Genomic DNA, 72,089 nt, shown 5'->3' on the forward strand with positions numbered 1-72,089 from the left:
TTAGGGAGGATTTGTTCCTGTAAAGTACACCTAGTTTGGCATAGGTTTTGGATGTCAGGGTATCAATGTGCATCCTGAATGTTAAGTGGGAGTCAAACTATATGCCCAGGTATTTAAAACTAGTAACAGGAGTTAGGGTTGTGTTAGTATTGGTTCTGATCTGGAGCTCAGTCACTGGAAGCTTTAAAAATTTAGTCTTGGTCCCAAATACCATTGTTACAGTCTTGTCAGTGTTTAAAAACAGTTTGTTTTGGGAAATCCAGTTTTCGAGTCTCAAAAAGTCAGACAGAAGTATGTGTTGAAGGTCGGAGACTCTATGGCTGTGTGCATATAGGATTGTGTCATCTGCATACATGTGTATTGAGGCTTCCTTACAAGCTGTGGGAAGATCATTGATGAACACTGACAAGAGTAGGGGCTCCAGAACAGAGCCTTGCGAGACACCACAGGTGATATCCAGGGGGTTGGAGTTAGAGCCCGAGATGGACACATGTTGGCCCCATTTCTCAAGTAAGAGAACTTGCTCCTCCAACGTGTGTATATATTTTGTTTTATTGATTCATTTCTACTATATCTATTGTGTATTTTATTCATATGTATTCATTTTCCTTGAGTCCAGTATGGCATATACGTTAAGTATGTTGTGCTTTATGCAATTGGGATGTTTTTATTTGTGTTATTAGTAGGTTTATTGTGATAATTTTTTATCACCATACATTTCTTTTTATGTACATATCCATGTGTCTATTTTTGTATATTATTAATTTATAAAATATTTTACCAGGAAGTAATACATTGAGAGTTACCTCTCGTTTTCAAGTATGTCCTATCTATATCTATTCTTTGTTGAGTCAAACATGATATGTATGTTCAGTATGTTTTGTTTTATGTATTCACTTGTGTCATCAGTGGGTTAGATATGTGACTATTCACATTTATATACCATCTCTTTTATGTATGCAGTCATATGTTACCATTTATGTGCTTATTTTTATGTTTTTGGATGTTTTTAGCCATGTATTTGTCACATGTACACGAGTGTGCTCATGTTAAACATGTGTCCTAATGCATGACTATGTCTGAGTCATTAGGGGGTTCGTTCTTTGTTTCTTTACTCTGTATTTTATTATATATGTAGTTTTATGTTTTCATTTTCATATACCCTATCTACATTTATATGTTTGTTTAGGGATGTATGTTATGAAATTTTAGAGCGTTTTTTTCTGATATAACACTAATTGGAAGGCTTCACTGCATACTACCTAAGAATCCCTATTAGCTGAGGAATTATCTGCTCCGCTATTTCTAAGCAGCCGTAAGATTGGTTAGACAAAACTCCTGAAGAAGCATCATATGATGCGAAACACGTAGAGGCGACGCCAACACGCAGCTGAGAGTAGGCGTGACGACATATGCTCGGGCAGCTGCGATCATCCCCCTGCTTGCACGAGGGTGCGGACTCCATCCATTGAGAGCTGTAACATACAGCAATACTATCTGACTTTTTTTCATACTTAGATCCATGGGCTTTGGATGTGTGGGACCCCCCTCTTTATGCTTTGCTTTTGTGGATGTTTGGGTCTACAAGGATCCTATTTTATTATGTAAGTTTTATCGAGTCAAGTTTATAAATGTTTTAATGATCTATGACTCATTGTGTTTTCTCTTTTTGCGCTTCTTTTTTATATACATGTTGGGATCTACCTGATAGGTAGGACTGAAACCAGTTTAATGCATGCTTCCCTATTCCAGAGCTCTGGAGTTTGTTAAGCAGTATAGCATGATCAACAGTATCAAAAGCCTTTGCAAAATCTAGGAATATTGCACCAGTGAGTTGTCCCCGTTCCATTCCACACTGGATTTCATTGCAAACTTTTAGCAGGGTAGTTACAGTGGAGTGTTTGGGGCGGAAGCCAGATTGGAATTGGCTAGGGAAATTTGTCTTGGTATAGTAATCGCTTAATTGCGAGTGGACACATTTTTCCATGACTTTGGATAGTATTGCGGGAAGAGAGATTGGCCTGTAGTTTGAGACAGTGTTTTGGTCCCCACTTTTGAAGATTGGGACAACTCTGGCAGTTTTCAAGGTTTTAGGGATATGGCCTGCAGACAGGATAGAGTTGACTATGGAAGCAATTGGTTTGGCAATGGCACAAAGTTTTAGGAACTTAGATTGTAGTAAGTCAGGTCCACATTGGCTGCTTAGTTTTAATTTGAGGAGCACTTGTGTAATCTCCTCCTCGGATACTGAGCCAAATTGAAAATTGTGGGCAGTGTTGGGTCGGGGTGGGGCTATATGGGTACTCCCAGGATGAGATTCATGTTTGTGGTTTGGGTTGCATTTCGCTAATAAGTTAGTAGCACACCCCACAAAGTAATCATAGAATGCATTTGCAATGTCAGTGGGGTTTGTCAGAGTAATATCCCCCTTAGTGATATTACTTGGTTATTGATTGTTAGAAGGCTGGAATATATTGTTGATAACCTTCCAGAAGTTATCTGGGTTTGATGTATTCTGGAGGAGACTGTCAGAGTAATATTGTGCTTTTGCATGCCTTGTGCAAATGTTCCGTAGGCAACTGTAGTGATTGAGATCCTTGGTAGTGCTAGTTACTTTGTAGCTTTTCCACAAGGCATCCCTGAACTGGTTGAGGGCTATAAAGTCAGTTGTAACCCATGGAAGGTGGGGCCCCCGTACCCTTATTCTGCATAGTGGTGCATGGGTATGACAGAGTTTTAAGAACTCGGATTGGAAATAGTCGAGCGCAGAATCAGGGCGGAATTAAATTGATCCTGTGCCAAGGGCAGTTGGTAAGGTCAGCCAGAAACTGTTGTGGGTTGATGTTTCTAAATGTTCTAGTGGGGAGAACTTTAGGGCTTGATTGGGGCGGTTTAATTTTCCTGTAAATAGTACGGAGAAGGGGGAGGGGAGAATGGATCCTGCTCAGCTGAGGATATAAACTAACTGGAGTGGTGCCACCTGGGATAAGGAGTGGAATGTAGGGTGAAACAAAAAGATCCCTTTGATGTACTCTCCTCCACTAATATCAAAATAAATACATTTTATTAATATCACATAATCATAACGAAAAAGAATCACTAAAACCTACTTCTAGCACTTCCACTAGTCTGTCTCACATCAATTGCCATAGATGTCTGATCTGTGATAACTTATCATGTATAGGCAGAGAATACCTAGATACACCTGATGAGTTGGTAATATCCCTGTATTAGTCATTACACAAAATAGTGGTGATGGTATTTGACCAGATGGTATATTCTGGAGAAATTACACTTGTAGCCTGATAACTAAGTGTATACCTGTGGTCATGAATACTGGTTACATGAACTGCTCCGAGGATGCATAGTCAAGTAGACAATTGCAACCATGTAGCCACAGTGTAGTTAGTGGAGTTATGCAGCAATGACTGCATGTACATACACACAGACCTATGGAAATTGACTAAATAGGTGTACAATTGATCTACTAATGGGTTCCTGAGATTGGCCCATATCATAGTAAGCTGATAAGATCATGAAGCAAAGTGAGACAGATTATTACCCAGAAAGCTGTCTAATGGGTAATTCGTATCAGTAATAACACCCCTGATGGGCTGTGAACTCACATGGGAGGTTGCCTATAACCCCCTATGCATGAGGTGAGGCATAGTCAGAGCTCATGATCCTGCTTACCCCAGAGCTGCCACCTGATGCAGTGCTAGTAGCTGCACTCACTTCACCATGGATCGTTTACAAGGTAAGTTTACCATGACAGGGGCTGCATCAGCAGGTCTGTGTGTGAAGCCTGCTTTTATCAGCTCCCTTCTGGGTGAGACAGAAACTGTCTGACTATAGCTAATGGGTTCCTGAAACGGCCCATATCAGTTTTAGCTAACTGAGAGAGAGACAGACTCGGTAGGTGTGGAAGGTCAGGAACTAACTCCTGAATGCGCTAGCGCATGGACGCATGCGTGACGTCACCCGACACGCGTTTCATTCCTCACGGGAACTTCTTCAGGGTTTCTTTTTCGTTATGATTATGTGATATTAATAAAATGTATTTATTTTTATATTAGTGGAGGAGAGTGTACTATTGCATGGTCACTGAAAATATCAGGAAGGATGCCAGAGGATTGGATTCTGCTGGGATTTGAGGAGAGAATCCAGTCTAGCAAGGAATGGTTTTGCGATTTCAGGTTTGTCCGTGTGGGTTGGGAAATGAGTTGTGATAGGTTAAGCGACTTGATTTGTATCTGGATTTTGTGGATTAGGGTCAATCCAATTGAAGTTGAAATCCTCAAGAACTAGCAGCTTACTCTTCTCATTCAGAGAGGAAATGGAGCCAACAAACTGGGTGATATCAATCAGGGATTGTAGAGTGTCTTTAGGGGGGCGGTAGATGCCAGCAAGCAAGATGGGCTTAGAAAAGGGGAGGCAGATTCTGCCAACTAGGATTTCAAAAGAGGTGTTCTCCCCCCACCCCTCCCTCTCCCTCTCCCCCCCACCCCTCCCTCTCCCCCCCACCCCTCTCTTCCCCCTTTCACACCCCTATTCACAAGGCTGTCCATATTACCATTCATATGTCATGTTAGCGGAAAAAGCACTAAGAAGAACTTATTATACAAAGGAAGGTTGTCAACAGCACAGATTTGCACGCTGTATACATGACACAAGACTTGAAATGTTCGAAATGTGACTTTGGCATACCTCCCTCTCCTCCCCCCCTACCCTCCCCCCTCCTCTCTCCCTCCCCTCCTCTCTCCCTCCCCCCCGCCTCCTCTCTCTCCCTCCTTCCCTCCCCTCTCCTCCCCCCCTTCCTTCTCCCCCCCCTCCTCTCCCCTCCCCCCTACCCCCCTCCTCCTCTCCCCTCCCTCCTCCTCTCCCCTCCCCCCTCCCCCCCCTCCTGTCCCCCCCCCTCCTTTTTCCCCCCTCCTCTCCCCTCCCCCCCTCCTCTCCCCCCCCTCCTGCCCCCCCCTCCTTTGTCCCCCCTCCTCTCCCCTCCCCCCCTCCTCTCCCCCCTCCTGTCCCCTCCTCCTTTGTCCCCCCTCCTCTCCCCACCCCCTCCTCTCCCCCCCCTCCTCTCCCCCTCCCCTTCCTCCCCTCTCCCAGCCTACCCTTTCCCCCTCCACCCTTCCCCTCCCCTTTCATGCCCCTGTTAACAAACCGGTCTGTAACTCCACCTACAGTAGAGGCAAATCTTATTCTAACAAAAACCAGTGGCAATTCCCCCAAAAAAACAGGAAACACCCAGGTACATTCTGAATACATGCCTTAAACTTTCCTTAAACTAGCCCCAGCATTTCTGCATTGATTAATAGCCTATCAGATTAACAGCGGGGGTCCCTGGCAGTCCCATTCAAACTGAATTGGACTGCCAGGGATCCCTGCTGTGTTAATCCTATGGGTCGTTAGTCAATGCAGAAATGCCTTAAACGTGCCTCAAACTAGCCCAGAACATACCCAGCACATACCCAGCACATACCCAGAATGTAACCCGGCTAGTTTACGGCAAATGTTAGAATAAACGTTGCCTTTACTGTACATGTTATATTAGCGGAAAAGGCACTCAGATGAAGCTAGTACGCAAGGGAAGGCTGAAGATATTTTCCCTGGTTGTTAATCTGTTTAAAACACGTCAACAGCGCAGAGCTGCATATTATATGTACGACAAAAGGTCTAAAATGTTTAAAATGTTGGAAATGTAACTGTGAGGGTCTGGACCCTTCTGACGTCCAACGGCTGACGAGCCCGGAACCACGGAACCACCCCTGAAGGGCCCTTTAGCCCAAATGCAAGTCGCCCTTAGGACTGGCAATATTTTGTTAAGGTCTATAGTAGACCTCATCACTACTTTTCTTTATCTGCTGACCCTGTCCCAGCAGATCTTTGCCCCACCCTCCTCTAATCCCGCCCACGCCCCCCTCCTCGGCTCAAAATATCTGTTCTGAACAAAAAAGATATCCACCCTCCATGTTTACAGAAACATAAACTAGGCTTGGACCAACCGATCACGGCCTCCCCAGTGGGAAAGGTGAGGCCTTACGGTTCTATCTAAAAAAGAGGCCGAATTGCTAGCCAAACCACGATTAAGTTAACCTCCCTCAACGTAAAAGGCCTCCAGAATAACAGAAAAAGAAAATTGGCCCTCCAAGATATGAAAAGGTCAGGGGGAGACATTATATTCCTACAGGAGACCCACTTCACATCCCAAGACCCCCCAAATTTATTCAAAAAAGTGTTCCCAATGTGTTTTTTCGCATCATTCAGTAGTAAGAAAAGGGGAGTGGCTATCCTAATCAGACAAGGCACCCCATTCAATCACGTCAAAACAACAGCGGACCCAGAGGGTAGATTCCTAGTGGTATATGGCTCCCTAGCGGGCTCAGCAATCGCTCTGATTAATGTGTACGCCCCAAACGAGAACCAAACGGAATTTCTACAAACTGTTCTTGAGGGCATTGACCCGGGATATCTGTCAGCGATGATAGTGGGAGCAGACCTAAACATGGTTTTAAACCCCACCGAGGACAGATCGACCACAATGGGACCTCCTCGTACAACCCACTCCCAAATCATAGGGAAAAGGTTCAAAGGAATTCTAAGCGAGTTCTCACTGATAGATTTGTGGAGAGCCCAGCATCAGGGCCAGAGAGACTATACTTTTTACTCAGCACCTCACCAGACCTACTCTCGAATAGACCACTTTTTGGCCACTAAAAATGTGTTGGAGGCAACTACCAGCTCTGACATACGACCAATCACATGGTCTGACCACGCCCCGATCACCCTGTCCTTATCAACCCCCTCTGAAAAAACAACAAATTATTCATGGAGGTTAAATGACTCATTGCTCAACCATCCTGAGATAGAAAGGGAGATCAGATCCGCTCTTCGAGACTACTTCTCTTTTAACTCAGGATCCGTTTCCTCCCCAGCAATCCTGTGGGAAGCCCATAAGGCAACCATTAGAGGGAAATTTATTTCCATCGCTTCCCACAGGAAAAAAGCCCGCCAAAAGCTAATAAAGGAGCTTACAGATAACATCAAAACAATAGAGCAAACCCATAAAGCTAACCCCTCAAAAAGAATATACAAAAAATTGATAACAGCCAGAACAAAACTTAGACAAATCCAGCTGGAGGATGTAGAAAAGGCCCTCAAATGGACCAACCAACAATACTATGACAAGGGTAACAAGGCAGATAGACTCTTGGCCAGCAAATTAAGAGGGGTAGAAAAAATTATGGCGATCAAGAGCAGGTCTGGTGAGATACAACATAGTGACAGCAAAATAGCAGCTGAATTTACAAAATTTTATACTGAACTCTATAATCTAAGATCTAAAAATGGCCGTCCTGAACCGATAGCATCCGAACTAATAACGCAATATTTAGACAAATGTCAACTCCCCACATTAACGGAGGAGGAGAACACAGTCCTCAATGCTGAGATTTCAAAAGAGGAACTGGAAGAGGCGGTCAAGTCACTAAAAATCACTAAGTCTCCTGGCCCAGACGGTTTCACCAATATCTATTACAAGAGATTCTTGCCCACACTATCCACGCATCTCTTAAAAACATTTAACCACGTTATGGAAGGGAACCAAATCCCCCCATCAATGTCCCTGGCCAGCCTGGCCATTATACATAAGGAAGGCAGGGACCCGATGCAATGTGGAAGCTATCGCCCAATCTCCCTTCTCAACTGTGATCTTAAACTATATAGCAAAATACTTGCAAATAGATTAAACCCCATCTTACCGAGATTAATAAATATTGACCAAGTAGGATTTGTCGCGGGCAGACAAGCCTCAGACAACACTCGGAAGATAATAGATATTATTGAGCATGTCCACCTCACTGGGACCAAAGCATTACTGCTGAGTCGAGACGCAGAGAAGGCATTCGATAGAATAGATTGGCTATTCCTGGACCATGCTATGCGCAAATTTGGCTTTAAAGACGCATACCTAGAAGGGGTCCGTAGACTATACCAAAACCCGTTGGCAGCAGTAAAATTACCAGGGGCAGTAACCAGAGATTCGAGATCATGAATGTAACTCGGCAGGGATGCCCTCTATCCCCTCTCCTCTTTGCACTAACCATAGAACCCCTGGCATCAGCAATAAAAGCCAATAGAGACATCAAAGGAATAGAAATTGGACACAGGCAGCACAAAATATCACTATTCGCAGATGATATCATCCTAACCCTCACTCAACCCCAAACCTCTCTACCCAACCTCCAAAAAGAACTACAGGACTTTGGAAGAATTTCGGGGTATAAAATTAACAATGACAAATCGGAAGCCCTGAATTTAAGCCTGCCAGAGCCAGAGGTGAAACTCCTCAAACTAAATTTTAATTATCGTTGGAGCTCCTCGAGTATCAAATATTTGGGAGTTAAGATAGCGAGGACCTACCAATCCCTGTATCAACAGAATTACCCGGTCGTGTTCCGGAAAATCAAACAGGACCTAGATAAATGGGGAGGATATCAGATATCATGGATCGGGAGGATGATCTCGGTTAAAATGAATATACTCCCTAGATTACTATATTACTTCCAGACTCTTCCGGTCCACATCCCTGGCTCAGAATTAAAGAACATTCAAAAGCTAATCTTCCACTTTATTTGGCAGGGTGAGAAACCCAGAGTAACCAGAACAGTTCTCTTGGCCTCAAGGGGGAGAGGAGGACTTGGCGTCCCAGACATCACAAGATACTATCAAGCCGCCCAACTGCGATAGGTAGTAGTCTGGAACGCTAAACCAAACCAATACTGCTGGCTAGACATAGAAATGTACTATGCCGGGACGCCTTCACTGCCGTCTTGCCTTTGGTCCCTGAGCAGGGAAGACATGCAGAATAGCAAATTCAAATTGGGCCCGATGAGACACACATGGGAGACATGGGCGAAATGCAAACTCAAATACAAGCTCACAGGATCTAATTCACAACTCACACCAATCCATCAAATCCCAAAATTCCCACCTGGTTGTGAGCCCAGACAATTCGATCAATTTAAAACAAAAAACATCAGAGTGGTTGCTGACCTCCTGAGTCTTGGGCAGTTCCTGAGCTATCAAAATATACAAACCAAATATGAAATAGTAGGGCTGAACGTATTCAAATACCTACAAATTTGACACTTTGTTCAAACATTATCCCCAACGTTGGAATTTCCCCCTCTCACTGGTTTTGAGGGGCTCTGTAGAGAAACGGGCCACCAGAAAGGTCTCATAACACAAATTTGCGCAGAATTGAGAGGGCCACAGAAGTCCCCACACATGACTACATGCTGCATTGGGCAGCAGAATTGAACATAGTTATAGACCGAGAGGACTGGAAAAGTATTTGGGAAACAGCCTCAGGAACTTCCATATGTACCACAATCAAAGAAAACATATACAAAATACTGTTTCGCTGGTATCTTACCCCAGTTAGAATAAATCAAATCTACCCCCTGGCGTCCGATTTATGCTGGAGAGGTTGCGGTCAAAAGGGGGACATGGCCCATATTTGGTGGACATGTCCGGAAATTCAGAAATACTGGGAAACTATACAAAAATTAATTGAAGAGGTCACAGACCTCACAATCCCGATTGACCCGTTGACCTACCTGCTGGCCAAGCCCTTAGAAACTTTGGACCGACCAACAGGTAAATTAATCTCCTTCATTCTCACAGCGGCTAGATGTGCGGTGGCGGCCGCCTGGAAGAAGGTGTCTCCCCCCTCTAAACAAACGGTAAAAAAAAGGGTGCAAGAGGTGATGGATATGGAGAAATTGTCAGCGTTTCTGAAAAGATCCACTGTCTCCTTTAATAAGACATGGGACCCATGGCTGACCCAAATGGCACCCCAACTTTGTTATACTATATAAGATAAGAAAAGATGAAAAACAGCCTAGATGTCCCAGTGACAGAGACTGAGGAGAAGGGAAGCAACGCCCCCCCCACCCTCACCTCCCTCCCCCGCCCTCTTCCCCCTCTCCTTCCTTTTCTGTTTCAACACTCACGCTCCCTAGGTAGCCCCTGGAGGGCCAGGGGAACGTTGAGTCTTTCCCTTTCCTTCTGTTTTCTTTTTTTCTCTCTTTCACTGATAAAAAGGAGGAAAATCTGTATTAGGCCATATTAATGTATGTGACTTGAACGCTGTGAAATGTTTAAATGCCTAATAAAAAACTTTGGAAAAAAAAAAAAGTTTAAAGAACATGTACTAAAACAAGACAATCATATTGCTAGGCAGTCCAAGTTCATTCAAACAATAAAAACAAAATATTTGTGCATGTGATAGGGCTGCTTGTAAATTTGTGTGTAAAGTGCATATGTGTTTTCTTGCAGTTAGTGCACCACTTGTGTCTGTCTTTTCTGTTTCTGTTTTCTTTTTGCTGGGCCCAGCTATCTTTTCTCTATTTTTCCCTAAACTTTACTAACTTTTCATGTGGTGTCCTGGAAGCAGTCAAACGAATGCAGGAATGGTTAATTTACTGCACAGTCTTAATGTATTTTACACATGCAGGCAGGAATGAAGGGAGGTTAGTTCTTAATGGCCAGGTATAATAAATATAGACAAATCCATACCTGAACTATAGCAGGATTTGTTAAGGTGGCTTGGTGTGTGATGTTGCTTGGGCAGTATCTGTAAAAAGGAAAGGGCGTTTCCTTCCTGCAATACCATACATGGTGGATTATACCATTGCATGGGGTTTAAAGTAAGACAGGTGATACTCAATTTCAGTAACTTCTTATTTTACAAGAGTAAAAATGTGCAGTTGATATTTACTTTTGTTTTGTTGTAGAAAATTGTATATGTGATGCCAAGTTTATTATGTTTTCTAATTTGTGTATGTTTTGGAAATGTTTCCCGTGTGGTTGGCTGAACTTGGTTTGGTCCTAAATGAACCAGGTGTCTGACGCTATTTAAGGAGGGATCAATTGGCAGAACAGAAGGAGTAGGTGAAGGTTGTACTTCACTGCAGATGCCACTGCAAGGCACAGTCTCTTCGGGATCTGCTCTTCGTGCCTCCTTAAAGAGCTGGTACATAGAAATTCATCTGTAAAAACTGTCAAAGGAATAAACCAGTCCTTGTTTAGCAATGTCTTCTTGTCACTGTCTGACTTCCTGATTTAGTTGTTTTTTTTCATACGGACGCAATTTTTCACAGTGCAGCTATATCAATTGGGATGGCATGTTCCTAACGATTGGTATGACATCATGGTATTCAGAAATGTATCGCAAGCCAGATATTGTTTGGTAGGAAAATGCCATACCAATAGACTTAGCAGTTGATTTTTGCTGTATCTGCCAGAACGATCTGTCTGCAGTCTGTAAGAGCTGCACAGAGAGAACTACATCTCCTTGCACAGCTCTTACAGGCGATCGCATTGTTTTTATTTTAATTTTATTAACGTATTACTGAAGCAAGGGGTCTCTGGACCTGAACTCCATTCATTTTAGGTTTGGGTTACAGGCTTTCTTCCCGAGTTACAGGCCTCTCCGTAGGGGGTGCCAGGAGCTCCGGTAAATGTAAATGTCCCACATCACGTGATGTGGGAGAACTAAACTTGCAGGAGATAGCTACACCGCTTGCTGGGGCCTGTAACTCGGGAAGAAGGGGGTCTTTGGACCTGAAATTAATGGGTCCAGACACCCCTTGCTTCAGTAATATGTTAATAAAATAAAAATAAAAACAAGGCTTCATTAACTTAGCAGCTAACTGCTAAGGTAATGGAGGAGTTAACCGCCACTACCTGGTTTGTTGGCAGCAGAGGGGGTGGGTGAAGGTTATAGTTGCCCCGGTGAGGGTGATTTCGCCTCCCGGTAAGGATTAACCCCTCCCTTACCTTAGCGGTTACATCCTCTAAGGTAATGAAGGGTTTACTGCCACAACAAGGCCTGACCACCTGTCCTCGTAGCAACTACCCCCTTCATCTACCCACTTTACCACCAACACCACACAGGAATGGGCAAAAGTGCTATTAGCCAAATATGGCTAATAGCACTTTTTCCCATTCCAATAATCATTACAGTGCAATACAATACATTACTATAAAAAAACACATTAATATTAAACAAAACTCTAGCCATTGAATAAATTGATTGTCACTGTGGTAATCTATGCCCTCAATGGAAATGTCCCAGATAGTCAGTCACATTGGCAAGCAATGACAACCCAACCACCCCACTCCTCTACCCTCACCTCTCTCCCACCTCCCCCACAACACACACTGCAATGGGCAAAAGGCTTATTATCCAGATCTGGCTAATAGCGCATTTGCCCATTAAAAATAAAACATTAGGCAGCATATAGTAGATAAAAGGTGTACTTACCACCTCCAGGATGAAAGCCGTCCTCATCTTCGGCCTCCTCATCCTCCTTGTCTTTAGTGGGCAGCAACATTAAAATAAATAAAAATAGCTACTGGCCAGTAACCCCTTAAGTAACTTAGCTGTTATTACTCACTATAGTAATTAAGGGGTTAACCCCCACCACTACCCATCTGGGAGACCTATCCACCCTCCATTGGAAAACTACCCCAACCCCACCCCTATTGACACACACACAAATGGACAAAACACTATTAGCCAAATATGGCCAATTGCACTTTTGCTCATTTATTAAATACTCAATAAAATCCCATTGACATAACAGTACAATACATGACACAGTAGGCAATAAACCCATTGATTGTCACTTTGGTAACCTATGCCCACAATGGGAGCACAGATTACCACAATAGCAATGAATGGGCAACCTAAAATTAAACATAAAAAAACATTACTATTAAATCTAAACAAACATTTGCCAAAAAAAATATTGATTGTCAATGTGGTTATTTATACTCTCAAAGCGGCACAGATAAATACTTTTCCAAACAATTGGCATCATAAAAAAAAATACACAAATAAAATACAATACAAGGCTTTCATCCTCCTCATCCAACTGTGGCACCAACGACCCACGAAGAAATAATCCTCCTCATCATGATGCGCAGAAGTCCACGTTCCTTTGTTGCTTGTAACCACTAAGGTAATGTAGGGATTAACTCCCCCTGCAACCCTCCCTGTATGCCTAAACACTCACCCTGAGGCAAGTACAAGCTTTACCCACCCCCTCTACCACCAACAAACCGGACACTGGTATTTAACCCCTTTATTACCTTAGCGGTTAGGCACTAAGATAATGAAGTTGGTTGTAAATGTATTTTTCTTACATTGGATTGAAGTAAGGGGTCCCCGCAGCTGATATAAATGCGGGGCAGCTCCGAAGACCCCCATCGCGAATCCCATCTCACCACCCATCTGATAGTGAAATCAGACCCTGTGAGTTGCAGTCACAATGTGAATCTCTGGAGCTACCTAAATAGCTCGATTTGTCAAAAAAAATGTGAGTTAGAGCATTGTTGTGTGCTGCCGCTCGTTTTTTCTACGGAAGAGTACTTCCAATCGAGAAGAAGCAGTTTTGTAACGAGTTTTGCATGTTATCAGAGCTCTCTGAATAGCTACACATGCAAACTTGCTAGAAAAGTGCTCAAAACTATTGATAAGTCACTTATCAAAGCTACCTGAATAGGCACCTCTAACTTTAATATGCTCTCACTAGTAACAGCTGAAATGGATCAATTGCAGTCAGCATTAGAGATAAGAATGCCAGATTCAGTATATATACAGTATACTGCAGGCTTTACCATGCAACGAATGGGTGCCTGAATCAGTACAGTAATTATTTGCATCATTTGAATAGAAAATTCAGGTTGAATGTCTTAACATGTATAATGATTTATATGCTGTCCAGTACATTTACTGCTAATATAACGCAGTGGTACAATGTGTGTTATGTTATGTAATAATGCATTAAGAAAAGATCTGTAAAAACAACGCACATTTTTTCCCATTCCCATATTTTTTTTTACCTTGTCAGACTTTAGTGAATTTTAGTCTACAAAATAAAAATGTGTGATAATTACCTACCTTATAAGTAAAGATATTGCTAAAGATTCATTTAATGGATATATCTACAGTATGCAAAATGAGTGGTATGTAAAATCTTGTTTTGTTACTAACCTAAAAGTGATTCTTTTAAATGACAGATACACCAGATGTAAACCGACATTTACTGATATTCCAAAATAGTATACTGTTAAAGTAGAAAACAGTATCACAAAGGTACATTGTTGCAGATAACTAAAACATATATAAATGTATTTTACATTTTTAATTTTTAAACCTTTAACTGCATGTTTTTTTCTATTGAATGTTTGAAGGCTTTCTGCGGCACTCTAGGGGTCCTTGTGACATTCAGTGAGTGTCCTTGCTTGTTTGATAATTTTCTAGGGGAGATTACATTCACCACTCCTCAGGAATGGAAGATCAAGAGGACCCTGAGGTCACATGGTGGCATGACCATTCTGGCAGTAAAAAGGTTAAAAGAACAGGAAAGTCACTGCTCATCATTACTCAGCTGAAGAATGTATAATACACCACACACACTGTTCTGTTTTTGTGGTGACATAAAAGTGGTGAGCAGTGTGGGTCTGACGCATGACAGTACAACATAACTCTTGTATTCTACATGATGTTCGGTTTCTTTGGTGACATAGTGATTGCTTGACGCATGCTGACATCAATACACTTGATGTACATGAAGCCTGGCACCAGACGATAGAATCTGGCATCGACTAAGATTCTGAAATAGGAAAAAAGTTACTTGTGGACTGGTAGACTCGAGAAGACCTACATAGCTTAAAACATTGTCGTCTACAGTGGATCCAATGATGTGATGTTTGCTATGTAAAACATATTTTCTATTATAAATCTCTTTGGATATTTTAAGTAGTTGAACTGGATTAATTCTTTAATGTGTGGGGATTAATGACTTTCTTTACTATTTTCCTTGGGTATAGGAGAAGTATTTTCCACTTGCACCAGAGACATTTTAGAGATGTAGCAGATGTTATTGTATACGCTAACACTATTTGTTTTAACAGTAGTGCTATTGAAAACAATGGTTAAGGAGATAAAACACAATATTTAATGTGTTCTTTTGTGCGATATGTTTTAACATGGTAATAACGTCTGCTACGTCTGTACACAAATTCATTTTTCTTCAGATATCTTTCATTCACATAGATTGTAAGAACTTTGGAACAGGATTTTTTTTTTCCTTTGAAACGTTTAGTGTTCAGCCAGCACAAGCAATTATCCGCTGCCCAGGCTGTGTACTCTGACGCTGCTCATAGATCGCCCGTGAGCACACAGAGCTCTGTCAGCAAACAGAGATCAGCTACTACCAAGAGGGTCAGTGCTCCGACGTGGGGCTCAACACAGTGGCAACATTGGCTTTCCCTCCACACAGCGGTCCCAGACAGCATCAAGGACGGTCAAGACACAGTGAAGAGGCTTCCTTACGTGGTCCCAGCAGTAGCTATCTCAGCTATCACAGGCAATTACCCTGTTTCATTATTCATTTACTGCAACACTGATTTTATACATCTGTGTATCACAATGAATATTACTGCTGTTGCTTATATTTTTATGTTATAAAGGTTATGTTCTCCTTACTATTTGCACCCTCATTTCTATTTCTTCTACTTTGAGGTTCTCTGCAGAGGACTGGTTATCCTACACAGGGGCAGCAATTTACAATCTTGACACCCATCTATGGACTTTCTATGGACTTTTTTGGTTTTGGCAATTGCCATCACTTCATATTGACTCTTTTGGCAAGGTGCTACTTAATTCACTTGTTGAATTTCTGCAGTCAATTGTTGCCTTTTGACTACATCTGCCTAACAGTTGTTATTATTAATTATCTGTGCAACCTGTTGTTGATCTAGTGTTTACTGCTACGAGGAATATACCACATGCAACTGTGGTATATTCACTGCTTCTAGCAGTTTAGGGTTAATCGCTATACTAATCACATCACCTACCCTCCAATTTATTTGTAAGGGCATCAGGCACATACCATACACTGGCATTGAAATTTAGTGCACTTTTATTTCTTTTTGATGTATTTCCTTTCCTAATGTCTGATGTTATGTTTGTTGCATTTATTGTATCATAATTCCTGTATGCTATTGTTTGTTTTGTAAAATGCTGTGTACACATTGTTGGTGCTATATGAATAAAAAAAAACGTGCAGATGTAGTCGAGCCCCCTCTTGTGCCAGGGAGGGGGACGGCTGCAGAGTATAGGAGCGCCAGAGCTCCGCAGCATACCCAGCAAGCGAGGGCCACCAGCTTGCAGTTCACGCATGTGCAATTGCAGCCATGCGCATGCACAGATGGGGCCGAGTTGCGGCCGCCATTTTGTTTCGTGCATGTGCGACAGAATGAGGCGCGCATGCTCAGTAACATTGAGTTGCGGTGGCCATCTTGCCCACGGCTCCACAAGGGACTTCATGTCCCAGGAGCCTTAGGGGCACAACCAGGGATTAGGAGAGTGTCGTTAGTGTGAAAGAAGCGCGCTCTTGCAGTCGGAAGAAGGAAGCAACAAGAGAGGTAGTGTTCAGGGAGCAGTTCTTCCCTGGACCAGGCCTACGTTTTGCCCCTTAGGCCCCAGCTGGGCCCAGAGCCCATCTAGTTTGTACACTGTAGGGAAGGCCCCAGATAGGGACACTTCCCATTAGTACTGAGTACTATTAGTGCACCAGTGACAGGACGCCATGCGGTGATCTGTGGTCTGGGACCAGACCAAAGGCACACTAATAGACTCTAAAAGTGAGAGTCTCCAGTGGGAGTTCACCCCATGCAGTGGACCGGATAAGGCGAGAGGAGGGATTTGCAGGCCGTACGTCGTGGGAACAGATTGATCAGCTTGTTCATCAGCTACACCTGGGTACAGGAGTGCCCTGGGAGGAATCTATAAGTGCATCAACGGTCCACAGGGGTAGCGCTACCTTACACTTGGGTGGGACTGACATTTGCAAGGACACCAGGGTTATTGGGGCCACCACACCCTCATTAATTTGGGGGAACCCCACCGGGATGGTGAATACTGTGTTGGGCATTGTGTGTGGGGATGTTTTATTGTGGGTGTGCTGCTTATAGTACTGTTAGTAAATAAGTTATATTATAAACAGTGTATGGTGTTTATTGGGTCTTACGTGGAATCATCCCGTGCTGCTGGGATCCTCCATAGGTGGAGGCACTGCACCGAAGAGCGAGAGAGATCACCCCAGACTCCCAGAAGTGGAGGTTTAGGCCTTCTGTAAGTCAACAGTACAGCAGCATGTGTAGTTCCGATAGTCATGGGGAAAGGGGGCTACACATACATACATTAAAAGAACAAAATCATTTGTTAAAAAAAATCACAAAACAGAAGTCTATAAAATACTTTTAATAATGATTTTCAAAAAACACAAACACAATTTTACATTATGTGCAAAGCCAACAGAAAAGCATTTTTCCTGTCATTGGGTCTAGTTTAACAATTCTTTGATGACCACTGGACTCTGAATATGTTCATAACAGTGTATGCTATTACAAAAACAATTTTCTGCAATTAATATATTATAGAATTACAATCATAATTATCTGTAATTAGTATACATTATACCACACAAAGCATATGAGTAAAAAATTATGTGGGAGTAAAAATAGTGAATATTGTAAACAAACATCAGAATGCAGCTGAACTGCAGGAGGGAACAATGTTACAATGAAACGTTATTCCTAACCATTAGGGCCACCAACAGGGGGAGTGTTGGGACAACTGTCCAGGGCCGTGGCTTCAGGGGGGGCTGCTGGCTGGCACTGGAAGTTGGGCCCCACTTCCACATCTGCCCACAGGAGAAACATGTCACTGGCAGCCTCCCACCTAAGGTAAAATTAGTATGTGTGTGTTATTGAGGGGAGCGGGGTTATTGATTGTGATGAGGGGAGGGGGGTTATTGAGTGTGAGGAGGGGTGAGGGTTATTGAGTGTGAGGTGGAGAGTGGGATTTGTTGAGTGTGAGGAGTCGAGTGGGGGTTATTTAGTGTGAGGTGGGTAGTGGGGTTCATTGAGTATGAGGAGGGGAGTGGGGGTTGAGTGTGAGGATGGGAAGGGGTTATTGAGTGTGGGGACGGGAGTATTAAGTGTGAGGAGGGGGGATATTGAGTCCACGGAAGTGCATTATTGAGTTTGCGGAAGGGGGATTATTGAGTATGGGGAATTATTAAGGGTAGAGGGTTACTGGTATTAAGTGTGAGGAGGGGGGATTGAGTGTAAAGAGGGAGGTTATTGAGTGTGAGAAGGGGAGGAGGTCATTGAGTGTGGAATTGAGTGAGGGGAAGGGGGAATTGAATGTGAGAAGGGGTGGTGGGAATTGAGTCTGAGGAGGGCAGGGGAATTGAGAGAGGGGAAAGGGAGGAGGAGTGTGTGAGGATGGGAGGGGGGAATTCAGTTTGAGGAGGGGGAATCTAGTGAGGGGAAGAGGGGATTGAGTATGAGGATGGGAGCGGGGATTAAGTATGAGTAGGGGCGGGATTTGAGAGAGAAACTGGAATTTGAGGAATTGATTGAAGGGGGGGGCAGTGAGTGAGAGAAGAGGAGGACGTGAGTGGGATCAAGAGAGGGGGTGGATGAGTGAGGGTGGGGAGTCAGTGAGCCTGAGAGAGAGGCGAGAGGTGAGGGCATAACAGAGGGAGAGGGATGAGTGAGAGAGGGAGGGGGAGAAAAATACATGGGAGGGAGAGGATAAGAGGGGGGAGAGAAATAGAGGTGCGAGTGTGAGAAGGGGGAGAGAAATAGAAGGGGTGAGAGAGCGAGGAGGTGTTTAAGAAGGGGGGAGCATAAGAGAAAGAAGGGGGACTCACAAGGCCTCTGACATGGGGACCCCAATGGAAACTCTAGTCCTGGACCCCATGAAAGCGGACAACAGACCTGTTAATCATCCTTTTCACAGAATTCAAAGCAAGGGTTTCTCCATAGCTGAACTATTTTTTTTTCCGCTTAAGAGACCCTCTGTTCCTGAGAAACAATTTAGTTGCCATTGTTTTCTCTCCTTTTAGGAAAATAGAAAATGGCTGCCAAACATAGCAGGCCAATAGGAATCCGCCACATCATTAGAAACAACTGGAATGGACCACTAGCAACAAAACCAGTAAGAGCCTTGGGAAACAGGGGGGTTCTCCAGTTGAAATAATTAAAAAAATAAAATAGGAAGCTTTCTGCTTTAAGTGCATATATCTTAATCTTTTACTAGATTCATATGATACAAAGAGAGCAGGAGGAAAGAGAAAGGATGGCTATTTAATTTTCACTCTTTTCATATTTGTTACAAATGTTAAAACAGCTAAAGAGATAGTTGACTGCTTTCACTCTTTCGCAACTGCAATATAAAGTAGCATTGTAAAGATTGCCTCTTTAAAAAAAACTGTCATCAACTTGCAGATGAAGGGTTAAATAAGTGTTTGGAAACGAGGCATGAGGCATCTTCCATTCCTCATCATTATATTTTCTAGGACTAGTGGCGCCTTCTTTGAGTATTACTCGGTTTTAGATACTCAGGGTATATTGGTTCACTAGGAAATTGATAGTGCTACTTACCCAATATTTAATCTAGTGGTTAAATAGATTAAATCAGCGGTGCACAAAATGGGGGGGTGCTAGATTTTCTGGGGAAGGCGTGGCAATTATAGAGGTCCCACTTTCTCCCCCATGCATTTAAATTAAATGCCGGGGGACTGCGGGAGGCCTCTATAATACACCTCTCTTCCAGTGATGCGCTGTCCTGTTATCCCGGCGTCAAATTACGTCATGGGTTACGTGACATCACGTTACCATGGCGATGTGACGTCAGATGACCCTGTGCGTCATTTGACGCCGGGGTCGAACAGGAAGGGGGTTACGAGGCACCGAGTATAGCAGGCAGGGGTGCACACAGGGAAAAGTTTGCGCACCCCTGGATTAAGCTACTGTACCACTTCACCCATTAGCTTATTCCTGCAGCTCACTGCATTACTTTTCGGTCACCAAAAGGGTTAATTAAGGCAACCATGGGTTGCACACACCCACAGAGACATTCCAGGTATGCAAATAAACATAATGATTTCACACACAGAGACTATACACTATAAAATAATGACACAATTGGAAAAGTAACTCATGCAGATCATTGCATTGCCCATACCATAAAAACATGCATTATACACTGAAGGCACACTTACTGTACTGTGCAGGAAATTTACCGTACCCTGGGGATCTTTACTATACTATTAAGCAAGACTGGGACTCTGGCTACTTTGTTTTTTTCGGTTTACAGGATTTCTGGTGGACAAGAAGTCTGTCTGGCAGGAAGGTACGTCCACAAATATCACATGCAACCAACTGGCTCTGGGCACTCTGCCAGGCTGCCTCATTTAAAGCATCAACATCATAGGAACCTTTTGCTGGAGAAAAAAAAAAAGAAAGAAAGAAAGAGGATCAGTTTTCATTTTGGTCAAACAAAGTAGGAAAATATTTTCAGGAAATACCTGTTGACTGAGCCTGAGCTTTAACCCAGTCATGTTGCTTGTACAAGTCGTTCTGGTTATTGTCTCAAGGGTGGAATGAAAAAATAGAACTCAAGTCATTATGCATTGTTCAAGGGAGACCGTAGTACTAGAGTTAGATATGCATTTTTTCCACTGATTACAGCTTTATTTGCACATGATGTTTTTTTTTTTTTATCTAAATGCACAGTTTATTGGCACTGTCACAGGAAATTGCAAAACAGATGAACATACATTACATTGAAGTATAATTCTAATTATGAAAGCAAATAATTTAAGGAATATCCCCAGACCACTTGGACACTACCTGGCCTGATGTGAAGCCAATGAGACCCCTCAAATAACTGAAGCATTTATTGCAAGTCATAAGCTGGTCTTTTGAGAGTTGTATTATTATAGGTTGCAATCTACTATGTTCAAGATTGATAGAATTGTTTTTAGATTTTTATCCTTGTGCAATATACTGTTATCTAGGCAGAATTAACATGATGTAATTCTGCAAGTTAGGAGGATGGGTTTTCATAAAGCTATTCTTGTAGCCTAGTAACTAGTTCTGCCCAAACTACATATTTTCAGAATCGTTATCTGTTAAAGTGGTATGCAGCGGCCGTTATCCGAACATTTCACAGGTTGTATTCCTGGGCATACCCAGGTCATGTTGCGTGATTTCTTCAAACTTTACCGCATTAAGACGCGAGTTTACTAGTGTTTTTATCGAGTGCAGAAAATTTAATTTTAGCGTTGTCTGCAATACCGTCGAGAAACTCAAGTGGGCGATCACGAGTTGTTGTCTTAAAAATTGAATTGCAATTCAACCTGTCTTTTATTGCCATACAGTACTTCAAGTGTAAGTAATTGTAATTTGAAGATTAAATTTACGAGTTCATACTGTATACTGTACATGGGAAAGAAGTCTTTTTTGAGGCTCCTTAGCCATGCACAAATCTTCTAACTGTAGAAGATTAAAAATATGAGCATACACAACAAAAAGTATTTTTAATAAATTACATGTTGTATTTGTACAGGTTAATAAAGGAAAAAGGAATAATACTAAAATACAACGTCGCTTCTTCTTCGGAATGTAATAATAATATTTATTCCGCCATGCATGTATGGCAAATTGGAACCTTGTTGAAACGCATATGCGTGTCATCACATTTCTGTGCATGCGTGTCATTATGTTCCTAATTAAATTACTGCACAGTAAGATACAGTGCATTTCCTCACGGAGTTGCTACAGTAAATACTGTATCTGCTAGACAGTAGTACAGTACTGCTGTTAGTGTATCTAGATAGTTAAAACCACTTTTATTTTCTAGATTTATATATTATTTTGTACATACTGTACAGTACTATATTCTGTACAGTTTATCAATGACACATTTTTATATATTGAAATGCTCAAAGAACTTTAGGTATAGTACTACTGTAAGTGTATAGACTGTAAAATCATGTACACACCAAAAAGTATATTTAAAGAATGAATTTTTTTATTTGAACAGGATAATAAAGGAAAAAAGAATAATACAAAAAAACAACATTGCCTCTTCTTCAAAATTTACAATCTTGTCTTTTTCTTCTTTATAATGACTGCTGCTTCTTGGACATCTGGGTCTGTAAAGAAAGAGACAATATTCTATATTATCAATCATGCCGTACCTTATGGTTAAAATATGCCTGCATCTTCTATCAAGTTTACAGCATGATCTACTGTACGCCAAGAGTCACTGATTTATTGTAGTTGGCTACTAATACAGGACTTATTCAACCAGTGTGTGTTATTGCTGCTATAGCATACTAAGTGTCAGACTTTCAAGTTAGTATTGTCACAACAATGTTAGATTCTATTGGGGGAAAATGTTACTGTGTATCCTCGGCTAAAAGGAGCTATAATCAAATTGTAGCCAACAAAATGATTCATGCTGACAAAAAGCATTAGGTTTTGCTAGAGGTTTACATTAGTTTTTGTGGGATTTTGGGGGTTTTGTGGGGTTTGGGGGGATTGGAGCACTGTGTCTTACCTGGCAGTATTGCGGGGAGTGATTCCTGCACCGAGGGGTGTGGGGGGGGATTTCATGCACGTTGTCTTTGCCCAGCTCCAGGCCATCCTCCTGTCTGATACGGAAATACAGGGGCAGGGACTCCAAGCAAAGAATAGAGCCCCACGATGTTCCTCTCAATCTTACCTAAACAAACACCAATGCACCTATCTATAATCTCCATGGTCTCCAAAAGACGATCCATCTTGGCCTCCATTCGGTCCCTGTGTTGCTCTGTTGAGTTGTCAGTGAAAGCGACAGCACTGAAAACATCCAGCATGCGGGCGACCGAGCTGGATCTGATGCAAGGAGTGCTGGTGTCACACAAACAAACATCTGCGTGGCTGGGTGCTTGAGCAGGTAAGCTGGGGGGTTCTGGACAGGCATCGGCATGGATGGGTGCTTGAGCAGGTAAGCTGGGGGGTTCCGGACGGGCATCGGCATGGATGGGTGCTTGAGCAGGTAAGCTGGGGTTTTCCGGACGGGCATTGGCATGGATGGGTGCTTGATCAGGCAAGCTGGGGGTTTCCGGATTAGCATCGGTGGACAACGGGTCAGAGCGGGTGAATGTTTTGGAATCGGTGGTGGTGGTCGATGGCAATGAAAAGTCTGGTACGTCCGATTTGGCTTCGTGGGTGCGGGGGCACTTCTGGTGCCCGGCCAAACAGATTGATTGAAGTTGATTTTGGCCATTTTCTTCCTCTCATAATAAGGACCAGGGTTCTTTGCCTTGGGAGCCTTCGGAACGTTTTCTTTATTAACCTTTGGCTTGATACAGCTTCCACCTTTCGGTTTCTCGTGGTCGGCACAGCAGAATAAAGCACGTTCCTGCATCCGTAGAATTGGGGAAGATCCTTGGAAGCAGATGGAAGGAGGCACACTATAGTATCTGGACAAGAGCTCGTGCAGATAGAGATCAGCATGTGGAGGCTATGCAATTTGTGTCACCTTTTATGTACTGTGTCCCTATTTGAATTTTTGGGTGGGCATGGACACAAGCTGCAGGTGTTAAAAGTGGGCGTACAGTGCTTAACCTGTCGAGCGAGGTCCATCACATTGTGTAAATACACCATTACTTCTCTTGATTCAATGCACATTGAATATACATCGAATACACATTGAATATACATCTCTCTGTGCTCTCACTCTTCCAACCCCATTCTCTCACTCTTCCAACCACATTTTCTCACTCTTCCAACCCCATTCTCTCACTCTTCCAACCTCATTCTCTCACTCTTCTCACACCATTCTCTCACTCTTCAAACCCCATTCTCTCACTCTTCCCACACCATTCTCTCAGTCTTCCCACACCATTCTCTCACTCTTCCAACCCCATTCTCTCACTCTTCCAACCACATTTTCTCACTCTTCCAACCCCATTCTCTCACTCTTCTCACACCATTCTCTCACTCTTCCAACCCCATTCTCTCACTCTTCCAACCCCATTCTCTCACTCTTCCCACACAATTCTCTCAGTCTTCCCACACCATTCTCTCACTCTTCCCACACCATTCTCACTCTTCCCACACCATTCTCTCACTCTTCACACCCCATTCTCTCACTCTTCCCACACCATTCTCTCACTCTTCCAACCCCAATTTCTCACTCTTCCCACACCATTCTTTTTCACTCTCCTGTCGCATTCTATCTCGCCTTTCCCCAACCTTGCAACTAACAGCAGGACAACATACACCAGTTGCTTTGTGATTTCAATTGTTTTGCAGCCCTGATTTCCTTCAACAGCTGCAAAGATTTGTGACTGAAAATAAACTTCACAGTGATGCCCAAAGTGTATAAAGTTGAGAAGGAAATATTCCCTTTAACACTCCTAGGGGAAACTCACTAAGGTTTATTGTGGGTCAATGACAGCCAATTCTGCATCAAGGTGGTTTACCCTTCAACAGACCTTAGTGAACCTCCCCCCTGATGTTAAAGTATGGCTTGGTGTAAACAACAGTAGCAATTAAATAAATCAATATTTTACAAACTTATTTATACTTGTCACAGGAAAACAGGATGCATGGCAGATATAATATGAAGGGGTTTACAGTATGTACAGGCAGTCCTTGGTTATCCAATGGAATCCATTTTGGAAGTAGCGTTGGAAAGTGAAACCGTTGTAAAGTGAGTCCCATGTTAATCAGTGGCGGTGAGCGTTGGATAACGCATTTAGGCGTTGAATAACGCATTCAAACGTTGGATAACGCATTCCGGCATCGAAAAATGGCCCGCAGGGTTGCATTGTAAAGCGTTGGATATGCCATTCATTGTAAAGTGAACATTGGATAGTGAGGGCTACCTGTACTTAGATCATAAATAAGATTTAACATTTTTCCTGAAGAGTAGGCAAACTTTACTTTACTCAACAAGTAGCCAACCATTTTTACATATTGCAGAATCTCTGCTGCTGGCACTTCAAGAGTGTCCCTTTAGCCCTGTTTTAATGTAATTCATATTCCACAAACCATCTTGCCTGAACAAGCATTACAGTGATTACAATATCTGCTAGAAGTAGTCTTGTTATTTGGAGTGCAATTGTATCCATACAAATGATGTGTTTTTCATATATTATTTTATTGGATTGGAGGATTGGAGACAGCAGGCACTTAACAACCATTAATGTGCAAAGTCTGTCTTGCACATTTGTTTCCAGATTTACTCTACACATGTCTTAGTGGGAAAACTATATTCACCATAAAGATTAATTTGTCTCTAAATTTTTCAGTGTTTAGTGTCATCATAAGGGTCATGGTACAATTAAAAGTAGAAACACTAAAAACACTTTTTGCATTAAAAACAAGATATCAACTTGTGACAGGGTGGTTTTCCTGTCTAATAGCTATTCGGGGAAAACATGGGTATAGCTACGGAGTCCAACAGTGAACTGGTTAATCGCAGCCTGAGAACAGGCTGAGATAATTAACCAGCTTTCACCTGGCTTGTTAGGAGGTTTAAAAGTCTGGATCACAGCAGTCTGAGGGCTCTCTGATCCAGGGATGTACGCACCCTGGACTGCTTTAGAGAGAGCACACATGGATGCACCACATCCCACCCACCCAGGAGCAGGAAGGTAAACTTACCTGTCACTGACTTGGTTTGTTATAGTTGGTAAGGGGCTTAGCCCTCCAACCTATAGTTAGAGAAAACCATTGTAACAGTCAGCACTCCAGATAGGAACTAGGCATGTTTGTTTGTGTTGCAACATTATGCTGAACGTAAACTATTTTTATGCTACCCTGATTTTTCCTGCATCAGGGCTGAGGAAAAGCCTGAGTTTTTGTTTATGGCATGTGTGTTGAATAAATGCCTACATTGATTTTCCCATAACTACAGCATCTCCTGTTTTCATTTCTGCACAGATCTCATACACAACTCAAAATATTTCTCATGGAAATCCTTTTATGAGGTGTGGGATGGGAGTCATTTAAATATAATAGTTTGCATATCTCATCAGCATATGTCCCAGGTACCACAGGTGTGCTCCTTTTATAGCCCAGGGGTTTCTACCAATGTTATTTGGAGGGAGGTTTGAGGGGATCCATACAGAATTTAAGACTAATGACATACAGTATGTTTCTCTCCCGCGGTTGAATATATTCCTGACGTATAAATACTGTACGCCCATTGACTAATAGTGGTGGCAATGCTGCAGAACAAGTATCCTGATTGCCTTGCTCTGTATTGATGCTACTACACAGGGGCATAGCAGTCAGACTGCTTTAGTGTCATGACTGTCCCTTCTCATGGCTTTCACACTTGGGTTTTCTCCAGGTTTAGTACCAATACTACTAACCGCAGAAACAAACTTGTTCTGCTGCTCCTCTGACTCCAAGGGTCCAATTCCAACAATGATTTGATCTATATTGCTATCATCTAAACTTTTATTAGTGAGGGGAAGTAAAGCACTTGGTGGATTGCTTGGTACAGGAGGGCACCATATGGGTGCATATTAATATTCTCTTTCACATAAACATTTCGTCAGTACAATACTAACACCCTTTTTAGGTTTAACTTTACGTGTGGACATACATACTGTAGCTACAAAGATATACTAGTAAGAAGAGTTTAGTATATGCTTGTATTAGCTTTTAGTTTTGGCTACCTACTAAGATGTCCCTGCCCGCATAGGGAGCAACCGCCATTGTAAATGCATTAGCTGAGTGCAGAAAAAGGGTGGACCTAACATGGAATAGGGGCAGGACTATACAAAATACAGCCATCTATATGCACACACTGCTGCCTCCTCTGTGTACACACACAGAAACACACACACACACACACTGCAGCTACACACACACACACACACGCACTGCAGCTACACACACACACACACACACACGCACTGCAGCTACACACACACACGCACGAAAGGCATTTCTCATGGTTTCCTAGATGATTTCCCTGGGCAGAAACAGCCTTGCCTACCTCAGCGGGGTCCATGTTGTGGCCAGAGCATAATGTAACAATGCTCGTCTCTAGACAGGAAATGACCCATAGTGCTGTGGTAGTATATTAAATCACTAAGCTCAACTGTGAGAGAGTCCTGAATTGTGTAAGGAGTAGTTGGGGTCAAAAGGAATTGGTCAAGGCAGGCGACAGGTGCAAGGTCGGGGTCGCAGTCTGGGATAAAGCCTGGGTGCAAACAAACAGGAACACTGGAGTCAAAGAGAAACAAAACAGAAACCATAATGAGGCAGTTTCGTGGACGAAGCCTTGCCTTTTTATAGGCAGGATGCAAGTAACCAAGATGGCCACTGTACCCTCAGGCGGGAGTGAGGATAGGATTCCAGAAAACAATATGGTTGTTGGGGCTAGTGTGGGCGCTCAAATCATCGAAGCCTCATACACACCCCTTCTGGTTTGCAGGCCTCAGTAGGCTTCTGCTGCTATTATTCAGCCAATCTTAGAAGAACAATTGGTTGAGTAGGACTTGGAGCAAGTGATTCTTACACCTTCTCCTCACCTCAATCATAGAGCTGCTTTCAGTTTCAGAGAAAGCTTGTCAGCATGAGGATTGGGCTTTTTTTCCCCTTATGCTGGAGACAGGCTATACCACGGCCACCAGTGACAGCAGAAGGCAGATCTGGTTCTATATCTCAGTTGTGGCAGTGACTATTGATGCATCCTCAACCCAAGCACAGCTGTTTGAACAACGGTGTGAGCAGGAATTACAGCAGCAAATGGATCCAGGTGGCGACAGTGATCCTGAACAGGGCCCAGCTCAAGCCTGCTGTGGAACCACATAATAGGTTTTGAATCAATGTCCCTATATCTGACATTACCTCTCCTGCTTCCGTTCTAGTCCTTGGGTAAATTCTTTTGCACAATCATTTTAAAAAAAATGTTTACATCATAGTTCAAGGCTACAACGTTTGTTTTTTAAAACCTTTTTAATATATATTTTTTTTAATTTGAATAGCTTTTGATATTTTAATATTTTCTCTGTAATATGTTAAATTGCCAGTGCAATGATTAGCAGTTTGATATTGGCATATGTTCAAAATAGCACACAGCTTTCACTTTTTGACACTTAAAAACGTAGTATATAGTATGTACTATTAGAATCCAGCACTAGTTTTATTTTCATTACATTCAAAGCAACTAAGAGCTTAGTCTGGTTTAAAAAAAAAAGTAGTCTTGTACACAGAAGCTTCTCTTGCAGAAGATGTGAAGCCAATGAAAAGTAATAGATTATGTTTGATCATGCTTTGAGCACCAGAAACTCCGGTTGTTAAAGGAAGGAAAAGTTCAGTCTGCAGGAGAAGACTGAAAAATCAGGAGCTCTGAATGAACTTCCTGGAGCCAAATTAACCCTACCAGGCCCTGGCCTGATCCAGTAGGAGGCTGTTTGCAATACAGGGGTACACAGTCATAATACTGAATTCAGCTGAGCAAAACTGTAAAGCTAGTCATGGGACAAATTTCAAAAGGTCTAACTGTTTTAATTATCTCTGAATGTTATACATCTGGGTGACTCCTCTATCCTCAATATAGAGGCTAAACTAGAGCCAGAAGATGACCTGAGCATCCGCCAAGCCTAAGGATCTGCATCCAAGGAAAAAAAGCTGTGTGTGCTGTGCACGCGCATAGTAAGTGAAACTTCTTTGACTTTTGTCACAGAAATTGTATTTGTATTGGTGATGTTTTAATTAAAAATCAAAATACAATTTCATTGACAAAACGCAAATAAATTTGACTTAGAACATGCGTACACATCCCTTGTATTTGCACTAAGCGTGAATTCCTCGTGTGTGCGTGACTGTGTGTGTGTGCGTGACTGTGTGTGTGTGCGTGTGACTGTGTGTGTGCGTGTGACTGTGTGACTGTGCGTGTGACTGTGCGACTGTGCGTGTGACTGTGCGACTGTGCGTGTGACTGTGCGACTGTGCGTGTGACTGTGCGTGTTACTGTGTGACTGTGCGCGTTACAGTGCGTGTACGCGTGACAGTGCACGTGACAGTGCACGTGACAGTGCGTGTGCACGCGACTGACTGTGCGCGCGACTGACTGTGCGTGTGACTGTGTGTGTGTGCGTGTGACTGTGTGTGTGTGCGTGACCATGTGCGTGTGTGTGTGACCGTGTGCGTGCGTGTGACCGTGTGACGTATGCGCAGCCCCCCTGCACCTCACACATCCCCCTAACCTATTCACAGTCAGTGTGTGTATGTCAGTCAGTGTGTGTGTATGTCAGTCAGTGTGTGTGTATGTGTCAGTGTGTGTGCATGTGTGTCAGTCAGTGTGTGTGTATGTGTCAGTGTGTGTGCATGTGTGTCAGTCAGTGTGTGTGTATGTGTGTCAGTCAGTGTGTGTGTGTGTATGTGTGTCAGTCAGTGTGTGTGTCTGTGTGTGTATATATGTATGTGTGTGTGTCTGTCACTGTATGTGTGTCTCTCTTTCTGTGTCCTGCCCCCTCTCTCCTGACTCCTCCCCCCCCCCTCACAGACAGGCAGAGCTGCGGACTCGCGGCGGCTCTGCCTGAGACTCTCCTCCCTCCCCCCCCCCCTCACAGACAGGCAGAGCTGCGGACCCGCGGCGGCTCTGCCTGAGACTCTCCTCCCTCCCCCCCCCCCTCACAGACAGGCAGAGCTGCGGACCCGCGGCGGCTCTGCCTGAGACTCTCCTCCCCCCCCCCCTCACAGACAGGCAGAGCTGCGGACCCGCGGTGGCTCTGCCTGAGACTCCTACTCCCCTCACAGACAGGCAGAGCTGCGGACCCGCGGCGGCTCTGCCTGAGTCTCTCCTCGCCCCCCCCCCACCCCCCGGCGAGACGCGGCCGCACCGGGCACCGGGCAGATACCTAATAAAGGCCCCCCCCCTCCGGAAGTGCTGCGTGGGCAGAGGCAGTGTCGGCGGGGAAGGGGGGCAGCGTGTCATCGTCAGCGGGAGCTGGCTTGGTGCTGTGGGGAACGCAGCTCACTCTACCCCCCCCCCCCCCGTTCCATGCCTCGGCCGAGGGAGGTCAGCAGGAGTGGCGGCAATTAAATTTTGAGGGCTGCCGCCGCCGCATGTCAGCGGGTGGGGGGAGCAGAGCTCGTTATGAGCTGCGGCGGCGGATACCCTCCATGATCCCTGGGCTCCTCTCCTCGACCCCGGCGGCGCTGAGTCAGCGGGACGCAGGAAAGCGGAGGTAGGGAGGAGAGAGGCTGCGCAGCATGTCAGCGGCCGTTAGGAGCGGCGGCTATCGCCGCCGCATATGTCATGGTGTGTGGGGGGTGTGGGGCTGGGTGGGGTGTGGGGGGTGATTAGGAGCGGCGCCGGCGGCTATCGCCGCCGCCGCCGCATCTGATTTGTGGAGCGGGTGTGATGTCAGTGTTGGGGTCGGGCTGAGCCAGAACACAGCCCGGCCTCAACTGCCAGCACTGACGTCACATCCGTTTCATTTCTGTCTCCACAATTCTTTTTTGCCCCATCACGAATGAGGTGCCACTAAGGAAGTTTCACTTCAAAAGGACTGAGACTTCTGTAGGTTCTAGACCAGCACCTACTAGTGATGTGAATTACAGCGAGGATCCATGCACCTTTTTATTTAAATAGTTGAGTAGCCCAGTGAAGATTAGGCCTTATAAATCCTGTGAACCCAAGCACACGTGGAATACCTTATTTTCCTCTGTGCTATGTAACCAGCCCGGAAGGATTTTCGTGTTGTGGCATCAGGGTGACTTTTAGCGCACTCAATTATTTTTGCGGCCACTGTGTCTAATATTTTTTATTTTTTATAGTTAAAGGTATAAGCTGACATCAGTGTTCAGTTTAAAAATGGTTAGCTTGAAAATTATACACCATTTTTGTAAAATTGATATTCATAACATTGAATACTGTATGTACTGTAAGAAGCAGGTTTTTATAGTTTCCTACTAATTGTTACTTAACAAACGCATTTTATTTGACTAGCTATTAATCTGTATCGTTAACAGTTATATTAGGGATCTAGTCCATACTGATGTAGTTTAAAATAAATACTTACAGTACTGTAAAGTATGTGACATTAGAATGTGTGAAATTGTTTGAAGTCTGAAAATTAATATATTGTTCAGAATGTATTTTGCAACATATTCTGATTCCATCTCAAGAAGACAGAAACCAGTTCTGTCTTGTTTTACTTAACTTTAAAGTGGTTAACTGAGTCTCCAAAGTGGAAGTTGTTGCTGGTACATTTGTATGTGTGTATTTTCCTTTTCACAGAACTCTTGTCATAGAAAATGTGGTAGGGAGGCATTGCTGGTGCCATTGTACTGTTTGAGCTCGTCGAAACCTAACCAGGCACCTAGGAAATTTACAACATTTGGGGTTTCTGCTTCTTAGATAGGGGAGTGCGAAGGAGCAGGAGAGCTTAGGCGCTACTAAGAGAGTGGAGGCTGAGAGTTCCTATTTACCAGTCAATCTCTACAGTATTATCTAGGATTTTGCAGATACTACCGACATTTTGGTTATTAATCTATAATACTTCTCTGGTACACCTAACCAAAGGATTTCTTCCTATCCATAAGTCCTATTACAAAGCATTTAAATCGTTTAGAAAAAAGATGGAGAGAGTAATATACAAATGCTATAAGGACTATTATGAGGAAACTCCTGCTCATGTGTTGGCTTTCGCAAATCCAACAAACTTCTATGAGTCTATATTTATGCCAGCTTTGAAGGACTGTGGGCACTATTGTAGCAAGTGCATCAGGGAGATTGGATGCCTGTAGCATTTGCAAGACATCAAGCAAATTCTTTTGATAGAAGATATCCTGTCCATAAGGTGAAAGTCCTCGCTTTAAAGTGGATCATAATAAATACCGTTTATGACTACCTTTTATGGAGTTGGGTTTGTGCTGAAGACTGAAATATACAACCTGATTTACATGCTGACTATAGCCAGACTTAATGCTACTGGACAACGGTGGATTGCAGATTTAGCATCATATGATTTTGAACTCCAATACCCTCCTGCTTGGAAGAATTTTGATGAAGATGCACTACTGTATTCCAAAGACCGCAGGACCAAGAAGAACCGGAATCAGAGTGAATATCGATTCCAACAACTTGACTTCAGAAGCTCAGTTGTTGGTAAAGAAATTGGATAAATTAACTGTCGGACAAATCTTAGTCTGGACCAAAAGGGGATTTGGGTATAGCAGACACTCCTATGAATTGTATTGTAACTAAAAAATGTTATGCAATACAGTAACATCACATTATACCTAAAAGGGTTAATAAAGTCTGCTGCAAGGAAGGGCATTAATTCCTTAGTTACCAGGAAGTCACAGTACTGTTATTCTAACCCCACATTTCCTTTTGGTCTGGACTAAGATAAAATACAAGATGACTTGGGTACTGAAAATTTAGGGGGGTTCACTCTCCCTGGGCAGAAATTATTGATGTTCCATCATAATTTAAACAGTATCAGACAGTTTTTGGCGTGGTCAGAATAAAATTAGCATTACACCGTTTCATAGTCTCCAAATGTATAAAGGAGGTACCTGATTAATTACTGTACAATGATTTAGTAATGTTATTAAACAAAATGTATAGCATACCTTTAGTTTACTTGTCACCTGCATGGGCTATGACATTTCTTACTATATATACTAACCTTGGTACAACTTGCCGGAGGCAGCTCTATGAAACTTTGATACCTTTACCATAGAAGGAGTAGAGGGGATGTAGGCATTGCTGGCACCATTGTATTGTAAGAGGTGGTAAAGACTTAATCATCCACAGAGGACCTATATAATAACTCATGGCCTGCTTTATTTGAAAGAGAAGTGCAAGGGAGCAGGAGACGTTAGTGTTGCAAATATGCATATATATTGCTGTTTTTGTTTTTGGTCCTACCTCCAATCAGTCTAACCTCCGGTTTTTTGGGTTCAGGCCTTCGTAAATTCTTAGGTAATTGGTCATTCTCCAGGTGCCATTTTTTCAAACACTGAGGTTCATGGATGTGGATTGATTTAGTGCCAAATTCACGTCCGCAGATATAGCAAACAACTGTCGGAGGCCGTTTAATAACTGGTAGCTGCAAATAAAAAATGTTTTTGATGATCTTTAAGACTTCCAGGGTTATAGTTAATGTGTAATTACTGATTTAAGTAACAATCCCTAGTCTAGTTGTGATTAAACAGAGAGCACACCGTGTTGAATACAAATGAATTTGGATATTACATGCAGGAATGTAATAGTTTTTAAACCCATCAATTCGTTGGGCTATATCTAACCATTCAAATTTTCATCCTTAAAAAAAAAATCCATTCTTGATTCCACTACATAGATACTTCTCAATCTGCAACACACTCAAAGCTAGTTACTCTTTTTCACATTCTTTCTCTTTCTTTTTTTTGAAAATCTCCATAATTTTTCTAGTACTAAACGAATCAATGTACCCGAGGACAGTCTCTCTTGTCAATTTAAAAATAAATATGCTATCACAAAGCAGGAAGTATTTAAAAAATAATAGTGTTTTTGCAGTGTTATTCATTAATATTGCAATCTATAGATTCCAGAAGGTTTCCTTGTGACTTAGTTCACAGCAGAGGTAAAACAAATACCTTTTGAATAGCCCAATACATGTGAAATATTAGAAACCAGAACTGATGTCAAGTTTCTTCCCTAATCCAGGGAGGGGAAGGATTTTTTTTTTTTTAATTCGTGGAACTATCACAAAGGCAAATAATTTGTTTAATTCCTTTTGATTAGACCATAGAAAAGGGGGACAAAATGTATGCCCCCTGTTTGAATCAACTTTTTGGGGAAATGAAAGCGTGACATCAGAGTACTTAATTGTAGAAAACTTACAGAGGGATTCACTAAGCGTTGATGTAGGGTATGGTACCACGAAGCAGCATTAACTTCCATTTGGGTGAAGGGCAGTAAACACATTTATGGGATGTGCAACACTGCATCAATGCTAAACGAATGACGCGCATAGACTTTCATTGCCATCACGGCATTCTAGGCATATATTTAGAGTGCCCGGTAAGCACCAGATACATGTAAGATTCACATAAAATATGAGGAACGATGAACAAAGGCTTTGGAAAGGAAACTGAAAATAAAATAATGCCTTTGTATAAATCAATGGTTTGTACACATATTAAATACTGTGCAAAGTACTAGTAACCTCAATGCCCATTATGCAAGTTTTAGATAAGGGCCGAAAGATAGATAATGAAGGGTATAAAGGGAGGATGCAATTTATCCCATGAAAATAGTAGCACTCTTTAAGCTGGACAGGAGGCAACACATGTATTATAGAGGTCTACAAAATCAATGATGAAATACAGTATAAAACATAAATTAGGAACTTATATTCAGCAGAGCATTTACTGCCTAACAGGGTGTAACTTTCCCTATAAATGACTGATATCCAATCACTTTGGGAGTTTCCATTGCTGCCACTGTTAGAAATAGAATCTAGGGACCATCTGGTCTGATTTATGTATTGGCTGCTCTTGTGTTTTTTATTATTTATTTTTTTATACAAGAAATGTCAATTGTTTAACTCAAATGTTTGCTGCAGATGTAGCAAGACGTACTCTTTGTGCTGTCACTGACGATCACAGTCCCGCGACGATCGATGCGTGGACGGATTAAAGCTGTGGAGGGTCCAATCCAGAAGCATGGACTCCCCTCCTGCAACGTGATCGTGGCAGGCACAGTCCCCGGCACCACGGTCATTTGCTTTTTTTGGCTGGGGACAGTAAGTCTTAATACATCTGTATATGTTTGAAGGTTTTTTTCTTACTGTTTGCCAGACATGTTAACAATGAGTGTTAACAGATTGACTGCCCGATTTGGCAGCAACTGGATGTATACTTTAGATCAGGGGTGGGCAACTCCAGTCCTCAAGGGCCACCCACAGGGCAGGTTTTCAGAATATCCCAGCTTCAGCACAGGTGGTCCAATCAGTCCCTGCTTCAGAACACAGGTGGGTAAACCAGTCCCTGCTTTAGCACAGTCTTCAACTGAGCCTTTGATTGAGCGACCTGTGCTGAAGATGGGATATCCTGAAAACTTGACCTGTTGGCGGGGGCTTGAGGACTGGAGTTGAGCAGCCCACATAAGAGTGTGCCATATAATTAACCCCTCCGCATATGCCATGGACCGGTTTTCTGGGCAGTGATTGTCTGTTCCTTGTGAGTCTCTTTTATTTCAAAATTGTTACTAATTTTATTAGTGCTAACATGCATAAGATTTTATTTTTAGCTCAATGTTATTCAAACTGATTGTATGTCCGTATTGGCAATGTATGTCACAAACAATCATTTACCTTGTCAATGCAATAATACTTTACTATTTCACTCTCGTATCACAGAATATAAGAGTTTAGTGAACATTAATTGTTATTACTAATTTCAGTGATAATTTAGATATCAATGAATAATGATTTTATACCCTAAAGCTGAGCGCTAAGACCATTAATTATGTGTTTACAATAAGTAAAAAATATATTCTACTTATAACTAAGTGAAAGCTGCCATGGGGTCCCTGCCTAACAAATAACTCACAAATTCGTTTACAGACAATATTACAAAAATGCAGTGACCCGGCGCTAACAGTGACAACAATACCCCAGTCCAATGATTAGTCCATTTAGATAGGGGAAGTTCTCTTAATGTTCCAGTTGAAAACGACGTGATGATTCAATTTCTGGCTGTTACTTCAGAACTCCTCCTGTAGTGTAATAAACAAAGGGAGAAAGACCATTGCGCAGCCGCAAGTATCAACAGACGGCTCCAAAAGAGGATTTTTAGGTAATAAACTTACAAAAGTACTGTGTCAATATTCATTTGAGAGAATCTGTGCTTTAACCAACTTCTTTTCCTGGACTTCACGAATCCCCTGTGCTGTTAATCATACGTCAGCTCACTCTTCTGTTAACTCACAGCCTTAACACTCAAGGGTGATCTCAGTGGGTTCCCAGAAAGGAAATGACATGGGAAATGATGGTGCAGATTGCTAAAAATTTAATGACAGTAAAAATAATAAAAACAGCCAAAAGCTTACTCACATAAACCGTGCTGTAACAGGACAACTGACAACGTGCCGTCCGCAGCTTGATATGGTAAGGGGTAATGATCCCTGGGTTGATCGCGCTCTCACTACTCTCAATACCAGAGATCCTCACCTCCGGTAGATTGAACAAAGAGAGCACACCTATCTCAGTGCTCACTACCCCAAGCTGCAAAAGCATCCGGTAACAAGGAAAGGGGAGTGACGTCAGTGAGCTGCGCAAAGTCAGGCGAGGATCTCTGGTATTGAGGGTAGTGAGAGCGCGATCAACCCAGGGATCATTACCCCTTACCATATCAAGCTGCGGACGGCACGTTGTCAGTTGTCCTGTTACAGCACGGTTTATGTGAGTAAGCTTTTGGCTGTTTTTATTATTTTTACTGTCATTAAATTTTTAGCAATCTGCACCATCATTTCCCATGTCATTTCCTTTCTGGGAACCCACTGAGATCACTCTTGAGTGTTAAGACTGTGAGTTAACAGAATAGTGAGCTGATGTATGATTGACAGCACGGGGGATTCGTGAAGTCCAGGAAAAGAAGTTGGTTAAAGCACAGATTCTCTCAAATGAATATTGACACAGTACTTTTGTAAGTTTATTACCTAAAAATCCTCTTTTGGAGCCGTCTGTTGATACTTGCGGCTGCGCAATGGTCTTTCTCCCTTTGTTTATTACACTACAGGAGGAGTTCTGAAGTAACAGCCAGAAATTGAATCATCACGTCGTTTTCAACTGGAACATTAAGAGAACTTTCCCTATCTAAATGGACTAATCATTGGACTGGGGTATTGTTGTCACTGTTAGCGCCGGGTCACTGCATTTTTGTAATATAATTTAGATATCACTCAATGCAACATGCATTTAGTAAAAATTGTGAATTGGTTTTCAACCACAAATATACTTTATAAATCTTGTACTTGGCAACATTGTAGTTGTAAAATACAGCTGATTAATATGAATTACTTGACCTTTTTGTTATCAGCAACGCATTGCAGGAAAGTTTAAATACATATGAATTACAATACATGGAGTACAAAGACTAGTGGCAATATAAACAAAGAATAATGTATGCATTTTATTATACAAGTGTAATTTATTTTTCATAGGCATATCCAACGATACATAATCTTAACAGGTAAAGTAAGGTAATGCATGCAGATTAGACAAAATCCTTTCCATAAAAAGCTTACAATCTAGTTTGATGAATTGCAGTTGCGGTCTGAAAAAATATGCTGTGTAAATAGATAAAAGGCTCATTCAGATAAAGTAATTCCTTAAAATTAGTCTTCTATAAAAATTATATTTTTCACCTATAATATTGTAAATGGTCATTCAAAGCAGAAGGCAGGGGAATTACTATGATAAGGCTATAACATGGCAGTCAAACAATTAAGACTAGCTTTCCTACTCTGAATTGTCAAGTACTGTAGATACTTAAATACAACTAAATAAAAAAGCTAAATAATTGCCGGCCAAAAGATGATGGTCATTCCTAGCGCATGCGATTTTTGCCATTGTTCTAAAAACAGCTGCACATAAATAGGTATCAGGCTGGAGTTGGTGGAACTGTGAGCTAGATCCTCAGAAGGTCATTGATTCATCAGAAATTACATTGCATTTGCAAAATAGGTAATGGACCTTATTTTCCTCCTTATTAATGGGTGTCCTGCAGGCTAATGTTATGCAAAAGTAAGGTCCGTTAGCAAAAAGACCAACGTAACATTAGCTGGATGAAAGGGATTATCATACCCTAAAAAAATACACTGCACATGCACATTGGGAAAGAACATTATTAGGGAACATTAGTATACTAAACTAGATAAAATATGTTTTCATATATAATCTATTTTTTACACACAGTGCCTGAACTGTGTGTAATTAAATATTATTATTATTATGGTAACTTCTGTCTCCTTAAATCATTTTCTCATATGTAGATTTGGAGATATGCGTTTTGCATCTGGATACGTTAAATATGTATATCCATATAACATAACGTTAAAAAATTAAGGACCTTAGGATCTACCCTAAATTCCTCTGGATTTTTTTCTTAAAGTGGTGTGATAGAGATTTTGGACACTGACACACCGTCAGAACTATGCAGATAATGTTACTGTGTTAAAAGAAAGGCGTGCAAAGGATTTATTGAAGATGAAAGAAACCAGTGAATTACTGAGAATGTTAACGCACTCAATAAACACTTTATTTTTTGCCTATAATGTGTGTTAATAAACAAACCGGAAAATAGGGGTGGGGGGAGAGAAGGCGGATAAACCCTGCTCAGCTAGTGATTATGGGAGGAGAAACTAACAGTGGTGCTATTTGGGATTGAGGGGTACATAAATAGAGGAAAGCAGAGATCCCTGCTGATGCACTCACTTGAGTCAAAATAATAAAGTTTTAATAAACACATAGAAAACAGAAAAAAAATCAACTATTTAAAACCTATGATAGCGCATGTACTATCAAACAAGAGTGAGCAAATTCTCACTCAGGGCAGAGAAAAACTGTAAAACCTATTAAATAACAGGTAAGTATGTTACAGTGTATTACTCCAAAGAATAAAGAGGGGTAAGTCCCCAAACAAATCAAGGGGTCTTGGTCTGGCAGTGGGTAGGGAAAATGCAGAATCACTGCATAAATCACTACAGAGTTACCAAGTGCACATAGCTGCTGTAGTAATGGTGTCATGTGCTGAGATACATTGAATCTAAGTATCATATTGTTACCTTCTCAGGGCTGCAACCCACAGTCTGGGTGTGACACTTTCAAAATAGCATTCTGTGGCTGATAGCTATTCCACAGACATGTATACTGAGTATCCCAAGCCACACTGACCTATTTAGATTTGGTGTTGAGACCCTTTGTAACCAGCCTCCCATCCTATACCAAAGATACCACTGACGTTCTTAGGAAAATTGATGGTATAGAGGTAACACCTGCCACCTTTTTGGCGTCCATAGATGTAGAATCTCTTTATAGGAGTATTCAACATCAAATAGGCCTAGCAGCGGTTGAATTTTTTCTCAAAGCCAGGAGCAACGAACATAAAGCCCACAATTCTTTTGTAGTGAAACTCTTAGAATATGTATTAACACATAACTTCTTCCTATTTAAGAATAAATTCTACCACCAACTCCAGGGAACAGAGATGGGCACAACTTGTGCCCCCAGATACGCGAACATCTACCTGGGTTGGTGGAAGGAAGTTAGTGTATTTACTCAAACCATGTCAGAGTTCACACAACATATAGAATTGTGGTCTCGGTACATCGATGATGTGCTGGTGGTTTGGAGTGGCACGAAAGAACTATTTTTGTCATTTGTGAACACATTAAACCAGAATAATAACAATCTAAAATTAACGTATGATATCAGTCAGGAGCGTATCACCTTCCTAGATCTAGATATATACAAAGATGACAAAGGCCTACTCCAAACCACAGTACACACTAAAGTGACTGCGACAAACAATCTACTCCTGGCATCCAGCCATCATCCCCTACCCTTAATCCAAGGGATACCAACAGGGCAATATCTAAGGGTTAGAAGAAATTGTTCTTCAATAAAGGATTTTGAGATTCAATCCGCCAATATGCGGGAAAAGTTTTTGAACAGAGGTTACAGCCGCACATGTATTAACAAAGCTTACAACCGGGCCAAGTGCACAGACAGGGGAACACTGTTATATCCCAAGAAAAAAGAACAAGACAGTATACAACCCATACGTGTAATAGGGACTTACAACAAACAGTGGAGGCAAATCAGGGATACATTAAACCGGCACTGGCATGTCCTCCTTGAGGATGATGACTTCAAAAAAGTGTTACATCCTCAGGCGTCAATAATTTACAGACGACCACCGAACCTCGCAGACCGATTGGTACATAGCCACTACCAGAGCCCCAATATGTCAACTTGGCTTGACACCAACAAAGTAGTGGGTACGTACCGGTGCGGCACTTGCAAGGCGTGCAAGTATATCCTACCTTCCAAACAATTCAGTGGTACCCTAGGGACCAAGCAGTACACTATGAGACAGTATATTAACTGCAAAACTGAAGGAGTGATATACTTGGCGTCTTGCAAGTGTGGAATGAAATATGTTGGGAAAACCTCCCGGGAGTTCCGTAGGAGGATCCTAGAGCATATTAGCACCATCAATACTAAAAAGGAGGTTCCAGTAGCCAGACATATTAATTCCATACATGGGGGGGATGTCTCATGTTTATCCTTTCAGGGTATTGACCTGATTAAACTGGGGATCCGTAAGGGGGACCTGGACACGGCCCTCCTTAAAAAAGAGTCCAGATGGATATACAATTTAGGGACTCTGTCTCCCAAAGGGTTAAATGAGGGCTTTGTTTATACTGCCTTCCTCTAAACCCATATGTATCCATCTGAACTCCCCACAATACCACTCTCACCCCTTTATAATAACCATAGGGGATATGCATTTACCATTTACAAATACTTTTTACTGGAAAGATGTCCCCTGGCTTGTTATTACACAGTGTTTAAGGCATTATGTCTTCTCCCTAGCATTTCTGTGCTATTACATAATCACTATTAGTGTTTACAGCAGTGCTCTGAGGCTCATACTTACCTTCCTCCTGTCTCAAGATCTCAGTCTCATATCCAGCACTACCTATATATATGTTTTTACCCGTTATATGGATCAATAGGATCCCCCTTTTAGTTACCTGACTCCAGCAGCCACTTTCACTTTGCACATTACAGGTTGCCATGACAACGTTTCTGTATAAATGACATGCAGGAGCTAAGGTCCGCCCACCCCCGAAGAAGTTCCACCCTGGAACGAAACACGTGTCGGGTGACGTCATAGCGCGACCAGGCTAGCAGTAGCCTGGTCAGTCTTCATCCACCGTCTGAAGGATTTGCTCCTAGTTTAGCTAATAAAGATGTGGGCCGTGCAGGATCGCACTAGCTAGAATCAGAGGCTATTACAGCTCTCAGGGGGGGTACTGTTGGATGTCAGTGTGGCTTGGGATACTCAGTATACATGTCTGTGGAATAGCTATCAGCTACAGAATGCTATTTTGAAAGTGTCACACCCAGACTGTGGGTTGCAGCCCTGAGAAGGTAACAATTTGATACTTAGATTCAATGTATCTCAGCACATGACACCATTACTACAGCAGCTGCGTGCACTTGGTAACTCTGTAGTGATTTATGCAGTGATTCTGCATTTTCCCTACCCACTGCCAGACCAAGACCCCTTGATTTGTTTGGGGACTTACCCCTCTTTATTCTTTGGAGTAATACACTGTAACATACTTACCTGTTATTTAATAGGTTTTACAGTTTTTCTCTGCCCTGAGTGAGAATTTGCTCACTCTTGTTTGATAGTACATGCGCTATCATAGGTTTTAAATAGTTGATTTTTTTCTGTTTTCTATGTGTTTCTTAAAACTTTATTATTTTGACTCAAGTGAGTGCATCAGCAGGGATCTCTGCTTTCCTCTATTAATATACAAACCATCACATTATACAGAAAGGTGAAAAATGCCTGATTAAGAAAAAGAAAACTATCTGTGACAGACTGCAGCCAGAATATGATTTGTTGGAGATTGCAGCCTTATCAATTGACATTTTTGATAAGCCGTCACTACTGTAATGTCGTGCCACGGTGCCTCTAGCACTAGTGATCATAAGATCACTTTTCTGAGCGCTCACGTGAACGTTTCCTGCTTCCACTAATGTGAAGGGAAAGGGAGGCTGTCCTTGAAGTTCCCCTATAAAATAAGCAAAGACCGATGACGTACAGGGCGTCATGAGGGCCCCAAGGTTGCCACCATTCATGATGCAAGCTGTACATCTATAGGTCACTAAATCGGTTAATTACTAAAGAACAGAACATTTAGGTAGTAAGCATGATTGCACTTTTGTGGAATTGCGCTTTCCAAAGCTCACCAATCTGTTATCATTATTCAATACATTATCAACTAGTTTACAACACAAAGCAATCAAATAATCAGAATTCAATGTAACTATTAATATATACTTCTAGTTCACCAATATGCTGCAAAGCCCTGGTCTCTTTGGGGTGTCTGGTACAGAGAAGAATGCAATATGTTAACTCTTTACCTTATCAGTTGTGTTTGCTGTAGTCTCATTTTTGTGCCCTTGTTTACTGGTACCTATAGACATATTTTGGATGTTTGGACCGTTAGCTTTAGATTTGCAGCTTCTCTGATGGACTATAAGGCGATCACTTGCAAAAGATCGACCACAGTTTGGACATGACAATAATTGATCCTTAAAACTCTGCCAAGCAGCTTCATTTTGTTCTTTTGGGTTCTCTCCTTTAGATGGATCCAGCTGAATCTTCCTAGGAATTGGTCTGCGTTGCTCTTTAGGTAGCCTGTCATTTTCTATTTTCCATTTTTCAAGGCATTTTGGTTCATGTATAGGGAGAGATTTTGTACCAAACTCCCTTCCGCATATGTAACAAATTAAAGTTTTTGGCCTTGTGGAATTGGGAAGACTCTTAGCATTGGAAAATTCACTTGTTGTTTTAGATGCTGTCATGGTACTGGAATTTGTTAATGTCTTATTAACTGTGGAATTTGGAGATCCTAAGCTCTTGCCATTTGGTTTACAACCTTTTTGGTGCACAATGAGGCGTTCCGGAAGAAAAGTACGACCACAGTTACCACATGGCAAAAGCTGAGCTTGGGAGCTTTGCCAGGCTGCTTCATTTTCAGTAGCATGTGAAGCAGCAGAAGTTTGAGGTTTGAGTGGGCTTGCTCGTCTAAGGTGCCTTGGTAGATTGTCATTTTCTATGTTCCATTTCTCTAGACATTTGGGTTCATGCATAGCAATAGATTTTGATCCAAATTCTCTACCACAAATGTAACACACTTTTAAACCTGGTATTTTTGGAGGAATAACTGGTCTGTTTGGCTGATTCTGGGCCATTTTTTCTGAAGTCGATCTTCTTGCTATTATAGCTGTTTCTGGTCTGATGTCTCTACGTCTCCTTGTCACAGTGGAATCAGATTTTATATCTGCTACTTTATTGGTTTCAAATTTTTGTTCACTACTGTACATTGGTTAGACTGCTAAAAAAGTATGGACATTAAAAGTTATTTTGCATTAAAGATGCATTTCTTCTTCTGTGGGTATATTTGCTTTGTATGTCTGAGTTTGTTTCCTTCTTACCTCTATTCAATAAATGTTCACAAATTTGATTGCATCTATAGCTCTGTGTCAGTTTGAGGTGATCATCAGACTTTTTATGGTGTCTTCTTTTATCCTATCTGCAGCTTAACAACAGAAGAACATGCATATTGCCACAAAGCACATTTGTTTTCCATTAATGTATATGTTGTTAGATTTTTATCTGAAATGCATGAAAAACACAATTAGTATTTCTTGTGCAAGACTGGCATTTCTTATAGTAGTAATATGATTTAAGTGTTCAGTGCTGACACCACTCACATCAGTAAATAGCTTCAGATACTATGTAAGAAAGATGATGAAGTCAAAACAGCAAGTGCACAGTATTTAAAGAACATAGTTTCTTTGTTTTGCTTAAAGTTAGATCGTAGTATGATGAGAATAGTGATATAATAGTTCATACAAGTTTTTAAACAATTACTAAATGTTTTTCCTTTATTAGTTTATTTATTTATTTCGCAACCTCTGGCCCAGTAGTACTTTTTTTATATTTACATACTGTAAGCAGCGCAATGAGGCCCAGAAGTCTGAAAATTAGTGTAACCAGGTCCCCTCTGATCCCCAGTTTTATCACTGTTCTCCCCTTATCTTCGCTGACACGAGGGAGGTTGCGGGGAGGTGTAAGTGGCGACAGGATCGCTGGACGCACCGGCGGCTCTCTCGGCAGGGCACCACCATCTTAGGTAGGGTTCGCCCATGCGCAGTGGAGTTCCAGGAGTCGCGGCGGCAATTACAAGGTTCGTGCATACGCAGAAGGAGTTGCAGCGGTGCCCATTACCGAGTCGCGCATGCGCAGCACGTTAGGCACACGCAGCGGCAATAGGGAAAGGCTCCGGAAGGGACTACAAGCCCTACAATGCACAGGGGCAGTTGGTCAGGTGCACGGTACCAGCCAATAGGGCTGCTAACCACATGTCGCATGAGAGCCAATAGGGCTGGAGTATTCCCCTGCAGGAATTAGTTACATTTGGCGCACTCAGGCCAGATAGGCAATCGGAGCTGGGACACAGATAGGGGAGGTTGTAGGTGCAGGGCGTCTGTGGCCCCTGCACTAGGCCAGGTATCCCCCTAGGCCCCAGCTAGGCCCCGACTCACCAAGTAAAGATTGTGGCTGCTACAGGTACAGGCCCTTAGATAGGGACCCTGCCCCATTAGCTGTTTGGTATGTTCAGGGACACAGCTGCAACGATGTGCATCCCTGATAATTGTGGTCTGGGACCACACTACCACTGCAAGGTACAGAGACTATCTTGACGGTGGGACCCTCCAGCGGGATACCACCCCACGTGGAGGCGGACTCATCGTTGGATCTGCAGATCCACTCTTCATGTCGGCGCGCCCAGGTGTGGACACACCCGGCATGTACCTCACCACAATATGTGCGCCAACCAACAACTCAAATTAGTGGGCAGCGCTGTCTCACACGTTGGGGTTGGGTGTGGGACTCTTTGGGACACAGTGTGGGGGGAACACGGTGGTGGGTCACGGCCGTGCCAGGTTTGGTGGGTAGTTGTACCTATTAGTGACCATTAGAACCGTTACGAGTTATTCCTGTGCCAGTAAAGGTTATTGCTGTTTTATAACCAGTGTATGATTATTGTCACTGGGTCCTGTGAGGGGCTCCTCCCACTAGGCTGGGATCCCTCTCAGGTGGAGGCGCTGCACCAAGACGTTAATTTTATCACCCCAGGCTCTCCGTGGCGGAGGCTTAGGCTTCCTGTGAGCCATCAGGTAAAGGCTGCACTAGTAGCATCTTTATAGCGTACACCCCAATCTCAGTTAAAGGGGGGGGGGGTACAAGGGCTACGTTAGAATTAAAAAAAGAGGACCAGTTAAATCTGTTCTGGTACAGTAAGTATGCAGGTTATATTATCAAAGTGATGTAATGTAGTTTTTATAATGCTTTATATATGCTTCAGATGTAGACTCTTTACATTAATTTGAAACATATTATTGGCAAATAAAATGTTTAGAGTGTGTCCCACTACTTTTACAGTGCCAGTACTTTTTGTTTTACTTGTTGTAGACCAATCCTCTTAAAGCTGCAGACAAAGCAATATCCCACATGTTTTTTTTTATTTATTTTTTATAAATCAATTCTGTACTAAGAGAAAATATTTGGAGCATTTTTTTTCCTTTTAAATTACTGTAAATTAAAATTTTCATGTATTATAATGTAACAAGCATTTTTTGTTTCTAAAGCAGACATTTACAAAGTCACATCCCCTTCCTCTTTTGAAGCAGCAGTCCAAGCTGCCGGTTAAAAAAAAAAGAAGAAAATTCCCCCTTAATACAATCCACACAAAGTTGCCGATTGATCCATTCTCCTGTGATGGATTGGAGAAGATTCGGGTCGGGGTTCAACAGAAGAGGATCAAAGATGCAAAGTTCTGTGGGGAAGAACATGTGAGCAGGCAGACATTAGATACAATTGGTGGACTGCTAGAGAGAGGGCAGGACTCAAAAAGTGGTGTGCCAGAGCCGGTTTCAGAAGAGGAAGGGGATGTGACTTTGTAAATGGTTGCTATTGAAACAAAACATGCTTGTTACATTATAACACATTAAATTACATTATTTTTTTTTAAAGGAAATGCTACAAGTATTTTCTTATAGTACAGAACTGATTTATTTAAAAAAAAATGCAGGATATTGCTTGGACTGCAGCTTTACAGAGAATTAAAAAAAAACAGCTTGGCTGCTTTAATAAAAGATACAGACACAGAACACTTTACTTTTATAAAAGTCTGCTATCATTTGGGACAGAGGAAAGTAAATGATTTAGTTAAGTTTCATCTCGTGCAGTGCAAAATTGCATAAATTGTGGATAATATCAAAAGCAATCGTTGTACAATATTCTGGAAAACCAACTTTTATGGCATTTGCACAATTACATATTGCAAGGGGAAATGTGCTTGTAATGAAATGTGTTTGTAGTGGACAAGCAATTGTTACTCAAATAGTAACAAAAGTTTAAAAACTTTCTCTAAAAGGGCAAGAGAGCTATGTGTAAAGTGTACACATTTAGAAGTACATATTTTTGAAATTCAACCGTATAGGAATACAAATAAAGCAGCATTAGAAAGAATGAACAGATTGATAAAAGGACAATCCCATCCCTGACATGGAGAATATAAGGTTATATTTAGTTGTGAAATTGATATTTTGCATAATATTTATATATTGTTTTTGTTCCAGACACCCCTAGCAGGAAATTCCAGTAAAAATTGGCATTGAGAGAAGCTATCATATTCAGTGGGTTTTTTTTCTACAAAAGACAAAAGTTTGAGTAACTTATGTTTGGTTTTATTCCTTACCTTTCAATGTGGGATGTTGAGCAGTATCTACCTGTAAGCAATCAGCTGGCTTGTATAGTAGAGCAGGTTGTGTTTCTCCTCCTGTGATCCAGTGGAATGTTAGGGTTCTCATGTTGCTACAGAAACTATAATGCAGCTGTTATCTTTTCTTTTGTAACCCAGCAACATATCAACAAACCTGATGAAACTGGGCTTCTTGCAAATTGACTGGCCAGAACTTCTGCAAAGAGACAGGAACAAGTCAGTGGGGAAACAAGAGAGGGAGTGCTGTTTTCATATCTTGATAGCTGCAGAATGTACAGTATGTCCTGCGCCTCTGGAAAAGCAATGTCAGTTACACTAAACATTAATACATGTAACAGCAATGTTTACTATGGTTTTGTGTATTATCCCAAGTCTATCTTGCTCATTTCTTAATCATATTTCATAGCAAAAACAAGATTTTGATATAAGCATAATGTGTCACCCATCCACTGTTGGAGGTGCCTGCAACACGTTGCAAAGCAACAAGATATGTGTCATCAATATTTTTAGTGAAGGGTTTCATACGATGAATTTCCACTTAACGAGTTTAAATACTACCTGGAGACTTAGGGGCCTATGCAGAGAGCAGCGAATTTTAAAAATGGCGAATTTAGTAAAAAGTAGCTTTTTTGGAGAGTTTTATTCTCCATATGCAGAAAAGTGCGAATTCTGCTATGTTTAACATGGATGCGTGTGGCGAGTTTAAATTGGCGAGATGCGCGCTTCAGAAACGTGTAAAAACAAATTCGCGCCTTTTTTTTCCCATTGCAATGGCCGCGAGCGGCAGCTTCTTGCCAATTTTTTCTGGCGAGGCAAAAAGGAGACAATCGCGCCATTTTATTGGCGCGAACAGCCGCTAGATGCCGTTCGCGGCTCTCTGCATTAGGATATTTTTAAAACTGGCGAGATTGAGGTTCTCGCCAGCCGCGAGGCGAGTTTTACAAATAGAAAAGAAAAATTGGCGCGTTTTTCGGAACTCGCCATTTTCTGCTGTTTTCTGCGCGATTTTCTCCAAAAAATGGCGAATTTCGAAATAGCGCTGCTCTCTGCATAGGCCCCTTAGAGCTTAGATAATCAAACTGCATGACTTTGCAGTAATTAATGTGCACAAGGTTATGTCCCCACCCCCCAAGTATATACAACCCCCCCCCCCCACATGCATACAAAAACCGCATCCACCCAATATAAATATATATATATATATTTATATATATATATATATATATATATATATATATATATATATATATATATATATATATATAGAGAGAGAGAGAGAGAGAGAGAGAGAGAGAGAGAGAGAGAGAGAGAGAGAGAGAGAGAGAGAGAGATACACACACACACACATGCCCAGTAAGAAAGATATATATATATATATATGTATATATATATATATCCAATCCATATAACAAATACCCCAAGCCCCGAAATCCATATAACAAATACCCCAAGCCCCCCAATACATATAACAAATACCCCAAGCCCCCCAATACATATAACAAATACCCCAACACCCCCAATACATTTAAAAAATAGCACAATACATATATATATAAATCAGACGTACCTGCAGGGGGGGGGGGCACGGTGTGCTGGTGCCTGCGGGTGGTGGCGGTGGTGCTGGGGGGGGGGCGATGCTGCGGGGGGCCGATGCTAGCGGGGAGGCCGGTACGGGGGTGTCCCGCTGGCTGCGGAGGGGGGTCCGGCGGCTGCGTGGGGGTGTCTGGCGGCTGCGTGGGGGTGTCCGGCGGCTGCGTGGGAGTGTCTGGCGGTTGCCGCAGGCCCTGCTGCAGGCCTGCCACGTGTGTGCTGCGGGGGTGGGGCCGATGCTGGCCCGATACTGCGAGGGGGGAATGTCGGGACGGCACGGTGGGGTGGGGGGGCGGTGGGGTAGCGCGACAGCCCGGTGACTGCGGCGGGGAGGAGGGGTAGTGTGACGGCCCGGTGACTGCTTGTGGCGGGGAGGGGGGGGAGGAGGAGGCAGTGCTGCGAGGGGCCTGGCGGATGATAACAGCAGTTGCCACCAGCCCCGCTGCACCTGTCTCCCAATGCTGCTCCCTCTCACGCTGGTGCACCGGAAGCCTTAACCCACCCTACTTCCGGCGCTGCCAACAGTGAGACCCGGCGAGGCAGAGGTTTTTTTTTTTTTTTTAAATGAACTGGCACCCGGTTGCGCAGGGGGCCTGTGCGGCCGGGCCCCCCTCACCCACGGGGCCCGGGACGCCAGTGCCCTTTGTCCCCGCTGTTGGCAAGCAGCATAAACATTGTCAATGTTCCAAATTGACAAACGGGGTTCAATTGATAATAAGTAGTTTATTGTACAGTATCATCATACTCATTCAAAAGTCTACAAGACTCTCTCTGCCAGGAAGTGTCCAGGCAGCAACCTTTATACACTGCTGGTTCCTTTGTCTAAAACTGTTACTAGGCAGATTATACTAACCACTCGTTAATTCTTAAACTAATCATCTTACAGCTCATTAAACCTGGTTAGAACTGGCCTCAAAACAGCTATGAATAGGTACCTGGTACCAACTCTCACTAGGAATGTGGGCGTTACTTTAGACACAGTCGTAAATCAACTTACAAGCGAAATCTCTCATTTACACCAGACACATTCTTACTCACAAAATGGATACTAGACATAACTGACTTTACAAAATGGAAACTGAACATCACTTTCAATCCTTCTCCAGAGACCCAACCAGTCCATTTCAGTAATATATCAATAGTATCTTCATTTCAGCAATCAGTCCCTCATCTTATACTTTTCGAAATCTTCAGTGAGAAATGTATAACTTTATTCTTGGCAAACACAGTATCCTTTCCTTGTAGAGGGTATTTCTTTATTGTAACCCATGGTCCGGATCATCAATCTCTTGGAGTCTCACCCACTCCTTATCCATTCGCAGTTGTTTTTCCCTCTCCTGGCAAGCATTTATTTGTTGTTGGATCACATCAAGAGGGTATTGTTGTACAAAAGAGATTTCTGTTTATTCTTCATATATATTTCTTGGAGGGGCATGGAGAGAATAACATTAACGGTTAGATTGGTGATCAATCCTTTAACGCAAAAGATAACAATGATTATAACAACAAACACACATACACATATAATCAGCACCACACACAAATTTCGCTTCTAGTAATTTAAACCATGTGCCAAATCCCAAATTCCTGCTATAGAATACTTTTCAAAGAGTCTTCCAATTTAAACACTATTCTTTTTATACATAGTATATCATATAATATTAGCCATATTGTCAGGTACATTGGTACAACATTCTTCTCCATCACTACACAAAACTTTCTGCTCTTATAATTACATTTGTTTTTAACTAAAACATTCGTACCAAACTAAAAATAAAATCTCCTGCACAATACATAGTATAACTACATTTGATATACCTACACATATCATAATCAAATTTGAGTACCTAGACTTGGGTAATCTGAACAAACAAAATATTCCCACATTCTATCTCTCTGATCTTTCATTTGATATAAATATATACGCATCTTCCGAATAGACATACTGTACTATACTGAAAAATCTATCTAACTATAACATATAAAACCATTGCTAGTTCAGCTCTTCTATATACTGCTGCGGCTGAGTTTATTCGAGCATTTGCCCGTTCTCGGCCGCAGCAGTAACCGCCGATCGGGGCTTCCCCCCCTCCTCACCGGGTCCCCCAGAACGTCCCCCGGAACGTCCCGCCGCCGTCCTCACATCCGCGCGACACCAGGGCTCCCTCCCTCGGCACAGGCACCCGATGACGCGTGACCGCGCATCGGTGATGCGCGGCACGCTGAGGGAGTGCGGCTCGCAAGCCGGGACATATCCCGGCTTGCGGAATGAGCCGTACTCAAATAAAGTGTGCCGCCTGTGTAAATGGTTATAAACACATTGAATCTTAATACAGCTAAACCCCGTTATAACGCGCCTCGTTATACCGCAATTCGGTTATAACGCGGTTTTCCCGTGGCTCCCGTTTAAAAAAAAAAAAAAATTAAAAAATTTTTTTTTACATTTTTTTTTTTGCACACTGCACACACTGCACACACTCACTGCACATTGCTCACACTGCCACACTGCACACACTGCACACTGCACACACACTGCTCATTGCTCACACTGACACACTGCACACACACTGCACACTGCACACACACTGCTCATTGCTCACACTGCACACACTGCACACACACTGCACACACACTGCACACACACTGCACACTGCACACACTGACACTGCACACACACTGCACACACACTGCACACTGCACACACTGACACTGCACACACACTGCACACACACTGCTCATTGCTCACACTGCACACACTGACACACTGCACACACACTGCACACTGCACACACACTGCTCATTGCTCACACTGCACACACTGACACTGCACACACACTGCACACACACTGCACACTGCACACACACTGCTCATTGCTCACACTGCACACACTGACACTGTACACACACTGCACACTGCTCATTGGACACACTGCACACACACTGCACACTGCACACACACTGCTCATTGCTCACACTGCACACACACTGCACACTGCACACACACTGCTCATTGCTCACACTGCACACACTGACACTGCACACACACTGCACACTGCACACTGCACACACACTACTCATTGGACACACTGCACACACACTGCTCATTGCTCACACTGCACACACTGACACACAGCACACACACTGTACACTGCACACACACTCCTCATTGCTCACACTGCACACACTGACACATTGCACACACACTGCACACACACTGCACACTGCACACAATTATTATATAGAAATAAACAGACAACTGCACTTTAACAGATGTATTTTGCCTGTACACTTACGCACACACACTCACAGACACTCACACACACTCACACACACTCACACACACTCACACACACTTACACACACTTACACACTCACACACACTCACACACACTTACACACACTCACACACACTTACAGACACTCACACACACTCACACACACTCACACACACTCACACACACTCACAGACACTCACACACACTCACACACACTTACACTCACAGACACTCACACACACTTACACACACACTCACACACACTCACACACACTCACACACACTCACACACACTTACAGACACTCACAGACACTCACACACACTTACACACACTTAGACACACTTACACACACACTCAGACACTTACACACACTCACAGACACTTACACACACTCACACCCACATACACACACCCATATACACACACACACTTTCTCTCCCATATATACATACACACACACACTCTCTCACTCTACACAGACGGGGGGTGGGGTCGGAGCAGAGGAAAGGCCGCGACCAGCACCACCACCCGCTCCCCCCCCTCCTCCCGCGCAGGCAGCGGGAGCGCCAGGGACAGCGGTGGGGAGAAGAAACCCCCCGCTACCACCTCCATGCAGGCAGCGGGATCTGAGGTAAGCGGCAACCTGAGGGACATCCCCGCTCCCATCTCCTGCCCCACGGGCTGTCACGCGGTGACAGGGGGAAGCGGGGACAGGAGGGACATCCCCGCTCCCATCTCCTGCCCCGCGGCCTGTCCCGCGGTGACAGGGGGAAGCGGGGACAGGAGGGACATCCCCGCTCCCATCTCCTGCCCCGCGGGCTGTCCCGCGGTGACAGAGGGAAGCGGGGAGCGGAGGGACATGCCCGCTCCCATCTCCTGTCCCGCGGGATGAATATGCGCTAAAGCGCGGCGGCCATTTTTTTTTCAGCGACCCCGTTAGTAACGCGGTGGTCTCGGGGTGGACCCCGAGACCCGCGTTATAACGGGGTTTAGCTGTATATCCCTTAATATAGCTCACTCCTCCGACGGCACTTAAAAATATTTATATATATATACCGATATAACTAAATATAATATTGATACTAAAACCCTCCTATATACTAAATCTAATACTGTAACACATTTCTCTCCTCTGCTATCTTCCAATATCCTAACACACATGGATATAATAGTATGTGTACCGCTCTCATCTTCGTACCCCTTACACTTAGTTACCTTATAAAGAAAAATAAAATAATAACCTATATAACCCCTAACCTACCTAGCATGCACTGATCTGTTAGTAGTTTCCACTTAGAATCCTAAACTGCATGTTAGTATCCAAAATATAAAATATATAAAAAATATAGGGTTAGTATACAATAATTCAAATATAATGAATATATAAATATGTAAAATTCTTATTCTTTTGATTCTTCAACCATAAAAAACTTGTGTAAATGTCTTTTGGTTCTTTAAAAAACTTCTGTAAATATCCTTTGGTTCTTTAAGGACTTGTGTAAATGTCTTTGGTAGGGGAAACCACTTTACAATAAATCACATAGAAAATGAGCGTTGAATCTGTTGTAATAATACTCGTCACAGGCTCTTTCATTTGGGCTGTAATGCGTGTTTTCTTTTAAAAATGTAACCATCATCCAATCTCCAAGCTCTAGTAGATACACTTTCAGATTCTTGTATAGAAACTGTACAACTTTGATCTGTAACTTTAACCTGTGTATAGAGAAACTGCAAAAATATTTATTAGTTGCATACAATACTTGACAATTGTTTCATTACAAAAAACATAGTCTTTAATAATTAGTTCCTTTGCACTACTGAGTAGATAATATATTATCTACACTGTGACAGAAACCAGGGGATGGTAATAAATTCCATATATAGGGCTCCCAGGATACTGAACAGCTTCTATCCTGTTTAGGCTGGAAAGTGCAGCTTCAGAATGCATGCACTCCATCCCACAGTTTGGCAAGTGCTGGAACTGAGGGGTGAGGGATCCAGACCAGAGTTTGTCTGCTGCCTGATTTCTGTCACCTGTCCTGCTAGGTGGAAATCAGGTATGCTAAGGCTGATTTCCTGTTCCTCTCCCCTCTCTCCCAAGAGCCTGGAGGCAGGAAGGCTGCTGGAAGCAGAGAGGGGAAACGCCTCTCCCCAAACAGGTTAAATCATTCTGTTCCTTTTTTCTAAAACTGCAAAGTTCCTTATTTTGTTGTTGGAAGTGAATAAGCCGCTCCAACCCCAGTCAAGGGAAAACCTTAGTTAAGTTATTGCTCAGGTCAGCAGGGTTTTGTTTGCATATATATTATTTTGTATTCCGTGTGGCAGTCTCAGTGCCTGGGACTGAATAAACCAGGCAGTAGCCTGTTTAAAGGAACAGCACATTACACCTCGTCATTTAACCTACCCTAAAAGACCATGTTCTAACAGTCCCGGACAGACGGCGGAGCCCTGGAGTAAGCCGTTTGTCACATATGGTGGAGAATGCGGGCAGAACACTAAAAGGTCTCCGGGTAAAAAAACTTTAAAGAAGGAAAAAAAAAAAAAAGTTTTGTTTTCCCAAACAAGATGGAAGACGTTGTGAGTGCGTTGGTACGCAATATCGCTGCCCAGAAAGATATGAATGCAGCCCTGCAAGAGGCGAATGCAACCCAGCAACAGATGAATGCAGCCCTGCAAAAAGCGAATGCAACCTAGCAACAGCTGCTAATAGCCCAGCAAGAGATTAATGCAAACCAGCAACAGCCGAATGCAGCCCTGCAAAACGCGAATGCAACCCAGCAAGAGACAAACCGCTTGCTGAGAAAGGAGCAACAACGGTTCACCCAGGGCTTACAGAAGGAACTCGAGGTCCTAAGAGAGACTATCATTAAGACTCCACTGGCAGAGGCAGCCCCAGTCCCGCAAATGACCAGGGCAAGCCACTACCTACAGAAGATGGGGCCCTCGGATGATGTTGAAACCTATCTTCTCACTTTTGAACGCACGGCACAGAGAGAGGGATGGCCAGAAGCTGAGTGGGCCAGTCTAATTGCACCCTTCTTAAGCGGCGAACCCCAGAAGGCTTACTTTGATCTAGAGCCAGCCGAAGCTAACGTCTATGCAAAATTGAAGTTCGAGATCCTCGCACGCCTCGGTGTAACCACGGCTGTTCACGCCCAAAGGTTCCACGCATGGTCCTTTACGTTGGATAAAGCCACCCGAAGCCAGATGTATGACCTCATCCACCTCACTCGGAAGTGGCTACAACCCGAGATCAACTCAGCAAGCCACATCTTGGAACGGTTGGTCATGGACCAGTTCTTGAGGAAACTTCCCTCTGCCCTATGCCGTTGGGTCAGTCAGAGTGACCCCCACAATGCATATGAGCTGGTGGCCCTCGTAGAAAGGTACAATGCAGCAGAAGAGCACCTGCAACCCACAGTCATGGAGCATCCCCACTACCCAAGGTTCCAGGACTCTTCCAAAGATGTTAAAAGGATACCAGGGTTAAGGGGGGCTGAAGAACGGCGACCGCCTTCACACAGCACCAGCAACAGTGGCTCGCATACTAAGGGCAACAGCCAACATGGAGAGCCAGAAAAGGTCTCTAAGTGGGACACAGACTATGTACCTAAATGTGTAAATTGTTATGAGAGGGGCCACACCGCGAAAGTCTGCCCACTAAATACTGAACCAATGCAATGCAACAGCGTTGAACCTTATTCGTTGTGGTCTCAATGTATGGGCCCTAGCCCAGAGGACCCCTTGAATAACCATCTCTGGGCATTTATAAAGGTAAATGGTAAGAGGGTTCGGGCACTACTTGACTCTGGGAGTATGGTTACACTAGTGTCCGAATACCTGTTGCCCATTGAAAAAAAACAGGTAAACAGTTCACAAAGAGTGGCAATTTGTTGTATACATGGGGACAATCACGAATATTCCACTGTTGATGTTCTTATTGAAACAGAGTTTGGTTCTTTAGATTTCAAAGTGGGTATAGTACCCAAACTGGCACATGATGTGTTAATAGGGACCGACTTTCCCCATTTTCTAAAAATGTGGTCCTCCTCTCAGAATAGTGCCCAGAGTTTAATAGCGGACCATAAAGAAGTAACAGAAGAAACAAATCCTTTCCCTTTTTCAGAAATGGAGGTTGACGAGGGCCCAAATAAAAAGGGGAAAGAGTTCGAGTGCTGTAAAATTCCCTTTCCCATGGCCAGCTTGGTAGGGAATACCACAAATCAAGATGTTGAAAAGGCGCTTACCACCCCAGAACAGGGTAAGACCTTCGCTGACCTAGAGGTCAGTCCTGGGAGTTTTAAGAAGGCCCAGTGGGAAGACCCCATATTAGCGGAAGCAAGGAGGAATATACGGGACCAGAATAGTACTCCTGGCCAGCCAGATAGGTCACTTGCCTACCCCTACTTCGAGGTAAAAAATGACCTATTGTTAGGAGGAAATCCATTATAACTAAACAATTGTTGGTACCACAGACATTCCGTAATGTAGTATTAAACCTCGCACATAGTCACCCATTGGGGGGACACCTAGGAGTGGAAAAGACAAAAGAAAAGATTCTCCGAAGCTTCTATTGGCCTGGCGTTCTGGCAGAAATTACAAATTATTGCTCCTCATGCCCAGAATGTCAGACCACTGCCCCGTTCAAAGCGTATCGTAGCCCATTGGTACCCCTTCCCATAATAGATGTACCATTTGACCGGATTGCTATGGATCTAGTAGGACCCATAATAAAGTCTGCTAGGGGACATCAGCATATATTGGTAATATTATATTATGCCACCCTATATCCGGAGGCAGTTCCCCTACGTAGCACCTCTGCTAAAAACATAGCAAAAGAGTTAATAGTTCTGTTTACCCGAGTCGGAATTCCTAAAGAGATCTTAACTGACCAGGGAACACCATTTATGTCCCAAGTAACAAAAGAGTTATGTAAACTCCTAAAAATCAAGCATCTCAGAACCTCAGTCTATCATCCACAAACAGATGGTTTAGTGGAACGGTTCAATAAAACCTTAAAGAGCATGTTACGCCGGGCGGTCGATAAGGATGGGAAAAACTGGGATTGTTTGTTACCATACCTGTTATTTGCCATTAGGGATGTTCCCCAATCATCCACAGGCTTATCGACGTTTGAACTATTGTATGGCCGTTACACAAGGGGCTTACTAGATATAGCCAAAGAGACTTGGGAACACGAGGTTACCCCATACAGAAGTGTAATAGAACATGTTGCCCAGATGCAGGACCGCATAGCTGCAGTCCTACCTATAGTGAGGGAACACATGGAAAAAGCTCAAGAGGCACAGAGGAATACATAAAATAAGGGTGCTAGGGTCAGAATTTTTTATCCAGGTGACAGGGTGTTAGTTCTGGTTCCCACCGTAGAGAGTAAATTCCTTGCTAAGTGGCATGGGCCATATGAGGTCTTAGAAAGAGTGGGAGAAGTAAATTACAAGGTGAGACAGCCAGGTAGGAGGAAACTTGAGCAAATCTACAATGTAAACCTACTTAAGCCCTGGAAAGATAGAGAGGTCTTGTTAACCCTAGTACCCCCAGGCACGTCAGAGAATCGAAAAACTGACCCAGAGCTTAGCATAGCTGAAACCCTGTCCGTTCATCAGAAACGAGAGGTCCAGAACCTAGTGAGAAGAAACAAAGAAGTCTTCTCTACAAAGCCAGGTAGAACTAGGGTAATTGAACATGACCTAGTCTCTGAACCGGGGGTCCGAGTTAACCTTAAACCGTACCGAATCCCAGAGGCCAAAAGGGAGGCTATAAGTTAAGAGGTTAAAAAAATGCTAAAACTAGGCGTAATTGAAGAATCCCAAAGTGGGTGGAACAGCCCTATAGTTTTAGTCCCAAAACCAGACGGTACAACAAGGTTTTGCAATGATTACCGTAAACTAAACGCTGTGTCAAAATTTGATACTTATCCAATGCCCAGGGTTGATGAACTGGTAGAGAGACTGGGCAAAGCCCGATTTCTCACGACCCTAGACCTAACAAAAGGGTACTGGCAGGTTCCCTTCACAGAAAGGGCAAAAGAAAAGACAGCCTTCTCAACCCCAGACGGCCTTTTTCAGTATAGGGTGCTGCCTTTTGGCTTACATGGAGCTCCCGCCACATTCCAAAGAATGATGGATAAAATTTTAAAGCCACATGCTCGGTATGCTGCCGCCTACCTAGATGATGTGGTAATCCATAGTGAAGATTGGCAATCCCACCTTCTAAAGGTCCAAGCTGTGCTTGACGCAGTTCGGTCTGCTGGACTAACTGCTAACCCCGCTAAATGCACTATTGGTCTGGAGGAGGCCAAGTATCTGGGGTATTTTATTGGCAGAGGTTTACTCAAACCCCAAACACTCAAAGTAGAGGCGATACAAAATTGGCCAAGGCCAGTTATAAAAAAACAAGTAAGGACCTTTTTGGGATTAGTTGGCTACTATAGAAGGTTTATTCCCAATTTTGCAACTAAGGCAACCCCACTAACCGACCTCACAAAAGCAAGAGGGCCGCTAATGGTAAAGTGGTCCCCCGAAACCGAACAGGCCTTTAGAAACCTGAAAGAAGCTCCCTGTGCCCAACCAGTGTTGGTCACACCTGACTTCTCTAAAGAGTTTTTAGTCCAAACCGACACATCTGAGGTAGGGCTGGGGGCTGTACTCTCCCAGGAGTCTCAAGGTGAGGAGCACCCCATCCTTTGTTTAAGTAGGAAACTAAATCCCCAGGAGAAAAATTACTCCATAGTCGAGAAAGAGTGTCTTGCAATAAAGTGGGCTGTAGAGACGCTCAAATACTATCTGTTGGGGAGAAAATTCCGGTTGGTCACAGATCATGCACCCCTCACCTGGATGTGTCAAAACAGAGAGAAGAATGCTAGAGTGACCAGGTGGTTCCTAAGCCTACAACCCTTTAAATTTTCTGTGGAGCACAGGTCACGGCACAAACATGGCAATGCTGATGGGTTGTCAAGGATGCACTCCCTAATATCCATGGTCGCTCATCCCTCGAGGTCTGAGCTGGGGGGAGAATATGTGACAGAAACCAGGGGATGGTAATAAATTCCATATAGGGCTCCCAGAATACTGAACAGCTTCTATCCTGTTTAGGCTGGAAAGTGCAGCCTCAGAATGCATGCACTCCATCCCACAGTTTGGCAAGTGCTGGAACTGAGGGGTGAGGGATCAAGACCAGAGTTTGTCTGCTGCCTGATTTCTGTCACCTGTCCTGCTAGGTGGAAATCAGGTATGTTAGGCTGATTTCCTGGTTCCTCTCCCCTCTCTCCCAAGAGCCTGGAGGCAGGAAGGCTGCTGGAAGCAGAGAGGGGAAACGCCTCTCCCCAAACAGGTTAAATCATTCTGTTCCTTTTTTCTATAACTGCAAAGTTCCTTATTTTGTTGTTGGAAGTGGAAAAGCCGCTCCAACCCGAGTCAGGGAAAACCTTAGTTAAGTTATTGCTCAGGTGAGCAGGGTTTTGTTTGCTTATGTATTATTTTGTATTCCGTGTGGCAGTCTCAGTGCCTGGGACTGAATAAACCAGGCAGTAGCCTGTTTAAAGGAACAGCACGTTACGCCTCGTCATTTAACCTACCCTAAAAGACCGTGTTCTAACAGTCCCGGACAGACGGCGGAGCCCCGGAGTAAACGTTTGTCACAATACCTAGGAATAAATTCCTGTAACATTTTCTTTACCACTTGTCTTTGCATCCGCATATAGACAGAGATAGATCTTAACTTATCCTAAAAATACCTATCATAACCAATACATATCAAAAAATACAAACTCCTGGGTAGTACAATACAATTGATCTATAGATTACAAAAGGGCCTCATGGGCAAAAATAATTTATCTACACAGGCTTGATAGCTTTACCTACTTGATATTATCTCCAGATATCTCCCTTCTCTTGTTCACATATAACCCAATTACTATGTGAACAGTATATAACATTAAAAACAATAGCCAGACCGGGAGACTATTGAGTCCTGTCCAAATATATATCATTATAAATAGCCCTCCTTGCTAATCGGCTTTACCCTACAAAAAAATTTGGTAAATAGGTTTTTTGAGATTTTTATATGCAATAATTTTAACATAGCTTCTGCTTATAAGAAAAATAGAGAACCCTTTAAATTTAAAATTTGCATTTAAAACCTCATGCTGGAAACATATAATTTGCCATCGACTTATGCTGCTGTATATCACTCCACCAGGAAACATCAATATACCAAATGAACTCTGGATTTCTCAGCGATATATTCTTTAAAATGAGGAATTATACTGTAAAACATTATAAAATACATCACATATTCAGTTACGCTTACAGTAGAAATTTTTTTCTTTTATAGGACTCCACACTAATTCTTTGTACTGCATTCTTTGCGAAGCACTGAGTACACTTCTGACAGTATACAAATAAAATACTCAGTATTACTCATTTTTATAACCATACATTTTATTTATACCTGGTGACACACTCTTTGTATCACTGCAACACCCTTAAAACATTACTCTTGTGTATATTACATTATTTATTTATTTATAAAATATTTTACCAGGAAGTAATACATTGAGAGTTACCTCTCGTTTTCAAGTATGTCCTGGGCACAGAGTAAAACAAATAATACATGGTTACAAATACAGTTACATAAATGAACAAGGTATACATTTATATACAAGACATTGCATGCACAGTTAAAGAAAATATATATTATGAGCGTATGAAACAGTTACAGACCAGATTAAAGTGTGAGACAGCCTTAGATTTGAAAGAACTTAAGCTGGTGGTGGATATGAGAGTCTCTGGTAGGTTGTTCCAGTTTTGGGGTGCACGGAAGGAGAAGGAGGAACGTCCGGTTACTTTGTTGAGTCTTGGGACCATGAATAGTCTTTTGGAGTCTGATCTCAGGTGATAGGTATTATCATATCAGATACATTATACTACATATTAATCCTAAACATTATACACTAAAACCATTCTATACTATAAAATAACATATCATACATTATACTCCATAACATACAATACCTCTATAAACAATCTGCTCAGAACAGAAACAAAAAACCTTTAACCTACTGTCTTGAGCAACTTGGAATTTAAAAAATGGAGCTTCTCTCTAAGCCCGTTGCAGGCTAAAATTTTCATGGCAAATACACAACCAACTTTACAAAAATAACAAAAAACACATATTTCTCACTTATCCTAATAATAAAAAACACAATAGTTTGATCCTATAAACTAAATTAATAAAAATGTCCTTCTCTTCTTCTTCTGGAATGCAGCTGTACATTCTTTAAACTATAGAAGGTGTGGTTATCTAGATTTGAGCAGAGGGGAAAAAAAACAATCTCCTGGTATTATAACCTCACTCGTCTGCAGAACGAATAAACTTTTAAAATTCCACCAGTAACTGGGCTGAATTGAAAAATAGTAAAAATGAAATGATCTTTCCCGCTTATGCCCATTGTTTTTTTTCCTCCTGCTCCTTTCCACAGATTCCCAAACTCCTTTGTCCAGTATTGAGCGCTTTACATTGTAATGAATGGGTGTACCCCTTTTTCTTTTCTTTTTCTTTTAATTTAAACTTCATCGCGAGCTATTAATAACATTCTTATTTTTGTGAGCACTTGCAAGTTCCTGGATAGTAATTTTATATACATTTAATAAACCGGTATCCCCATTATTTAACTTTCACACTAAACTTACACACAGATAGGATTCACCCAGATACAATTATCAGCATATTTCAGGTTTGTTTTTTACAGCTCTTACATTATGAAGGGCAAACAATAACTTGTCAACTCCTAGACTGCTTTCTGTATTAACCTGAATCAGCCACTTATTGTTGTGGGGAAAATGAAAAATATTACCACAGACACACAAGAATCACTCAAACAAACAATCAACACGTTTATCATATTTATACTTGAGAATGTAATAACACTTTTTAAGGATAAACAGATTTTCCCAACTTTTGAACCTGTACTTAGGCTTGTTCACTGATCAGATTTGACTATACCTGATTCTTTTAGGCAAAAAAAAATAACTTTCTGTTGAGAACAATGAGTGCACCGATAGACTGTGACATTATTAGAAATTTGGGTTGCATATCTTAACTTTAGATTGGAAAAAATTGTAAATCTTACTTATTTACTCTATACCTTTTTCTAGCCAATGCCTGCATCTCTTTTAGAGGCTTTGCAATTTCTGATAAAATATACTGACTTTCTAATTTAAATCTTTGCATGACACCAAAAGACCACATTAAACAGTATTGCATTGTTTGCCTACATTCTTGCTGAGAAAAAACTAAATACCATTTGATTCTTATTCCTACAAAAATTAATTTAATAAGAATATACTTTTTTATTCTTATTCTTCTAACTAATCTGAAAACTTTTATAATCTATATTAATTACTTTAAAACTAATTGAATTTTTTTTTAGAATTCTATTGTAGCAATAGCAACATGTTAACTTGCATAGCTTTTGAGCATGTACAAATTCCTGTGTAACGTTCAATGAAAAAAGGTGGGGGCTCGTGTGCTACAGACAGTTTCAAAAAGGCAGAAGACAGAATTGATTTTTAGGTCCAGTTTTCTTATTTTCCTTGCAATTAAGATCATTTGGAGTTAAATTTTCTTCCTTTTTTCTCTTTTTTTCATTTTTTTTCTTTCCGGCACCCTCCTTTTCCTCAACAGAATTATTTTGACCCATTTTAACTTTTTCAACTAGATCTTTTGTCCACACAGGACTTCAATTTCTCCACTCGGGATCACACAAATTTTAACTGTTGCAAATGTATATTGTCACACAGTTCTTTCCTCTTTTTTTTCTTTCTTCTCATTTAGAGAGCCACAAAGTATAACAACTGCAGAATTACGTTATATTGCCACAAAGACCACTAAGCCACACAGCCACTAAGTCATACAGTATCAATTGATTCTCTTTAAATTTAAAATAACCTACTCATTATCGAAATTCCGTCACCCAGACTAGACTTCAGAGACTTCATAGACTCATGAAACACTCAACCTTTTAAACTAAAGGCATTTTTAAAAAGGCGCTTACCTTATCAAATAATGGCCATATATTGAGTGTTCCAGTGAGAGCTGTCCGTCTCCTTCAATCCAAGTGTCTGAGTTGCTGGAATCCCATGCCTGGTCACCAAACTGTCAATGTTCCAAATTGACAAACGGGGTTCAATTGATAATAAGTAGTTTATTATACAGTATCATCATACTCATTCAAAAGTCTACAAGACTCTCTCTGCCAGGGAGTGTCCAGGCAGCAACCTTTATACACTGCTGGTTCCTTTGTCTAAAACTGTTACTAGGCAGATTATACTAACCACTCGTTAATTCTTAAACTAATCATCTTACAGCTCATTAAACCTGGTTAGAACTGGCTTCAAAACAGCTATGAATAGGTACCTGGTACCAACTCTCACTAGGAATGTGGGCGTTACTTTAGACACAGTCGTAAATCAACTTAGAAGCGAAATCTCTCATTTACACCAGACACATTCTTACTCACAAAAAGGATAAGGACAAGATGCACAGAAACAATAAAGCCAGAAAACGAATTGAACACAAGTTATAAATAAGTGTACTAACATAAAATGAAATAAAGATCATTACAAATGTAGCCTAGTGCCCCTGGCTATACCCTTTCCCTTGGCCTTAACATTATAAGTCCTGATAGGAATAGGCAATGTTGGGGGTTAAACACCTGCACAGGGCCTAGCATGCAGTTGGAGCCTTGATTGATATAATACTAATAGCATGTTCTTGTATAGCGCTGCTAGTTTTACGTAGCACTTTACAGAGACATTTTGCAGGCACAGGTCCCTGCCCCGTGGAGCTTACAATTTATGTTTTTGGTGCCTGAGGCACAGAGAGATAAAGTGACTTGCCCAAGGTCACAAGTAGCCAACACTGGGAATTGACCAGGTACCCATGCCTGTATGGCTCAGTGCCAGTCAGTGTCTTTACTCACTGAGCAACTCCTGAGCCATATCAAGGTGCAGGCCTGATGGCAGTTTGAAGTTTCATGCCTGGGAGGGTACTGTCTGGATCACATGCCAGTGGTGTGATGCCTGTCAGTACCTGGACCTGCCCTGTTATGGAGCAGGGTTACAAACCCCTCCCCAGGTATAAAAGTTGGCACGCCACCAAAATGTGTCTGTCTTCCATCCCTCTGTGGAGTAGGAGTTCTTCCACCTTACCCCATCAGTGGGTAAGGGGGCTAAGTATGGGCTCTTGGGGTGTCAAGTCCCTTGTGCTTAATCCAGGGAAGTAGGAAAGAGGGACCTGTATGCGGCAAGTCTGTGTTGCAATAAAGACAAGTTGTATGTACAGTTACTGGTCTGGAGTGAATTAGTGAAAGAGATGTGCCTGTGAGAAGCTCTCCTGTCTTGGCAGGAGCCTCACAGGATGGAGGTGCTGTACCAGGGGAGGACTGCCTGAAAACCTGCTCTTTTGCTACTCCCCATTAAATCGGCAGAGACTCAGACCTCCTGCAAGAAAAACAGATGTGCTAAGCAGCACCACAGCACACCCTGTAACTACCAATCTCCCTTGGGGAGGGAAGAGATATTACACAAACAAAGAGCATTTGTGTTTTCATACATTCAACACAATACAGATTTACTAGGAGTAGTTTAAACTTTGTCATCTGATCACCCAAGGGACATATTAAACTGACAATTCAAACATTTAGAACTAGAACGGTGTGAGATGCTGCAAATGATTCATCAAAGTAGCCAGCAGCGCAGGGGTCCATAAAGGACTGTGTATGCATGGATGAACTCCCCCATGATGCATTGACAGCAATCAGGAGCCATTGACAGGATCTAGGAGGAAGAATAACGGAATTGGATTGAGAGTATTCATTCACAATGTCAAAACACTGGCACTTTCCCAATTTAGCAGGGCACTTCTGAGCAAAATCTCCCCTACCCTCACAGAACAGACAGACTATTGATACATCTCCTTTGCTTTTCCTCTTCAGAAAACCTTGTACCAGCTACCGGCATGGGCTCTTCAGCTTGAAGCGTCCTCAAGGCTGGAAGTGGATTGCGGGATGAAATGTGGAAGTTCTGTGAGAGAGTACTCCATTTGACATTCTCGAATATTCCAGGAGCCAACAGACACAGCACAAAGTCCAAACAGAACTATCCTCACAACTCTACGCACTACAGAGGGAATACCAATAACTCAGATGTCCGGTGTCACCAAAATGGCTTTCCAAGAGCAGCTCCCATGGCTGTAGCAAACCCGCAGAGTTCAGGAAGTGCTGGATGCAAGTTGGAACCAAGCAAGTTCAAATCTCACGCCCGGCGAACACACAGTCTCGACTTTGGGTGTCTCTGGCACATCCTCAAAGATCATCGCTTAGTCTACAGTATATGCATGCCAGCCAAAGAGATATCTGCGGAACTCAAATTGGCCGCTGCTTTTCTAGGTTCCAAGTCTCCATAAGAAAACATGGAGCTCGGGCAGCGACAAATCCCTGTGCTGATGCTGGACAAACAGCCAATCACAGCGCGAGGGCTCGCCTGTGTGGGCCAATCTGGGCTGGGGGTGTGACAGGGAGGCTGAGGCAAGGAGGGCAGGAATTACAAACCGACAAATGAGAGAAGTGCATACCTCTCCCTGCTTTCAGTGCCAGCTCGCTATTTCTAGAGGAAATAGGCACCTCTCTGTCTTGGCAGAGGTAGGAGGACTGTCCATCCCCACACTCCATTGTCTCTGGTCCCCTGTCAATCAGGCCAACCAGGGTTTCTGGGCATGCTGACTGGGTAATCGGAATACCAGCCCAGCAAGCCTGGGAACCATGAAAATGCACTAATCCCAATACACATTCAATAAAGTTTGCCTACACAGTTTAACTTCCAACATCCGGCTACATGAGACACAGTCAGGTGGATATGTACCGTATGTATGTATGTCTTTATTTATATAGCGCCATTAATGTACATAGCGCTTCACAGCAGTAACAGTTACAATCATATAAATAATAAAATATAAATAACACATAATAAGATATAAATAACACAAAGGAAAGAAGTGCTTCAGACTTAAAAGTAACATTTAGGAAAAGGAGTCCTCAGGGTGATCCTGTACATCCATCAGATGGATAGGGACCAGAGACTCGGCTTATCCTTTAATATGCTGATCTCTGGGACCCTACTGTCACACATGTGAACTAATAATATAACACAGTGGGAATAAGCACTTCAGACATGCAAGGAAGTCCCTGTCCCGAAGAACTTACAATCTAAGTCTTAATAGGGAGAACTTACAGAGACAGTAGGAGTGTGTTCTGTTAAGGGCATTCAAGATGTATACTATCAGCCAGCTGGGCTACCCTTACGCTTCAATAAAGAAGTGTGTTTTAAGAAAGGTCCTAAAGGTGGAGAGAGTGGGTGCCAGTCAGATATTGAGGGGGACATTCCAGAAGTGTGCAACAGTGAGTGAGAAGTTTAAGGTGGGAGCGGGTTTTACATACAAAAAAGGTAGACAGAAGACCTCCTTGAGCATAACATAAGAGTTGGGTAGGGGTATAGTGAGAAATTAGGGCTGAGATGTAAGGAGGAGTAGATGTAAGGAATCGGGGAACACGTCCTTTGCGATGTGTTCCCTCCTTACCTGTCGCCACACAGACCTCCGCTCTGGCACCAGCGCGTGTGCGCACCCCGCTCTGCTTACAGAGCGCACGCGCAGCTCTTCAATGCTGCCACAGAGCTTAGCTCTGCCCCCTCGGACGCGCCACACTACTCTCGCACACGGCGTGCTCACATGACATGCTCACCGCTCCCCAGCTGCGTGGCAAGATTGTCTAATGCCCACTTGTCTCCTGCAACTATTAGCAGGAAAGGAGGCTTGAACGCCATCTCTCACGTTCTCTCACATCAATTGCTCCTATCTCCAATCTGCCTCCTCCCATTTTCCCAGCTCTTGATGCTCCAGAACCGATGCAGTTAGGAAGTCACCAGCTCTCCTCTTCAGAAAAACAACGTCGGAGGACTGGAGGATTATGTCTTTACTGAGGACTGTCAGGTCACCTGGTGCTTCACTGTCCCACGAAGCCGGGAAACGCCAGCACTGAATGACGTATGAGGGGATCTCATTGGGTACCATTTCTTCTTCCCCTCCTATTAAGAGAGGTCTGCCTACCAGTGTCATGCTGTCATTCTTCCTTGAGGGTCCTGGATTTCTAGTTCCTGCTTCTGCCTTCATCGATTCCGGTACTGGAAAGCAACAAACCATGTAACAGCTCTAAGAGCACGTGTATAAAGTGCCAGGCAGGGCAAAATCAATGATTAGTGTTGAATGGAGTTGACACCGGGATGAGGGATAAAGGAATGATTAGCAGGTCAAGCAAGAGAGGGCTGTATGCTAAGTGGAACAAGAAGTACTTACTCAGTCCCAAGACCTGGCCAAGTTGTGCCCGGGTGTGGAGTCCACGCGACTCACCAGATCACCGCTCTGCTCGACTTGCTTGCTGCTCCGGTCCTGACGCTGTGAATGCGGAAGCGTCTCCCTCAGTGTCTGCGGCTGCATCCGCATCCGGTGGTGAACACTGATCCCGTCACGTGACAGCAGAGAGGGGGTAGGATCGATGGTCCAGCCGCTCCAAAAATAAAGTTGAACTCACCAGCATGGAGGTTAAAAGCACTAATTTATTGGACTACATAAAATCAAAATAACAAACAGCACAAAAATCTCTCCCACGCGTTTCACACCTACTGTGGCGCTTTTTCAAGGAAACGCGTGGGAGAGATTTTTGTGCTGTTTGTTATTTTGATTTTATGTAGTCCGATAAATTAGTGCTTTTAACCTCCATGCTGGTGAGTTCAACTTTATTTTTGGAGCGGCTGGACCATCGATCCTTCCCCCTCTCTGCCTTCATCGATTCCGGGTCTGGGGGAAATTTTGAGGATCAAGAATTTGCTACTAAACATAAGATTCCTCTGGTCAAGAAGTCAGTACCGGTGGGTCTAGAGGCTATCGACGGACGTCCTCTCCAGCCAGCCTTCATTTCATTAGAAACTCCTACTCTTACTCGCTCCAGCATAGATCGTCACAAGGAGGAGATCTCACTGGATGTTATCCATTCACCCTCTGTACAGGTAATTCTGGGCCTCCCTTGGCTCCAACAACACAACCCGCTTATAGACTGGACAGACAAGAAACCTATACAATGGGGTGTTGCCTCTGAAGTTGCTCCTGTTTCCTCGGTACAACTTATCGCTTGTGTAGAGACCAGTACTCCTGCCAAATCTATGCTTCCTGAATTATTTGCAGATTTCATTGATGTTTTTGAAACTGTTCGTTCCGAAATCGTTCCTCCTCACCGTCCTTATGATTGCCACTTCGATCTTCTGCCCGGTGTCGTCCTTCCTAAAGGTAGATCTTATCCTTTGATGCTTCCTGAGATTAAGGCTATGTCTGAGTGTAGAGAGACAAATGTGTCATCTATATAATGTTGTATGATATGAAATGTGATTGTTGAAAAAATCTGTACAGATGGTTCTCCCCCCTTCTCTTTCTTTCTTTTTTTACCTCACTCCCTCCCATTTCACTGCTGAAAATTTCAATAAAAATATAAGTTTATAAAAAAAAACAGATCTATTTACCCAGTCACTATTAACAGGTATAGTTCAAGATGACTGGAGAAGATCAAGCGTAGTCCCTCTTCACAAAAGTGGAAGTAGCGAAAATGTAGGTAATTACAGGTCTGCGAGCCTGATGTCAGTATTAGGGAAATTAATGGAAACATTGCTGAAAGATAGTCAATAATCCTATCTAAAGTCCAACAGCCTGCAAGATCCCAGGCAACATGGCTTTACTGGGAGAGATCATGTTAAATAGATGTACAGATGTAGCCAGACTTAGTCACTGGCACCATTGACAAACAAGCAAATGTCTGCTGTGCTAGGGACAGTGCCTGCGGGGATTGATTGCGGCCTGGGAGGATTAACACTGTGGGGGCACTTTTTTCTTCATAGGACCCCCACAGAGTTAATCCTTAAATTGATCGGATAAGCCAAGCAGTGTTGAGGAGCTTGTTCAGAGTCCAGGAGCACTTGAGCTAAGAAGCAGACTTAGTGCAAGCCCCTTGATGACGTAGATGACAGAATATGGTCCTATAGTATTCCCCTCATGACGTAGATTACCCAGTTACAATGCTTGGGATTGAACTCTAAGGTAATAGAGTGGATAAGACATTGGTTGAAGGATAGGTGACAGAGAGTTGTGGCAAAGGGAGTACATTCAGAGGAGGGGAAGGTAACCAGTGGGGTACCTCCTGGATCTGTACTGGAAAACGATGCTCTTTAATATCTTTATTAGTGTCATTACAAATGGGGAAAGTATGCTTTCTTGCTGATGACACAAAGATCTGCAATAGGGTTAACACTTCAAGGGGGGTAAATAGAAAGACTAATTATTTAGGTATATTGGATGAATGGTCCAGATTGTGGCAACTACAATTTAATGCATAAAAAGTGTAAAATAATGCACTTGGGACAAACAAATCTGAAAGTATAAAACAGAATTAATGGAACAATAATGTCAACTTCTATAGAGGAAGTTATTATTTCAGCCGACTAAAGTAGGCGACCAATGTAACAAAGCAATGTGGAAAGCCAGCAGGATGTTAGGTTGTGTAAGGAGAGGTATTAGCAGCAGAAAGATAGAGGTACTGATGCCATATTATAGATAATTGGCGAGACCTCACCTAGAGTACTGTGTTCAAATATGGAGACCATATCTCTGTAAGGATACAAATAAATTGGAGATTGTACAAAGATGGTGCATAAGACTTCACCATAAAGAAAACATAAGACTTATCAAGACTTTAATTTGTACAGCTAAGAGAATAGAAGGGAGAGGGAGGATATTGTACACACTTTGCATAATGGGATTGAACAAAGTACAGGAGGCAAGTTAGAGGGCCAGAAAATAAGTCATTCTCTGAAGCAGGAGGGTGGCAGGCTAAGGGAAAATGTGAGAAAGTACTTCTTAACTCAAAGGGTGGTAGATTTGTGGTATAGCCTCCCAACAGAAGATGTACCAAATGGCAAGTAAAATGGCGGACATGGCGAGGGACAATGCGGGTCTCTAGCAGTGACATGCATATGCATTTCAACCAGATTCCATAGAACACACATACGCAGAAATTAAAGACACACATGCGTCCCATACAAGGTCTATAGTACACACTTGGACAGATATTCAATGATACGTGAGGGCGTTCCACACAGTGTAATTCATGCATCTATTTCTCGATTATTATTATTAAATAACATTCTCACAATTATTTTACAGGTGAAACTGCACAAAAGAAGTCAGTTGAAGAAGATTGTATATTTTGAAGAAGATTGGGAAATAAAACAAAGTATTTAGCGATAAATAACAAACTGTCATTTACTGTATTCAAATGAAATGTCATATTTTTAAAATACTTTTTAGTCATCTGAAGTTTTTAGGGGAAATACTGGTGTTTTACAGTGAAATAAATGGGATATCATATTATATGAAATGAATGGGAATAAGGGATGGGTTACATTGCCTTTAGATTAGACACACTATCATTACTGCTGGGTACTACGACCAATGCTAAAACTCAATTTGTTTACGGTCACGGTTCAGTCGCAGTCACCATATCCAACCCGCGAAAACATAAATAATTGCCGGGGATTTAGACTTAGAGTCACTGGGGGCGTAAGTCTTACTATATATGTAGGAGCTAATATTGTAAAGGAATTAAAACATGCTTGGGATTGGCATAACAAAGAACATTTAAGGCGCTAATGTGTGGTATCTACAGAAATATTTTTCTTAGAGTGAATAAAAATATAAATTGAAACAACTAACCTTGGAAGGTGAGTGACTCACTAGTGACGTTCTGCAGTCGGGTGAATGAGGTCTCTAACCCCCTAAATAAGGATACCATAGATAGCAAAAAACCCAGGTACCTAGGTATCTGGCAGTGGTATTATATCACTTAGCAATTTAGGTAAACAAAGGTTCCTGAGGACAAAGCATATGAAATCTTAGATATTTATAGAAAATATTTCTCATTTATTAAAATACAAAATGTAACTATATTGTAACAAAATCAAACACAAATGTGTACAACTGAATCTTGATTAAGCTGAATCAATAAACCTAAGACAATTGAATAGAAATGTAATATCCTGTGTTTAACCAGAGTCCAGAAAAAATCAATATGAGGCTATGACTTATTTTCTCACAATGCATATGATGTAAATTCCAATATTGAAGATGAAATCATTATATGTATAATTAATATTGGACCATGCACTAAGACCTATAGTTATTAGTCATTTAATAAATGAAAACTATTTTCCAAAAATATTTAGGATTTCATATGCCTTGCCCGCAGAAACTTTGGTTTACTTAATTTGCTAAGTGATATAGTACAACTGCCAGATTGTGCCAGGGTTTTTTCCAATCCATTGGGATTGGTATAAGGCTATCCTAAATACAACCTTAGGATACAATACATGGAATCTATTATGATTCTTCCCCCTCATACAGAGGTATAGGGAACAGTATGTAGTGTAGTGTAGGACTTGTACTTATTATGGTTTACCTTGACGATTTGGTGTGCAAGCTTATGATGCCTTGGCCAAAAAATCTAACTAAAAAAAATATTTTATTATTATTAGTATTAGCATTATTATTAGTACTGAAGCATTATTTCTTGTAATTATTACCATGTATGTTTTGTCATTTGGATGTAGCACTGGGCACCCCCTGTTGTTTGTTATATTCAATTGCCACAGCCCAGTGGCACTCTATGTGACATTACATATAGTCAAGATTAGGTGGGTGTGGGCATTTGAGCTTGCTGGGTTTGTGTGTACAATACATGGATTGTAACTGTAACTTTAGGATAAAAACAACTTTTAAGCCAAGGATCAACTAGGGTTGACAGCAGATAGGAAAATGAGTATACACTGTGGGTAAACTGGTTCTTTATCTGCCATTAAATTCTATGGGCCTATTCTAGTAGGTTTGTACGTCTAGTAGATAACAAACTCATCGAGCTTTTTTGGCACTTCCCGTACGATTTGTCAGATTTGCTATTCAGAAAGCTTCGATGACCTGCCAAACTCGTACGGGGAGAGCATTTTCCCGAGCGGTCTGACTCTTGGTAAAACACACTGAGCGGGAGCTTCAAAAAGCAAAATACACCATTTCTATAAAATAAAGCTATTCTTGTAGCCTCGATAATTTCATCGGAGCTCTGAAATAGCAAGAGATCTGGGGAAAGGGCTGATCACAGCAAAGATAGGGCTGGAGGCAAATGGCCAATAAAAAAGTATTTATTATTAAATAAACATGAGAGCAGACAGATGCAGGGTCCTCTGGAACGTTTCTCACCCGACAGGCGCTTTATCAAAAGGTGGGCGAGAAGGGATTTGAGAGTGGGATTTAGAAAAAAAAATGCATTTTTCCTGCATCGGATTGAAGCCAGCTGTCCGGAGCTGATACACATTAATACCAGCTCCGGAGACCCCCGGCTTCCATCCAATGCAATAAAAATACATTTAAATGCAGCTTCATTACCTTAGCGGCTAACCGCTAAGGCAATGAAGGGGTTAACTACCAGTGCCCAGTTTATTGTGG

General features: G+C 42.5%; 1 protein-coding gene and 1 long non-coding RNA gene across 4 annotated transcripts in view; both read right to left on the reverse strand.

The window, feature by feature from the left end:
- Positions 1-10,639, reverse strand: part of LOC142470239 (uncharacterized) — a 43,816-nt gene extending 33,177 nt beyond the window's left edge. The window contains exons 1-2 of the long non-coding RNA XR_012789251.1: positions 10,582-10,639; positions 10,017-10,096 (exon numbers count right to left, since the gene is read on the reverse strand). This is a non-coding gene — a long non-coding RNA (uncharacterized LOC142470239). The remainder of the gene's footprint in view (positions 1-10,016; positions 10,097-10,581) is intronic.
- Positions 10,640-17,326: 6,687 nt separating this feature from the next.
- On the reverse strand, positions 17,327-46,726 carry LOC142495459 (zinc finger protein 474-like). 3 transcript variants are annotated; one of them, XM_075601003.1, is made up of 4 exons: positions 46,529-46,719; positions 42,120-43,300; positions 32,837-33,017; positions 17,327-20,375 (listed from the first exon to the last, which is right to left on the reverse strand). In XM_075601003.1, exons 2-4 carry the CDS (start codon positions 43,083-43,085, stop codon positions 20,224-20,226), a joined length of 1,299 nt encoding a protein of 432 aa, XP_075457118.1. In that variant the 5' UTR covers positions 43,086-43,300; positions 46,529-46,719; the 3' UTR covers positions 17,327-20,223. The 3 variants fall into 3 exon arrangements, with proteins under 3 accessions (XP_075457118.1, XP_075457109.1, XP_075457126.1); XM_075600994.1 differs by having other exon boundaries at positions 42,120-43,377; XM_075601011.1 differs by lacking the exon at positions 17,327-20,375 and adding an exon at positions 26,901-27,171 and having other exon boundaries at positions 42,120-43,377; positions 46,529-46,726.
- Positions 46,727-72,089: the final 25,363 nt, after the last annotated feature.

The sequence above is a fragment of the Ascaphus truei genome, chromosome 1, assembly GCF_040206685.1.
Source record: "Ascaphus truei isolate aAscTru1 chromosome 1, aAscTru1.hap1, whole genome shotgun sequence".
Classification (NCBI taxonomy): Eukaryota; Metazoa; Chordata; class Amphibia; order Anura; family Ascaphidae; genus Ascaphus; species Ascaphus truei.

Excerpts from the sequence above, each read along its gene's own strand:
- LOC142495459 (XM_075601003.1), bottom strand. The coding sequence starts at position 43,085 with ATGTACAGTAGTGAACAAAAATTTGAAACCAATAAAGTAGCAGATATA. Across the intron at positions 33,018-42,119 it reads CAGCAAACACAACTGATAAG|CTACCAGTTATTAAACGGCC; the intron begins GTAAAGAGTTAA and ends TTTTATTTGCAG. Across the intron at positions 20,376-32,836 it reads GGAGGTTAGACTGATTGGAG|CAAAAGGTTCCTATGATGTT; the intron begins GTAGGACCAAAA and ends TTTTTTCTCCAG.